This window comes from Erythrolamprus reginae, chromosome 3 (genome assembly GCF_031021105.1).
Source record: "Erythrolamprus reginae isolate rEryReg1 chromosome 3, rEryReg1.hap1, whole genome shotgun sequence".
Lineage (NCBI taxonomy): Eukaryota > Metazoa > Chordata > Lepidosauria > Squamata > Dipsadidae > Erythrolamprus > Erythrolamprus reginae.
In genome coordinates, this window is record NC_091952.1 from 119,067,112 (window position 1) to 119,126,327 (window position 59,216).

General features: G+C 38.4%; 1 protein-coding gene and 2 long non-coding RNA genes across 3 annotated transcripts; all 3 read right to left on the minus strand.

Moving 5' to 3' along the window:
* Nucleotides 1-2,979: 2,979 nt before the first annotated feature.
* On the minus strand, nt 2,980-27,046 carry LOC139165380 (keratin, type I cytoskeletal 9-like). The gene is made up of 16 exons (XM_070748569.1): nt 26,990-27,046; nt 26,598-26,633; nt 25,833-25,862; nt 23,068-23,133; nt 22,523-22,579; nt 20,679-20,744; nt 19,541-19,582; nt 17,810-17,845; nt 16,419-16,457; nt 16,257-16,289; nt 13,690-13,719; nt 12,806-12,850; nt 12,113-12,709; nt 9,929-9,991; nt 8,429-8,458; nt 2,980-4,107 (listed from the first exon to the last, which is right to left on the minus strand). The coding sequence occupies exons 1-16, from the start codon at nt 27,044-27,046 to the stop codon at nt 4,018-4,020; spliced, it is 1,317 nt and encodes a 438-aa protein (XP_070604670.1). The 3' UTR covers nt 2,980-4,017.
* A 17,267-nt stretch (nt 27,047-44,313) lies between these two features.
* On the minus strand, nt 44,314-47,018 carry LOC139165786 (uncharacterized). Its single transcript, XR_011558802.1, has 4 exons — nt 46,977-47,018; nt 46,505-46,549; nt 45,798-45,842; nt 44,314-44,329 (listed from the first exon to the last, which is right to left on the minus strand). It is a non-coding gene; the product is annotated as an uncharacterized lncRNA (long non-coding RNA).
* Nucleotides 47,019-53,876: 6,858 nt separating this feature from the next.
* On the minus strand, nt 53,877-57,085 carry LOC139165787 (uncharacterized). Its single transcript, XR_011558803.1, has 3 exons — nt 57,041-57,085; nt 55,849-55,890; nt 53,877-53,927 (listed from the first exon to the last, which is right to left on the minus strand). It is a non-coding gene; the product is annotated as an uncharacterized lncRNA (long non-coding RNA).
* Nucleotides 57,086-59,216: the final 2,131 nt, after the last annotated feature.

Sequence of the window (59,216 nt, forward strand, 5' to 3'; positions counted from 1 at the left end):
TTTAATTTTTATTTTCTTTTGCACATGCACAGTTTAGTTTCCAGCACTGTGCATTTGGTTGTCATTTTGTTTTGTTTTGAATTTTTTCAGGAGTTTTTTGTACTGCGCATGTTTGCTTCCTCCTGCGGCCATGCAGGAGGAAGCAAACATTTTGAAACATTAGCTAAGGGAAATTTCAAAATTTGCTATTGCTATGAAATTCTGTTTGATGTGTACATTCTGTGGTTTTATTGCAGGTCTCCCTTGATAGCATATCAGTTAAAGTGTTTTCTACAAAAAAAATAGTTTGAAAGGCCACCTTTGTTGCAGAAAGAGAAAATGGATTGCATTGAAAAACACTGCAATCCAGGAAAAAGAGAAAAATGGCCCACCCTATGTCTCATGAGAATATCTAAAGTGATATACAAGAAAAACTAGTTTGACAATATGAACAAGAAAAACTAGTTTGACAAACCTGTTTTCAAACTTCTTGTTTTTTAAGTAAAACATTAGATAATAATCCACACAAATACTATTGAAATTATCCTTTATTGTTTCAAATGCCTAGAATATATTCACAATCATGCAGTGACAGTTTTAATGTATGTAAATGTGCTTTGCACAACCTTTGACTCTTTGATGCGCATATATAAATAGGAGGCAGAAGCCTTAGCATATTATAAAGGTGGGATGAAGAAGAGGAAGAGGACATTCCTGCATGACAATTGTTTCAAAATACAGTTAGGATTTGAATGCTAAACATCCACCGAACTTTTATGTCATTTCCTAGACTGAATCTTTGAAATTATACTTTAAAATGCCTGACAATTTCTGTTTATATGTTAGAGAATTTTAGGAGTCATTTAGCAATTTAATGTTTGGACTCAGGGTCTGTGTGGTATGAGTGGCACTGACGCTATAAAATACTGGTTCTGTGGTCTAAAAGAATTTATTTATTAGATTTGTATGCCGCCCCTCTCCGAAGACTTAAAGTGTGTGTGTGGGAGGTTTAAGGTGGTTAGCTGAAGCTTAATTATGGCTATCTGAACACAAATCTGCTTGAAAACAAGAGGGACTACATGATCCCATTCCATTTCTTCTCATCTAACCACACTTAGATCATTCACAGATTATCCCTATAAAATATGTTTCATGGTTAATCCCTATAAAATAGCCTTATGCAAATAAAAGCATACTGAGCTATGGAGAAAACTGTATTATTGGGTTTATCATCATTGCATTTGGCATCTGTACATTATTTCTCTTTGGAAATATACTCTTAACAAAGCCTATGCAAGTAGGTTATATATTGTTCTTAAACTGTTGTTAATATGTATTGTTATGTCTTCCAACTCAATAATTCTGATAACAAAAGGTAAAGGATAGTGGAAAAACTGGTATTACTTTTTTTTTTAAATGGTTTTTTAGAATTGAACTTCCTGTTTCCTTACTTGAAGGCCTCTTAAAGAATGTATCTTGAGTTTATTTATTAAACTCTTTATATTGTTGACTACCCCAATTTACTGGCAGCTTACAAAAGAATACAAACATCAAAGGCTGAGGTATTTAAAATGATTAAAAATAATTAATTTTACCTAAAAACCATGCTTGTAGGGCCTTCGAAAATGCCAGCAAAAACCTTAGACCTGCCAGTTTAGCAGGGAGGGAATCCCATAGGACTGGGGTTATTTACAAAGAAGTTTCTCTTTGGGCCATCAGACCATGAGTCCATGGCAAATTTAGCAAATGTTCTCAGATGACCCCAAGGAGCATGTGAGGGGGGTAATAATAGATTAAAAGCATTTTTTTCCAAATTATCTGAAACAAGATCTTCAGAACATGAGACCCCAAACAGCCTCTTGAAGTAGGGTGAATATTACATTAAGAACTCACTTTTAAATTATTCAAAGAGTTCTTCCATGATGTTGCAAGAAATCAGATGTGACTCTTGATTGGGCAAGAAAGATCCAAATAAACAGCAAGAACCAAGGTGATGGCTATGATTCACAAAATTAAAACCATAATCTGTTTTAATAACCATCACAATTGTATGGTTGCACTAGCCATTTTTATTTTTTTCAATGTGCCTCTCTGTGGACCATATTATAACCAATCAGCTTGTGTGACCCATTGGGTTATCATTTCAGAGACATTTCTTCCACTAAATTCCTCAATGCTTTCAATAAAAACACTGTTTCTAATGTACTGACTTCACTAGAAAAGTTTTTTTTTAAATTCACAGAGCTATTCAGAGTTGTATCTGCATAGCACAGTCAACCATCAGGATCTCACCATAGGATATACTTTATGACAAATTGTATTGTATCATAAAATGTATGATAATTTTATGTCATAAAATGTTTTATAACTTTGGCCAAATTCCATTTCCACGGGAGTCATGAGTTCTAGATTTTGGATGCATTTGGCAAATTAGTTTATTTGGGGTACTATTTGAGATTCAAAAGTTTGCCCTAAAATGGTGCAGCATTTTGTTCAGTTAAAGATTACAAAAATGGGAGTTTTAATAGGACATAGATGTTCTTGTTGCCTTGAATTTATATTAGGATAGAATAGAATAACAGCGTTGAAGAGATCTTGGAGGTCTTCTAGATCAAACCCCCGCTTAGGCAGAAAACCCTACACCACTTCATATAAATGGTTATCCAACATCTTTTTATAAACCTCCAGTGCTGGAGCATTCACAACTTTGGGAGGCATGTTGTTCCACTGATTAATTGTTCTAACTGTCAGGAAATTTCTCTTTAGTTCTAAATTGCTTATCTCCTTATTAGTTTCCCTAACCCTAACCCTAACCCTAACCCTTAATTTCACTACTCAAGGGCGAGCGGGAAGAGGCGCCGCCCGTTTCTACTCTGGTTGACTCTCTCCTCTTTGTGGCAACCCCTGAGATATTGGAACACTGCTATCATGTCTCCCCTAGTTCTTCATATTTATTAATATGATTGAAGCAAAGAAAACAGTTGCAGAAGATTCCTGCTATTTAAGTTCATGCATTTATTAAGAGTAGAAAATAGTTGATTTTTACAGTATTCCTCCAAAATTATTACAGATTTCCCCATAATTCTCCTTTTTATGATGAAGAAACTTCTAGATAATGCTGCAAGAGTATAATTTTCAACACCTTCAAATTCATCTATAGTCTAATTACTCATGTATTACTCATGTATAATTATTTCTGATACCTTAATCAGTATCGTATAATTAAAATGTACAGTATTGCCCAAATTTGGGTGAGTACTATATTATACAATGGTAAGGACTAATGAACAATCTCAATCTACATAATATTCAATGTACAGTAGTTATTTCCAAATATATCAACAGTCTTAAGTAAACTGCAGCCTTTGATCAAAGTCAGTTGATCTATTGATTAATTTCATAACCAAAATGTCATTTTTGCAATGAGGTACAATATAGTACATTAATAAAACAAAGATAAAAGAGTAATATGCAGGTAATCTTCATTTAGCAACTGCCTCATTTAGCAGCCATTCACAGTTATGCAGTTTTGTAAAGCAATGGAAAGCTGAAGTCAGATCATAGCAGAGTTGTGGTTTCACATAGTAACTGCTTTGCTTATGAAAGTGGCCAGTCCTAATTATGGTCACTAAATGAGGAGTGCCTATATACACTGCTCAAAAAAATACAGGGAACACTTAAACAATGCAATGTATAACTCCAAGTAAATCAAACTTCTGTGAAATCAAACTGCTCACTTAGGAAGCAACACTGACTGACAATCAATTTCACATGCTGTTGTGCACATTCAACTTTGTACAGAACAAAGTATTCAATGAGAATATTTCATTCAGATCTAGGATGTGTTATTTGAGTGTTCCCTTTATTTTTTTGAGTAGTATATAAAAAGGAGATAAAGCAGTAATTTGCAACAAAACACATTGTTAACAGTACTTGTGTATGTAGAGGTCAGGGATTACAGGAATACATGACATCAAACTAAAAAAAACTGATCCCAAGATGTCATCACCTTGATAAAATTTCAAAAGTTCATATAATTCAAGTAGATGCAGTTGAAGAAGAGACAGCAAAGGAACTCAGAATGCTGAAAAGTACCAGACCCAAGACGGGATGCTTCCCAACAGCACTCTGTAGAGAGGAGAAAAAGTGAAATCACATTCTAGGACTGAAACAAAGTACAGCACTTTACTACTTTTTATGAAACTTGTTATTTTTTTATATTCCTCTCCACAGCCTGAACCCAGCTCTCAAATAAAAATCTCTACAATCTGGACTAGAGACTTGTCTTTTGGGACTAACAGATTAATAGCTGGAAAAAGGGCATGGAACTTTATTTTTGTATATGACAATTGCAGCAAGATTGTGCCTAAAATTGGAATTATTTGGCACTTCCCACAATGGAGGAAAAGGTGGTGAAGATAGTGGAATTTGCACAGATGGTTAAATTGGCATATTTGATTAGTGAAAAGTCAACACCTATAGTTATTGTTTATAGATTTTTTCACACAAAACAGGAAAAAAATGAAATTTTGAATTGTGGTTTTGAGGGTTAGAAAATATTACACTCTAGAAAAAGAGAGGGGCTTTTTTGTAACTGTAAAGTAAGACATAATTGTGTAATCATACTTTTGTTTGCTGCAAAGGAAATTAGAAGCTTATTTTTTCAATTTTTTTTATCTTTCTCCACAGCCTAAACTCAGTCACCATTAATTAAAACACCCACAAAAGAATTTGCTCTATCCATAAATACAGAATTTTGAATAATTCATAGATATTGGTATACTATTGAGAATATCACAGCTGTACCTGTTTCAAAAATGATACAGAGATATTTTGTAAAATGTTTAAGGCAAGGAGAACACCACTTTCCATACATGCATCTTATTTCAGGCTTCTGTGTGAACATGAAAAACTGACATGGCTGCTTTAGAAACTTCCTAAAATGTGGCTAATTTAATGAGTTGACTGCAATATGGGAATGTACCAATGGACAAACAATGGTGAGGGATTGAGAAGGCTGGATTTCTCTTTCTTTAATTTTCTTGTCTTTAATTATTTTTCCTCTGTTCTGATACTATACATGAAGTCTCACTGGATTCATAAAAAAAATTCATTCACTGTCTTAATCTTCAAGCATATTCATTCAAAGTGCAGTTAGATATGGGAGAATGCTTTTACACCAAATATACGTATGTACATCCTAATCTACATGACCATGCCACAGATTGCCATCGATTTACAATCACTTTTGAGACAGGAATTTCATTGTTAGAAGTGAGTCACTCCCAATTTTATGACTTTTTAAATTGCCATAGTCATTAATCAGATCTGCTTCCTGCCATTGATTTTGCATGTTGGAAGTGCCTTAGGAAGGTTGCAAATTGTGATTATATAGCTCTGGGATCCTGTGGCTGTTCTAAATAAATACCATTGTCCAATACCTGAAGTTTGATCCTGTGACTGGGGATTCTGCCAATGCAAAGTGCAAAGACCATTGTAACTTTGAATGGCTGTTTAATTAATGGTTAGAAACAGTAGTGGGTTCTAAAACCCTTTACTACCAATTCATTTGTGCAAAGGTGGGCGGAGCATCCTGTTGGGTGGGCGGAGCATCCCAGGCAGGTAGGCGGAGTATCCCACCACCAGCGCTACCGGTTCTTAGAACCAGGAAGAACGAAGAGCAACCCACAGCTGGTCATAAGTCAATGTTTACCGATAATCCAAACTCAGTTACAACATTTCAATAGAATTTAAAGTGTGACATAGAGAAATGGTTTTAGTCATTTAGCCCTGCTGTTCTGTTCGGGTCTATTTGACCCGAAGCCAAGTTTGAGTCCCTGTAAAAAAATTTCCCTGCATATCTGAAACTTGAAATTTCATGACTATTCATCATTTCAGGGGTTCTCTCTATGAGAATTTTTTGGGGGGGCTGGGGGGCTTAGTTTTTGCTGGGCAAAAAAAGTTACAAATCTTCTGTTCCCGGGTCACCCTGACCCGGACCGAAAACTCTTCATTTGCAGTGCTTATGTTTGGTCTTTTTGAAAGCTTTTTTCACTTGGAAAGTAGTCTGAACATTTCTGCACACAATGATATGAAAATTGAAATGAAAAAAGTAATTCTTATTGGTTTATTTTGCTGATATAATGCACGCCCCCCCGTTTTTGTGAAAGTTTTTTCAATTTATGGATAGTTTTGCTTGCAAAATGCATTCTATTTTACTGAAGTTGGTGTGGGATTGGTAGCTTGAACATTTCTGAATATAAGAAAAATATAAAGGAACTGAACAAAATGATTCTTACTGGTTTTTTAACATCAGAAATAAGGCCTCCCCTCCCCCCTCAGCTGCTTGCAACCATTTTCACTTTTTATTTTTTTATGCTCCAAATCCGAAATATTCTTTAAAATCTTAGGCATTCATTTACTCAATTTAACAATGCTGACCATCAAAAAAATATTTGTGGGGGTGGGGGAAAAATTTTTTTTCTGGGCAAAAAAAAAGTCACACTTAGTCTGTTCGGGTCATATAGACCCGGACCAAAATGATTTTTTTTAGGCACTTGAATTTGGTCTTTTTGAAAACCTTTTCAACTGGAAAACTAGTTTGAACATTTATGAACATAATGATATGAAAATTGAACTGGAAAAATTGAGACTTATATTTTTATTTTGATCAAAAAGCCCCTCCCCCCATCCTTTTAAAATTTTGTGTCAATTTCTATTTTTTAAGGCTACAAATCCCTAAGGAATTTTCCCCCAAAAGGTTTGATATACTAAATTGAACATTTCTGAATATAAGAAAAATATAAATGAACTGAACATAATGGTTCTTATTGGTTTATTTTTGCCACAAAAGGGCCACCCCCCCTCGGCCTTGTTGTGTGCCATTATTGTCACTGTTTATACATATTTGTCTAGAAATATTTGGAATATCCTTTTGAAAATCAACCACATTGTAGCCAGAGAACTAATTTTATGAAACAAATCCATTTTACTAAAAAAAAGTATGTAAGTTTGAAATTAACAGCATAATTTTTATATAAATTGAAATAATTGAGGCATACTTTATGTGCAAAATAAACCAATATGCATCAATTTTTCCAGTTCAATTTTCATATCATTATGTTCAGAAATGTTCAAGCTACCAATCCCACACCAATTTTAGTAAAATAGAATGTATTTTGCTAGCAAAACTATCCATAAAGTGAAGACTATTTAAAAAAAACGGGGGGGGCGTGCATTTCATCAACAAAAGAAACCAATATGCATCAATTTTTCCAGTTCAATTTTCATATCATTATGTTCAGAAATGTTCAAGCTACCAATCCCATACCAACTTTAGTAAAATAGAATGCATTTTGCAAGCAAAACTATCCATAAATTGAAAACAATTTCACAAAAACAGGGGGGGCGTGCATTATATCCGCAAAATAAACCAATAAGATTTACTTTTTTCATTTCAATTTTCATATCATTGTGTGCAGAAATGTTCAGACTACTTTCCAAGTGAAAAAAGCTTTCAAAAAGACCAAACATAAGCACTGCAAATGAAGAGTTTTCGGTCCGGGTCAGGGTGACCCGGGAACATAAGATTTGTTACTTTTCTTAAACAGAACAGCAGGGTTAGACCTCATTCATATAAACTCCATGCTCTGGCTCTGAGATGGCTCACAAGTGATAAAGACATGTATCCAACATACGGCTTCCATCTCAGCACCATTCCAGAGGTGCCATTCCTGATCCTAAAGCTGGATCAAGCTGATCCACATAGTAAAGTAGTGCTTTCTTTGGAAAAACAAAAGTAAGCCCCTTAGGCAAATATTCTGTGTCAAATGAGGAAGTTTGTGAAGGTAAGCACTTTGCCGACTGCAGGATTCCCCTTTTATTCCAGTTCCAGGGCTCTGTGCCTCCATAGTCTATTCCTTCCTTGGCTCCTGGAGAGAACACAAACTTATCTGGCAATTATTGATGGGGATTGATTGATGCAATCAGGGATTATTGACCTCCCAGAAGACATTATATGACTACATGAGATCAATATCCTCACTAGAGAGCTGCTGAGAGCAGATGGAAGAAGGGTCTACAAGAGGCTAATTGAAAGAGAGTTGATTTAGTTACTCATTCACTGCTGTAATTAGGAAGCAATACCTAATTAGTATTCAATTAGAAAGGTCACACGGGCTGTGGCAGAGCAGGGAAAAGAAGAAGCAGCAGTAGTAGCAAAAGTGATTCAGGTTTTAAGAGCATAAACACTTCAGGACTCTATGCCTCCCCCGCCCCAATTCCTTCCTCCCCACTTCTGAAGAGCATTGCTGATGTTCTTTAATGCAACAGCAGCAGCTGTGGCAGATCATTTCTTTACTGAAGACATGAAGAAAGGATATCAACAGGGCTACATGAACAGGCCCTTAATAAATAGAAGTAGGAAACATTTTTGCAGTACAATACTTACAGAGTTATGAAACTGATGACTCTGAAAACCCTGTAGATAAAACAGATAGTAACTGATTATGTCAGCAGCTCATGACAAGGCCTGGTATAGCTTTGAAGACCTTGCTGAAGAGAGAAGTTGCATTAGCAAACAAAGGTGTTTAGTATTTCTATATTCTTTCTCAGAATTCAAAAATGTGACTTGGTTTCTTTAAAGAAAGAATGTGCCAACATTTCTATATTAATGGCAGGGCATCTGGTTAGGTTATTTATAGCAAACTGCAATAATGTCTTTTATTTAATGTATTTAAAGTAAGACATAAGGAATGAAGATTTATACTGCAGTCTATTACAGTATATTGGGCAGTAGACCCCCAGCCCAATAAAACCAGCTCCTGTAATCAGCAATTCTAATTATACTTAACTGGGAAAGAAATCCTACTGAATTCAGTAGAACTTGTAATTGGCAATTCACCTTAGCCTAAGAGTATACATTGGCTTTACAACTAGTAATTCAATGAGCAAGAGCTCTACGATTGGTAATAATACATACCAATATTTAGAAGATGATACTTTCCAGCTTGAATTGGGTCTGCTGGCTCATATACATTTTCATATACGTACTCTTTTTATACTATTAATGTCTAAGCCAATATAAAAAATTTAAAAAAGCTGAGTTATCATTTGCCTTATGAATAAAAGAAACCCTATAGAAATAAGCAGCTCTATCTTTATATTCTAAAACACTTGGAGGAAAGATATTGCATAGTCATTTTGAATGTATGTGATCAACACACATTATTACAGTACAAAACTATACTGGATTCCTAAAAAGTTCAATTGAGCGTAATACCAAAACCAGAATGTAAATTTGAATATCAAGATCAATGTCCACATTCTCCCTAAAGTATAACAAATACAGGGTCAGAACAACCTATTTTCTTTCCTAACTGTAAGGACATTACAGGCTATGCCAGGGGTGGGCAATTAATTTTGCCATTGGGCCGCATGAGAAATTGGGATGGTTTTAGAGGGCTGGACTAATATAATTAACTCAGTTCTACCCAATACTGTATATTATTGGGTAGAACTGAGTATATATTATATTATATTATATTATATTATATTATATTATATTATATTATATTATATTATATTATATTATATTATATTATATTATATTATATTATATTATATTATATTATATTATATTATATTATATTATATTATATTATATTATATTATATTATATTATATTATATTATATTATATTATATTATATTATAATATTATATTATATTATATTATATTATATACAGTATATTATATATTAAATCTTGAACACCCAGTTCTTATCTAGAAAACTTGGACCGACCTCCAAGGGCCAGTCACAGACAGTGGGCAGGCCGCATCTGGCCCTCGGGCCACATTTTGCCCAGGTCTGGGCTACACTGATTTCTAAATAGAGGAAATAATTAATTAACTAGTGCAGCCCAAATACATTTATTTGAGAAGTCCTTACTTCTTCGCTCTGTGGCTTGCCTCTTCCACTACCAACAAACTGAGTACTTCCATGCTGGGAACCCTGTACAGGCAAAAAGGGCAATTAGAAAAAGAAAATAATTTCAACATAAGTTCCAACATTTCTGTAAATATGTGCTCACGCTTGAGAGAAAAATTACCTGCCTTCCTTTATGTTGAGTACTTCCATATGACTTATAACCTGACTGGAAAAGTTTGTGATCTACTTCTATGTAAAGTTACATTGAAGCCCAGCTAGATAAGTCATTGAAGAGAAGTCTTGCAGTTGTTTACTTTTTTCTAAAAACGATTAATTTTCTCCTCTTGTTTCGAAGCGAGATTAGGATACTAGAGAAGGGAGTTAATCTTATCAGCCCACATCTATTCTTCACTGTAGATTTTCTCTCTCCTCGCCACCAGAATATAGTATTCCCTGATGCATACCAAAGAAAAAAATATAATATCTATAGATCAGGGGTGTCAAGCTCAAGGCCTGGGGGCCCGATCCGGCTTGCAGGGCTCTTAGATCTGGCCCATGGGGCCACACTGTAAATAGTGAAGGACCAGCCCGCAATGCCCCTGCTGGTGAAAACAGAGTTGCATGCAGCCCTCCTGACCTCTGTTTTCACCAGCAGAAGTTTGCGGGAAGCTGTTGTAGCCAAAAACGAAGCTCAGGAGCCCATTTCCTCTGGCAGAGTGCTCAGGCCACTACAAACACCAACACAAGTGACATCAAGCTGGCCACACACATCCTGGCTACACCCTCCACCCTCCAAGGTCAAACACAAACCTGATGTGTCCCTCAATGAAATTGAGTGACATTCCTGCTATAGATAGTCCTCAATTTATGACCTATCACTTAAAATTATGATAGCTCAGAAAGGGTAGTTTATACAGTCTATAAAGCACTGCTGATCATCATAAGACATCATGCCAGGCAATTCCCAGAAAGTAGTCTTTCTTATTTCATGCACATTTGTATATAATGAATACTGCTTCTTCCCACATAGTCATTTAATGCACTGTAAGACTTCACTGTTTTGGTGGTGATACCCTCTAAGTAAGAAATGCATTATTAAAACAATGGCCAATATACAAAAAACCAAACCATTACCATTGTTTATTTATCAGTTTCATATTGCACCTTTAAATCGCCTTAAAACTGTCAATATCATACTTCCATTATTTCCCACAGCAACAAATTTCAGAAGTTTGCCTAAAAGTGCTTAACTTGCCGAAAGTCACCCAGTGAATTTCTGTAGCTAAAGATAGGCTTGAATTTGGATCTTCCTGGCTCTAGTTCTCAGTGATTTTGCCATACTGACCTTCACTGATGTTGGCCCCATATTTATGAATCTCTTATGTTGTGTTGCCTAAACACATGCAGTGAAAAACAACGCCACCCAGGGGTGGGGTACTGCCTGGATGGAGGGGAACGCAGTGGGGTAGCAAAAATGGAGCTCTACCCCAAAGCACCCAATTTGCACTGAAAGATGTTGAAAGAAAATGCAGGGCGTCCTGAATAAGCCACGGCCACAGTGTGTTAGTAAAAATTTTGGTAACCCTTCACTGACTCCACCACACCTTTCTGGAATGCTCTGGACTAAGGTGTTCTACTACTGTATTCTTCTTACTGTTCGGAACTTCATTTAATCAAATCTTGGTTCTGTAACTGAAATCCATTATTCTACCCTCAGAACAATGAAACCAGGTGCAGAGATTTGTCAAGAATTTGAAGTGTCCTCTCATATCCCTCCTCAGCCTCCTTCTTTTCTCAAATCTAAGCTTTCTCAGTTCACTCTCTTCTTTGCAGGACTTATTTATATTTATTATCTTTCTTAATTTTATTCTGTGAGCAAAGGCTGACATTGTCATAAAATATGATATCATCTTAAAATATTCTCCTTACTTGTCTACTATATTTGCTTCCTCATCCACTATCATATTGGATGCTCACACCATTCTGAGTTTCCGCTCCACCACTGTATAGACTTCCTTGTCCACCATCATATTGGCTTTCTTGTCCATTACCATATTGGCTTCCTTGTCCATCATATTGGCTGATGCTGTTATATGAGATTCCTTGTCCGCCACCATATTGGCTTCCCTGTTGTTTACTGCCACTATATGAGCTTTCTTGTCCACTACCACATTGATTTCCTTTTCCACCACCATATAGACTTACTTGTTCACCATCATACGGGCTCCCTTGTCGAGAATCATATTGGCTTCCTTGTCCATCATATTGGCTGATGCTGCTATATGAGACTCCTTGTCCAGTTTCATACTGGCTTCCTTGTTCACCATACTGGCTACTGCCACCATATGAACTTCCTTGTCCACCACCATATGAGCTTCCTTGTCCGCCACCATATGAGCTTCCTTGCCCACCACTATATGAGCTTCCTTGTCCACCACCATATGAGCTTCCTTGTCCACCACCATATGAGCTTCCTTGTCCACCACCATATGAGCTTTCTTGTCCACCATCATATGAGCTTCCTTGTCCACCACCATATGAGCTTCCTTGTCCACCACCATATGAGCTTCCTTGTCCACCACCATATGAGCTTTCTTGTCCACCACCATATGAGCTTTCTTGTCCACCACCATATGAGCTTCCTTGTCCACCACCATATGAGCTTCCTTGTCCACCACCATATTGGCTATGGCCACCATGCTGGCTTCCTTGTCCATCATATTGGCTACTGCCGCTAGGTTCAACATATTGGCTGTTGTCCCCAGACAAGCTTCCTTTTCCATGACCATATGATTGGGAACCCTGTAACAATAGAAGTCAGGGGTTTTTTTCAAGCCCATTTTTACTGGCAAGTCAATTCACGTCAAATCATCATTTCTATAGGAAAATATTCCTTACTTGTCCATCATCATATTGGCTGCTCTGTCCACGATAAGAGGAATCCTATTAAAGAAAAAAATTCATCTGTATTTTTAAATCGGATCAATTTTTTTAAAAAAAATCCCTAGGAAAGTTACAGTTATTAATATATCTGGATGAATACCTTATATATTTCAATAGAAACATCTCTAGTTTATAAATTACTGTGCCAAAAGAAAGCATAGTTCCAATAGTAATAAGCATCACAAAACATCTGGAGTGCTACTTGAACACTACCAGAACTGACAGAACTATCAGTCAATTGCAAAAAGCAATTTTACTTGAAAGAGCTTGCATCCTGCAGTGTTATTGTAACACTCTCAAACAACAACGTGTACCTAACCCAGATCCTTGAGAAGAACTTGATAAGTGGATAAAAATGCCAAATCCAGTCTAAACATCTGGTTGACTATGCAACAAGTCATAATAATAAAAACAAATCTAGACTCCTCTTGTACGGAGTTCCACAGACCCCAAAATATTAATTGATCCTAATTGACCTTCCATCATTTATCAACAATCTATAGACCCCCAGACATTTTAAAATTATTATTATTATTATTATTATTATTATTATTATTAATATTATTAATATTATTAATATTTAGATTTGTATGTCGCACTTCTCGAGGCGGCATACAAATCTAATAAATAATAACAAATTTATTGGTCCCTTGGATTGTCTAATCAACTGCTGATATTGATTACTTCAGACAACCTTGCATTAAAACAAAATCCTGCTTTAGGATTTTGTTTCAATGTCTGGATGCTAAACTATGATGCTAAACTAAACTAAATTCAAAGAAACTAATTTTTACTTCAGTTGCAATCAAAATACAAATTAGTGAAGAATAAGTACTTACTAAATGCCCATCTGTACAATAACATTCAATCTGTTAAGAAAACAGAGCAGAAATTCAGTGATTATTCAAGAACTGAGAGGCTGGGCGAATTCATCGCCTGGCCGACATTTGCGGAGGCAGGGAGGGGTGATAAACACCGCCTCCCAGCTGATACAGCTGATGCATTAGCTCCCAGCTAATGCAGCACTCAGAGGCATTAAAAGGGCCAGACAAAAACCGCTGCCAGTTTGACATTCCTATGGCTGGGAGGGGTGATAGCACCACCTCCCAGCTGATTGCCTCCTTCAGGAAGCACAGGAGCGCCCTCAAGCCATAATTGACTCGCAAGGGCTGCTGGGAGAGAGGGGTGTGGTTTTCAGGCCTATTTCAGGGCCTGCTCTCCTCCTCTTCTCTCCTTTTACTCCCTGCTCGCCTCCCGATCGGTCACCCACCCACCATCTACTATATCCAGGGTGTCTTTCAGAGGTCGCCCGTAGGGGCCGAGAAGGAATTTTTTGCAATCTAGTAAGATTATGTCAGATTGTTTTTCTGCCTTCTCCATCCTGGTCGGGTGTGAGGTTTAAGGGATAAGGGGTATATCAGTTTGTAAATAGGTTGATTTGAAATTTATTTTATTATTGGTCGCTATTTGGCAGAAATGGGGCGGAAAGGGTGTCAGTAGCAACTGTGTGTTCTCCCTTGGGCATCTTTTGAAAGATGATGGATTCCTTTGTCACGCAACTCATGCTTCCTCCCCGGATGGAGTGTTGTGAAGGAGGAACGCTTGGGGCTCATCCACTTCATTTCAGGTTCTGGGTCGGGGGGGAGCCCTCCCACACGCTGGGCGTGGCTTTCACGTTTGGGTGAAGGCATGTCATGCTTCACCCTTACCAAGCAAGGAGTTATGCCCATTAGTTGCCCAGGTATGTTGTGTTCAGGTATTCCGCCCCATTTAGCTTCCTCTGCAGGTCTCTTTCTGTAATTCAATAAAGTGACCCATTTTCATCCAGCTCTTGTGTTTGAGTGTTCATTCCCCGTCCAATGCAAAAGATACTCTGACTATTTGTAAAATATCACTTTTAGTCAGTAATTTGTTTAGCTAAAAATGAATCAATGCTTCCTTACGGATTAAGAATGATGAAATATACTCCTGGCACAATACTTAAAAACATAGTTCTTATTTTTCCCAGACATGATTTTGTTAACTTTGCTAAGGTTTTAGGTTCACATTTTTAAAATTCAATGTTTAATTCTTTTTTATGTATATATGTAATTGCAACATGCTAAACTGGATATGGTCCAGGTATGATCCGTATGTTGCCAAATTATTATTGCTAATTATCAATTTATTATCAATTACTGTTATCAATGTTGAGGAAAAAATAACTTGAGCCTGAATGTATAGAATTAAGTACTGGATAGCTACGCTATTTATGAAAATAGATAAACTAAATGAAGTATCATAAGGAGCACTGGGAAACTGCTATTCTGTCATCATTTTGGATCTGTCTTAAAGAAAAAATAGATAAATAGGTTTGTGTTACAAGGGTCCATTTTTAATTAGCTTCAAAAGACATACTGTCTTAACTGCCTTAACTACATTATCACACTTATTTTTTTAACATTTATTTATTAATTGGATTTATATTTCGCCCCTATCCAAGGACTCCGAGGACTTACTACACAATATATTTAAGTGAGAAGAAAATTATTGATTGAGTCTGCTGCAGTACAATGTGGCACCAAGAATTAAATCTAAGCTGCTCATCTCTCTTCCATATTACTGTTCTGCCCCATCAGTCATTGAGTTACTCCCCGTGTTGTGAATTCAATTCCCAGATTCCAAAGGCTGGGAATTTATTTGGGAAGTCATTAGTTGCATCTTTGGAGTTTAGATATTAAGACAGGCAAGAAGGTTGTCATAGGAGCCCAATCAAAACCTTGTCCATATATATAAATACCGTATGTTCAATGCCGACACAGATGCAAAAAGAACAGAGCATGGATCATATTCCTATAACCACCATTTTGGCTGTCTTGACTTCTCCTTGCAGATACCACTGGGTATTATTGTCCCTACCCATCTGGAAGGCTCCTGATTGGACAAGATTGCTTCCCTCAGTTGCCTTATTTTGCCCTAACAATACCATGAGTAGTTACACATTATCCTTGATGATTATAGAATATTGGGAGAGTTGGAGAATACGGCTGTGATAATTCTACGAGGCTACTATAGGCTATTCTTTGGTCTGTTTCACAGGCAAAAGGTGTGGGATTTAAATGTGCAAAGCTCTGTATGTCCTCTGTACTGTGGATCTTATATTGATTTTCAGGTCAGGAAGGGGAAAAAAACATTGCAAATGATTTTGCAGCAATTTTTGCAGAAGAAGCATGACACCCTCTGTCCTGAAACCAAAAAAACCCGTGGTACCTTGTCATCACTGTTGTTTGTTAGATACAATTGGACTAGCAATTTCGCTACTCTCTCCATATGGTTAGTGGTGGATTTCCCCCCCCCCCCCCTCCGTGACAGCAAACACAATAATGGGGATGAAGGGTCAAGAACTGCCTGGAGATTATTTTCTTACTTGTCCACCAATTTGGGTGCCTCCTGAAGAGTTCTATAAAGGGAAAAAAATATTTCTGCTGCAGCTGCTTTTTTAGCAAGCAATATTTTTATATGTTACGATTTTGCTTTTAAGAATAACAAGAAAGTTACACGTCAACCTAACCAAGAGAGAATCTCTTACCTGACTTCCTGGCTGATTGGTTCCAGAAGAGGAGGAGTTCTGTAAAATATGAGGAATCCAATATCTTTCTGATACTTTATTATATGACTCTTAGTTGGAGTTAAGAAAATGCCTCTATCCTGATTTGGCTAAGGGACAAGTGGTCGGATGACTTCTTCTCATGTTTTTCTAGACGGTGTTTTTCCCAACCTTGGAAACTTTAAGATGTATGAACTTCAACTTCCAGAATTCTTCAAACATTTGGGAGTTGAAGTTCACCCATCTTAATGTTACTGAGTTTGAAAAGCATTGCTTTAGATGGAAGGGGATGTTTTCAATAGTCCTGACAGAATAAATGCATATCCTCAAAGTCTTGGCAACAGGTTGTGTCCTACTCTGGAAATTGAAATTGGGAAGTGGTAAAATGAGGATTGAGCAGAAAACATGCCAAAAAGATCCACAAGAACCGAATATTCCTTAGCATTTTGCAACAATCTCTTATTTTTAATGTGTAGTTTAATATGCAGGTTACTCTACCTTTTGTTTAGTTTCAGGAAATGGTACCTAATTTTAATCATATCCAAATTGTTGCTAATTTGTGAGATCAGTATTTAGTAAATGTATTTATTTGTCTCTAGATATATTATTAATATTAATTACATTTTTCATGGATTTCAGCTCTGTAATGCTTTTATACTTTAGATCAGTAATGTTGCTATTTTCTTATTTGAAATAATAATAAATAATTGCCTTATTCAGATTGCATAATGCCTTACTATATTAATTTTTATGCCCCAAATTCTTAAATAAATATTTTATCTCTCTTGCTAAGTAGCCCGTTTTATGTAGTTAATTTATGTGCTGTATAACCTGCATTGATTTTCAGCAAGTAAAATGTGACTCTATTTTTTTAAAGGTATTTTATTGGTCAATAACTTAGCTGTTGAAATTTATTGCAGGAATAAATCTAAGTTCAAACCGGAGTACTGTACAGAAGTCTGCTACTGATCTTGAAAATCTGTACTTCCTTTGATTATTCAGTTCTGATTAACAGTCAGTCAACTAGTGAAAGGAAAGGGTGACATCTGAGCAGTGGTGGGCTACTAGCCGGAATGCCTAATCGGGCTCGCCTCTGTGCCTCTGGAGGTCCCGTGAGTTTCAGCAGAGTTATGCTGCTGCACCCGTGCAATAGCGAAATTGTGCATAGAGACACAGGTCTGCCCCTGTTCTGGTGAGGTTTTTTACTTCTGCGTACGCGCAAAAGCAAAAAACTTTGCCAGAACACAGGCGCACCTACGTCTCTGTGCACAATAGCCCACCACTGCATCTGAGTTTCGACTGCAAATAGGCTATTGATAGAGCATTCCAATTGATGCTTCCATTTAAAGGTAAATCTATTCTAGGAATTTTACCTTTCCATATTGTTTGTTGCTATTGTAAGATTCACCCTGTTAAAAAAAAACAGTAATTACAAAATCAGTGATTACAAATTGAGGAAATTTCATATTGGTTGTTTACTACATTAGCTTGGAAACAGACATCTTAAATTGCCGGGTGAATGGACTATGTTTGCCAGGATGAGGGGATAGCAAAGTAATCCTTCTTCATTAAGAAAGGTTTTGCTGACAGCTGAGGTGCCCTAACGGGGTGTCAAATGGTAAAAAATGATGGGCACAACAGCATGGATGAAGCCCTTCTTTTAACCAGTTGTGCCTGCCATCCTCACTTTTAAAAAGTATATTCTGAATGCAGACAATCATATAATGGTGACAAGTCACAAGCACAGCCAATTTACCCCTATTTGAGGGTACTGCATGCCGCACGAATCCCAGCGACCAGTTAGGTCCCACAGAGTTGGCCTTCTCCGGGTCCCGTCGACTAAACAATGTCATCTGGCGGGACCCAGGGGAAGAGCCTTCTCTGTGGTGGCCCCGACCCTCTGGAACAAGCTCCCCCGGAGATTAGGATTGCCCCCACCCTCCTTGCCTTTCGTAAACTTCTTAAAACCCACCTCTGCCGTCAGGCATGGGGGAACTGAGACATCTCCCCCAGGCCTATACAGTTTATGTATGGTATGTTGTGTGCATGCTTTTTAAATTATGGGTTTTTAGTTTTTAAATATTAGATTTGTATTGTACATTGTTTTCTATTACTGCTGTGAGCCGCCCCGGGTCTACGGAGAGGGGCGGCATACAAATTTAATAAATATAATAATAATAATAATAATAATAATAATAATAATAATAATAATAATTTACACCAATCTGGCTGGGAGAGAAGCAGGGGTGGGCTGCTGCCCGGATCGGGGGGAACGCAGTGGGGTAGCAAAAATGGAGCTCCACCCCAGGGCACCCAATTTGCACTGAAAGAAGTTGAAAGAAAATGCATAAACCACAGCCACAGTGTGGTAGCAAAAAATATGGTAGCCCTTCACTGGAGAGAAGTCAGATGATGTGCTTTGTCCCGGTAAAGAAAGATCTACAAGAATGTGAGTTGAAAGTATCCCCTCCTATTGTGTCTATTAAAAGTGGCAAACATAAGAAGCAAAACTATGGATTTTAAATATCAGGCTAAATGAGGCTTTTACCAGTGTGAATTATCATAGTTAATCTCTCTTCCATTTTATTTCACATAATTATAGAATTAAAAGGGCCATTTTTGCCATCTAAATAGCCCAGAGATATGGTTGTCTAGCCCCCACTGGAACACATCCAGGGAAAGAAAACACAGGGGTATCAACAAGAAAGCAATTTGCTCCATCTGTAATTTATCAAATGTAATCCTTCAAAAAGAGAAATATGAAAGTGGATAATAATTGGGACATACCAATATGCCTTAAAAAGCAGTTCTATTTCAAAAATGAATCAACAAGGCCAAATATGAAGTGGGATAGCCATTTCTCATATACTCTGACATCACAAATTTAGAATCTATTTTAATTAATGAACTTTTACTGTTTATTTTTCACCAATTAAGATTTCAGTGTAATCTGTATTTGCATCTAGGAGCAAAACTAAGTAGAACGCTTTTTAACATTTTCTTCCCTATATATATACAGTATGTATGCAATAGGTCTATTAAATGTTATATACGTATGTTATATAAATATTTATATAAATGTTATATAAATAATAATAAATTACCTGGCCTCCATATTGGTTGCTGTTGCCACCATATGATGCTCCCTGTATACAACATATTTATTAAATGTAAAATATTTACCTTAAAGCACAAAGATACTTTCTTTTCTCAGAAATAGACATAATGTCATGTTGTTTTATTTTCAGTGTCCTAAATTGTAATCCCAGAGAGCGACTGGCAAATATTACATACACGTGTAGACAAGTGGCAGATATCCTGTTTTCCCCAGATTAAGACATCCCCTAATAACAAGCCCAATTGCAGCTATTTTCACCTATTTTTTGCTCCTGCACATACGCAGAAGCAAAAATATAGGCAAAAATAGCTGAAGTCTCGCTCTCATGCTCGTCCTCCCGTGAGATTTGGCTTGCTGCGCATGCGCAGAAACCAAATCTCGTGCTAATGGGTGTGTGCATGACCGATGGGCACCCGTGCCCCCGCAACAGCCTCCAAGGAAGCTCTAGTACCAGGTAAGAAGAGTGACCCTTCACTGCCAATTGGGCTTTTGAGTGCATGGCAATAAGGCCAAGCGCTTCTTTCAGGGTTCAAAAAAATATAAGACGGGATCTTATTTTTGCAGGAATATGGTGGAAACATTGCAAAAAACAGTTTTTACTTAGCTGTTATACAGGTAGTCCTTAACTTACAAAATGAGTCCAAAAATTCTGTTGTTAAGTGAGACATTTGTTAAGTAAGTTTTGCCCCACTTTATGACCTTAGTTACTACAGTTGTTAACTGAATCACTGCAGTTGATAAGTAGTAACCCAGTTGTTAAGTAAATTTCGCTTCCCCATTGACTTTGCTTGTGAGGAGGTGGAAAAAGAGGATCACAACTCCTTGTCAAGCATCTGAATTTTGATCACATGAACGTGGGGATGCGGCAACAGTCATAAATGTGAAAAATGGTCATAAATCACTTTTTTCAGTGCTATTTTAGCTGTTGTTAAGGACTACCTATATTGGCTGTTGCCACCATTCTTTTAATTATAAAATAGTTAGCAGAATAAAATGGAAAGCTGCTTAATATACTTTATTTAGGAACAGAAATATTGTCCATGACAACATTTAGTCTGTATGTTTAGATTAAAAAGTTACCAAAAGAGATATTATAAACAGACAATGTTATAAAGTAATTTTACCTGATTGTTATAATAGCTGCTGCTGTTGCTACTACTACTGCTACTACTGCTGCTATGTGATCCTCCCTGTAAGAAAATGCTATTGTAAAATTGTCCCTTTAGTAAAGCACAACATTGTTTTCTTACATTCAGGAGAAGTAAAGTAGGTAAAATATATTTTATTTACCCTAAATACTGTATTTTTCAGAGTATAAGACACACCACCACCACCCAAAAAGAGGGTGGAAATGCAGTCATTTTTTGCTGTCCTGAAGCCCTGCCCTGCAGAAAGCTCCTGGGTACTGCAAGAAGGCAAAAATGCCTCCATTTTTGTGAAAAAAATGGGGGGGGGGCAGAATGGCCCATTTTTCACAAAAATGGGGGCATTTTGCCATATCCCAGCACCCAGGAGCTCCCTGCAGGCTTCCGCAACCCTTTGCCCACCCGATTTTTGAAACACCCCCCCCCCCAATGAATAGCAGTCTGTTTTTCATAAAGATTGAGCTGTTTTTGCCTTCTAATTACCCCATCTAGCATGACTGGAGGAGGAATTCTGGGAGTTGAAGTCCACTAGTCTTAAAGTTGTCACGTTTGAAGACCCTGGGTTAGGGCTGCGTGGATATTCAAATTTGGCAAGTTTAAGATTAGTGAACTTCAACTCCCATTCCTGAGCTTACATGACTGGAGGAGGAATTCTGGGAGTTGAAGTCCACTAGTCTTAAAGCTGTCAAGTTTGAAGTTTGTAAAAAGTGTACATGGTGGGTAACATATTTTTGCTGATAATGATTCAACATTGTGTGTGTGTGTGTATCTGTGTATGTGTGCATGTGTTTGTGTGTGTGTGTACACTGCTCAAAAAAATAAAGGGAAGACTCAAAGAACACATCCCAGATCTGAATGAATGAAATATTCTCATTGAGTACTTTGTTCTGTACAAAGTTGAACGTGCACAACAGTATGTGAAATTGATTGTCAATCAGGCTTGCTTCCTAAGTGGACAATTTGATTTTACAGAAGTTTGATTTACTTGGAGTTATATTGTGTTGTTTAAGTGTTCCCTTTATTTTTTTTTGAGCAGTATATACACACACACACACCAAATTTTTCGGAGTATGAGACACACTGGAGTATAAGACACACCTTAATTTTGGGGGAGGAAAATAGGGAACAATCTGCTTACCAGATATTCATCTGGCTAGTATCCTTAGTCTCGTCAGCTATTTTATCCCCTGGTTAGGTCTTTAAAAAAACTTTATTTGGAGAGAGTAACAATGAAAGAGCTTGCAAGCCCGTAAGAGCTGAGAACATTGTTAGAACCTGATTAGGGCTGGAAAGAAAAATTTGGAGCAAGTAGAGCAATGAAAAAAACTGCAAAGACTTAGGGCTTGGAAAACATCCTTCCCAAAGAGTAACAATGAAAGAACTTGCAAGCTGGTAAGAGCTGGGAACATTGTTAGCCCCTGGTTAGAGCTAGAAAGAAACTTATTTGGAGCAAGCTAGAGCAATGAACAAAACTCTGCAAAGACTTAGGGCTTGGAAAACATTCTTCACAGACAGTAACAATGAAACAACCCACAAGATAAAAGCTGGGAAGATCGTTAGCACCTAGTTGGGGGGGGGGGGGAAGCTTTGAAAAAAAGCTGCATTCAGAGTTTAAGATGCATTTTCAGCCTCTTTTAGGGAGGAAAAAGGTGCATCTTATACTCTGAAAAATGTGGTACACACACACACACATACATATTGGATAGCCATGGCAAATATTTTATATGCTTATCTCTATGTATAGATCAATAAAAATATCACAAATATCCTATACGTCTATCTGTATCACTATTAAGATATTACAGTAGAAAGTATTTTATTACCTGGCTGCCATAATGGCTGCTGCTGCTGCTGCTATTGCTGTTGCTATATGATCCTCCCTGTAAAAAGATGCTTATTATAAAATAATTCAAATAAAGAAGCCCAAAACTACTGTTCGAGGACCAAAAATCTTCATTTACATTTCAAAATATATTTGAAATACGAATATATTCAAAAATATATAGGATATGCAATATACTGTAAATAACCATGACACATTTTAGAATAAGTCCTAATTATAATATAATTTCTACCGGGCTGCTATGTTGGTTGACACCATATGGTCTCCCCTGTAAGGAAATACTTACTAATTACAGTGTTTTTCAACCTGGGTTCCGCGCAAGTCTTTTAAACCAGGGGGGACAGGGAGTGAGAGAGATGTACAAATCTCACCCTGTTCTCTGATGTTAATCCCTCGAACTGTATGATATAATTGAGCAGGGGGTTGGACTAGAACATCCCCTTCAAATTCTGTTACCAGATTGAGCCACAGCAACGCATGGCCGGGTATAGCTAGCAATGAATAAAATTTTAAAGTTGTTTTTACCTGGCTCCCATAAGAGCTGCTGCTGCTGCTACTGCTACTGCTGCTGCTGCTGCCATGTGACCCTCCCTTTAAGAAAATGTTTATTAATTATAACATTATCACCTTAAGAAAGCACAAAACTGCTGCCTATATTTAAGGGGCCTACATAAGCGCACTAGAGTGCCTTCCGTCCCCTGTCCTATAGTCTCTCCTATATCTTGTATTTCTTCTCTACTATATCCTGTATAACCTTCATTGTGTATTACAGTGATCCCCCGATTATCGCGAGGGTTCCGTTCCAAGACCCCTCGCGATAATCGATTTCTCGCGATGTAGCAGTGCGGAAGTAAAAACACCATCTGCGCATGCGCACCCCTTTTTCCATGGCCGCGCATGCGCAGATGGTGTTTTTACTTCCGCACCTGGGAAGACCCAGCAGCTGAGGAGCCGCCTGCCTGCCCGCTTGTCCGCCGCTTTTCCGCTTGTCCGCCGCTCTGGGAGTTGAAGACCCAGGGAAGGTTCCTTCGGCCGCCCACCAGCTGACCTGCTTGGCAGCGCAGTAGCAGCGAGGAGCCAAAGATGGGGTTTCCCCCGTTGCCCACGCAAAGGGGAAACCCCATCTTCGGCTCCTTGCTGCTACTGTGCTGCCGAGCAGATCAGCTGGTGGGCGGCCGAAGGAACCTTCCCTGGGTGCCACCCGCCGCTCGAGAGCAAGAGGGGGAGAGATAGAGAAAGAGAGAGAAGGAAAGAAAGAGATGAGAGAGGGAGGAAGAGAGTGTGAGAGAGGAAGAAGCAAGAGAGAGAAAGAGAGAGAGAAAGAAAGATGAGAAAGGAAGGGAGTGACGTCATCGGGTGGAAAAATCGCGATATAGCGTTTCGCAATGATCGAGATCGCGAAACTCGGGGGATCACTGTATTGTGTATTGGATTAACTAACTAACTAACTAACTAACTAACTAACTAACTAACTAACTAACTAACTAACTAACTAAATATTCAGAAGCCAAAATGAGCCATGTCCTTCCATTTTATTTTATATATGGTCAATATATCATAAAAGTATACATACACTGGCAGAGTTTTTATACAGATGCAGAATTGGTGGCCGCTAAATAAATGACAGGTAGTCCTTGAGGTACAAATGGCTGTTTAATGACTGTTTGAAGTTAGGATGTATGCTTACAATTAGGGGTTCAAAATTGTTACCGGCAAGAGGCCTCTGTACATGACCTGGATTCAGTCACTCCGGAAGCAGTGGCTATCTTGGAGCAGTAGCATGACTAAGTGGCCATGACTGTCCTTTGTCCCTAGCACTGTTCAGGTAATTTCTGAGGTCCATATAGTTGCTGCTTTTCTTTTCCCCCGGTCACACGAGCAACCAAGATTGAGGACTTTGCATCTGGTGTGTCCCCCCCCCCCCCATTGCTGCCAAATGAGGAGTGATTTTCTCTCCCCACTCCTGGTGTTGTTACTTTTTGTTCCTGTTGTCTTGAGGCCTAGAGTATATCAGTTGCCTTTGTATGTACTTTACCATTTTCTTTTTTCGTTATGATACTGTACTTGTTTGTAAATACTTTGCAGACTATTGTGCTTGTTTGTAAGTACTATATGAAGATTTATTTTAGTATTTAGTTGGTTTTTTTAGCATTGCCTTGGAATTGCTTGCCGAACTACTAGCCCATGTCTCCGAAAGCAGATTTAGTACTGTAAAATTCCCTTGCATTCTACTGTATAGGTAGTCTTTGATTTACTACCACAATTGTGCCCAAAATTTCTGTTGTTAAGTGAAACATTTGTTTAGTGACCTTTGCTCCACTTTACAACCTTTCTTGCCTCAATTGTTAAGTGACTCACTGCGGTTATTTAAGTTAGCGACGCGTTTGTGAAGTGGATCTGGCTTCTCCCTTGACTTTGCTTGGCACAAGGTGGCAAAAGGGGATCACGTGACTTTGGGACACTGCAACGGTCATAAATGTGAGTCAGTTGCCAAGCATCTGAATTTTGATCTCATGACCATAGAGGATACTGTAAAGGTTATAAGTGTGAAAAATGATCGTAAGTCTACTGAGATTCGATCTGCCAAACTGCTGGCAGTTGGTGATCGGCAGAATAAGCTTGCAGTACTGCACTCTAACCACTGCGCCACCAGTGGGTCACTACCGGTTCACCTGAACCAGTCCAAACTGGGAGGAACTCACCCCTGGCTTTTGCGCATGCGCAAAAGTGTTGCACTTGCACCAGAGTGAACCAATAGCAACAGGATTTAGAGGTATGTTGAAAAACATATTTTATTTTGTGTTCTATTTGATAACTGTACAGTATTATAGATAACTGGTAAATTATATCGTACAATAATTTGTAGCTATCATATTGGTTGCTCCTAGCACCTTTTGACCTTCTTTGTAAAAATATTATTGATTACTAAATAATTATTGTAATTAAGCATATAGCTCTTTGCTGCATTCTGTAGTAGAAATACACTGAAAATGTTGATTTTATTTTCCATATGATAAATAGTTATTTATTAGTTAAATATTATATAATTACTATGATTATTTCTTATTTCATTTGAAAAAAATGAAATAAAATGTATAAATAGCTTATTTCTGTTCCTGAATATACTACACAATATTTGCTACAATTATCTACGGAAAATATTATGTATTCTATTCAAGAGCAGAAATAAGCTAAGAACTTATTCATTTTATTTCATTTCTACAAGTCTATGATAAATAAGCATTGCAAACATTATGTGCATGCACCACAATATACAACAATTTTTTTACCTGGCTGCTACTGCCACCATATGATTCTCCCTGTAAGAAAATGAGAATTAATTAGAAAAAATAAACTTGATAATTTAGAACAATATTTGCTGCATTTAGAAGCAGAAATAATATTTCATTTAATTTTCTACATCTCAAATACAGGTTGTCTGTAACTTATGACTTTAATTGATCGATAAATTATTTGAATGAATGAAGTGGTTGTTAAACAAATTTACTATGTGAATTAGCATGCACAGAAGGAAAATCTCGTTGGGATGTGTGTGCCCCCCCCACTGCGTGCTTATTGCACCAGTAGCAGCGGGAATGGTAGCTCTCGCCTGTCCATAAGTATAGATGGTTTGTTTTTTATATCATACACCTGTCCACTTGGATAATTACAATATCTATTTTAAAAATCAATATTAATCATTGATTGCGCAGTGGTTAGAATGTAGTATTTCAAGCTAACTCTGCCCACAGCCTGGAGTCTGGTCTTCCCCAGTTCAAGGTTAACTCAGTCTTCTATCCTTCTGAGGTTGATAAAATGAGGACCCGGATTGTTGGGGGAAATATGCCGATTCTGTAACCCACTTAGAGGGGGCTGTAAAGCACAATAAAGCGGTATACAGTATATCATATGTCTGAGTGCTATTGCTATATGTGGGTATGTCAAGATTTCTTAATATATTTTAGATATACAATAGATAGATATATACTTGTGTGTATATCTTTTAAAGTAGATACAATATAGTTCAGAACAGAAAGAAGCAGAATGAGTTTTACCTGTCCAAATTGGTTGGTGCTCCCATATTGTCCATTCTGAACAAAAAAAAAGTAATAAATCATGATGGTTAAAATTCATTACTTCCTTACTATATCTGCATTAAGACATTTTTAATGCTTAGGATCAGAAATAAGGATTTAGCTTACGTATTTTTTAATTATATATTATATTTGATACGTTTAAGCAGTTTTAAAAGAGTTTTTAACATAAGTTTTTAAATGTTCCTTTGACCTGCCCATAAAGTTTCCAACTATGTATGAACTATGGTATCTACTCTACTTGTGATGATGATGATGAAGAAGATGAAGATGATGATGTCCGTTCAGTTGCACCTGATCCTTGGCAATTCTATCTCTCCACATTTTCCCTTGTTGTAGATTTTCCCCCCTACTTGTTTTATGCTCTGCTTAGTCTTAGTTTTGATGGCATCTGGCCACATGTAGTCCATTTCGAAAGTGATTTTTGAAGACTCATTTCCTTTTATCATCTACTCCTAATCTACTTCTAAGCATAACTTCCTTTTCCAGTAGGTTTTGTTGCCTGACATGGCCAAAATAAGTAAGGTGGAATTTTATGATTTTGACTTCCAGTGATATGTTTGGTTTTCTACACAGTACTCATTCTCTCATTGATTTATTTATATTCTACCCATTTAAAAAAGTATTTTTATCAATCACTCAAGGCACTGAATATGCCTAATACTCCTTTCTCCTATTTTCCCCACAACAACAGTCCTATGAGGCAGCAGTGAAATCTACTTACCTTCCTTACCGGTTTGGAAGTATGCACTTGGTGTGTGTGCTTTGAGTTTCACGCACATGCAAACTGTGCACCACTGTTGTACAGTGTCCTGTTTTTTCATCCACTGTGCATGCGCAGAATGCTTTGTGCATGCACAAAGTATTAAAAAAAAGAAAATTGTGACGTCCAGGCAGGTGGGCGAAGCCATGTTAATAGTGTGTGTGTGTGTGTGTGTGTGTGTGTGTGAGAGAGAGAGAGAGAGAGAGAGAGAGAGAGAGAGAGAGAAAGAGAAAGAGAAAGAGCTATTTTCCTCCAGTCTAGCTTTTTTCACAGTCCAACTTTTGCAACTGTACGTAGCTATAGGAGGCATAATAATGTTGTGGGCTTATTTAAACCTATTTGCCAGGTTGCTCATCATTGCTTTGAGATTCAATGTGATTCAACACTTTATTTCTGGACAGCATGAGCAATCTGTGATTCTAGGAAAGTAGATTCTTATGCACATTTGATCTTTTTACCATCAAGTCTTATTCTGAAATTTCCATTTCTCTCAATGGTTATGACCTTAGCCTTTTTGATGTTCAGAAGAGGCCAAATTTCTCGCTATTTTAATCCTTTTGATCAGATGTTTCAAGCCTTCTGAGATTTCTGAAAGAACAGTTGTAACAAAATTCTATTTATTGGGTCATCACTGAACAAACTTATAAAGTAAAGTGGTTCAGGGAGTTTTTATTTCACTTATTTACTAATTTATTTTAAATATATTTTTATTTATTCTTTCAATTATTATTCATCTGGAAAACATACAACATACAAAATGGAAACTTCAAAGCAAATGTTTTATTTATTTATTTATTAAAAACTTTGAAGCAAATGTATGAATTAATTAATTTGCCTAACACTTATTTCATTTTTACTATCTATAACCATAGAAGATACAAGTTATTTTTTACCTGTCCGTATTGGTTGCCATGATATGATTTATCATATCCACCCTGTGGAAGAAAACCCAGTTATTATTTTTAAATATCTCATTGCTGAAATATGTTTATTCATATACGGTAGAAACTCAGTTAGCGAACGCCCTGGATAGCGAACATTTCAGATAACGACCAAAAATGCTGTTAAATGTTTGCTCCAAATACCGAACAGCCACGTCCATTCTCTCTCACTTTCACCCTCTCTCTTTACATTTTGCCTCCTCCGGCCAACTTCTCAGTGACTGGCTGGAGGTGCTGGGTGTTCTGGGGGATGGCTGCTCAAGAGCCCCTCAGCTTGCGGCAGACAAGGAGAGACTGCTGCAATCCCTGCGGTGGGCTCGCTCTGGCCACTGTGCTGCCTGCCACCCAAAGGCGGGTGGTAAGGCCTGACAGAGCCAGGCTGCTCTTCACTGCCGCCGCTGGGGGAGGGAGTGGGGGGGGGAGTTATCCGGCGGCAGGGTGCTTGCAGGGCTCTTTCTTCCCCCGGCAGGAGTGGGAGGAGCAGTGGTGGCGGAACATTGAGCAGATGAACGTGACATTCCAGGTGCTGCTCCTCCTCAAAGGGAAGCTGCTGAAGCTGCCAAAGCAGTTGCCACCGCTCCCTGTTGGGGGACGCTGCTGCCAGGTGGGGGAGGGAAGGGTGGCGGAGTAGTGAGGGGAGTAGTAGGGCATGCTCTCTTACAGTGCCCTGTGCAGGGAAAATGGAGATAACGAGTTGGTTGCTTGGCCAAGTGTGGTGGCATGTACGCAGGCGCAGGAAGGAGGTGTGAGGAGTGGGAGAGAACCTTGAGCCGCCTGGTGCGCCTTGGCCCTGGACTGGGAATCTCCGCGTCAGAGGTGCTGGAGAGGTCCTCCTCTTCCCCCTCCACCTCCTGCTGCTTCAGCCCACTTTGGCCCTCCTGCAGCAGCAAGACTAGAAGGGCGCTGCTGCTGCTATCAGCTCCACCGCTGCCACCACTGCCATTCCTTCTCCTGCTTGGCGGCTGTTGCTGCTGAGCATGATTGATCTGCTGGACACGAGACGGAGGAAGAGGCTGCCCTGCTACAGAAGTAGGCGGGATTGAAGGGGGGAACTGCCTTGCCTTGTCTTCTTATTAAGTCGCGGAACCCCTGGTTGGCCCTTGCAAAACCCTTGGGTTCTGCGGAAGCCTGGTTGAAAAACACTGCCACAGATTCACTAGATGTAAACAGTTTCTATATATTTTTGCTGCCACCTAGAGGTTGCCAAGAAGCTTCAGAAACTAATCTGCCAACACTATAACAAAGCATATAAGTTTAAAACTGGCAACTACCTTGAGCCCTTTTGTTATAGACTACAGAAAGAAAATTTCTGGAAACTACAAAAGAGAGAGAAATTTGGGGAGGCTATAAAAGAAGTGGTATTATTTTAGTCTTATTTTGACATTTCTATATTATCATGGTATATTTCACATATTGTCAGGCTCAGACCCTAAGACGAGAGATCAAAATCCAGTTGAGTCCAATTCTTTATTTGCTTATACCTACTGGACAGAATCTTGCCAGATTAAAGCTATAACTCTTTACCCTAATAAATATCTATATCTGGAGGGGTTATAGGGTTTGGCTACCTTGAGCCTCTTCCAACTTGGGGCTTGGCAATTTTTAATTAGTATTTTTCCCCTCTTCTCTCTTCCACTACAATACATCCAGTCAGTAGGGTCCCAAGTTGGGGAAATCAGCATTATGTGCTAGTTCGTAACTATTCATATTAATTGCTGCTGCCAGAAAAATAATAATGGAGAGCAAATTATCTTTACTTGTAGTAATGTATCAACAGAAAACAACTCTACTCTATTTTCTCTTTTGAATAAAGAGGAAATAAGCACAACCAGGCCAGGGTCATTCACAGGGACTTAAAAAAAGGAATGATGGTGGAAGTTATACTTGGAAGGATCAGTGGTAAAAGCAAATAAGGCCTCCAAAAAAAAACACACTGGCCAAACACCATCAAAGGCAACACCAGCCAGAGCATAAATCAAGCAAAATAAGCTGTACAATATCAGAAAATGTGGAGAGAGATGATTCATAGAATTGTCCAGAATTGGGCATGGTTGAACCGATAGCATTCATCATCATTGTCACTTGCATAAAAAACATATACAGTGGTACCTCTACTTACGAACTTAATTCGTTCCGTGACCAGGTTCTTAAGTAGAAAAGTTTGTAAGAAGCAATTTTTCCCATAGTAATCAATGTAAAAGCAAATAATGTGTGCGATTGGGGAAACCACAGGGAGGGTAGAACCCCTGTTTCCTCCCAGGAAATTTCCAGAGAGGCCCCATAGAGGCTTCTCCCTGCCTTTTCCGGTTACAGTTTCGGAGGCTTGGGTTTGTAAGTGGAAAATGGTTCTTGAGAAGAGGCAAAAAAATCTTGAACACCTGGTTCTTATCTAGAAAGGTTCGTAAGTAGAAGCGTTCTTAGGTAGAGGTACCACTGTACTGCTATGATACATATCAGGAATGCACTATAGGTAGTCCTCAAATTACAACCAGTCTCACTTAATGACCATTCGAAATTATCGGGTCCAGTCCCTTGGAGATCCACTTAACAACTGCAATGACTTACTGAGATCAATTATAGTCATACGTCAAGGACTACTTATGTGTAATGTTTTACCTGTTCAGATTGGCTGCTGCCTCCATCTGATCCAATTTGTTCATTCTGAAGAAAATAATAATTCCTTCAAAAAGTTGTTAAAATAACATGCCACCTTAAAACATTTTACATTATCTTTAACAATTGTTCTATAAGAATATCTATTTTAAACTTTTTACTATGGCTTTTTAAAAAAAAAATCTAGGAACACAGGTGATTATGGATTTCTTTCTATACAATATATAGAACATAATATATGCTTACTCTCTTAGTAGGGTTTATTTGTTTTTTCCAAGTCTCAAAACATTCTATATACATATACTTCATATATACCAGTCCCGTTTGCACACAAACATGAATTCTCCTTTTAAAGCAATAGTAGGAAGTGGTTTCAAACAAACAAAGGTTTCCCACAGCACTGAATAAAAGCACCAACCCATAACTACTGCCTTCTATAGGGTGTCATTAATTCTGTTAGTTCCTATTTGCTAAATAGAAAAGAAAAGTCTAGTTTCATTACTTCCTGTTCAGTAGAGCTAGAGAGCTCAGTGATTAATTGCTCTTTAATTCATCATTGTCTCCTTTCCTTTCTTTTATTGCCAATAAAGTGCTACTTTGGTGTAAAAGAAAAAAAAAGAGAAGGAATGGGAATTATCTAGTACATTAACCTCTATCCATTTGGAAGATATACTTGACCAATTCAGATACTGTATATTCACAATAAAATGTCACCCTAACATCGCTACAAACATGCATTAAAATTTTTATGCCTGTTTCCTAATTAGTTATTGGATATGGAGATAGGTTCTACAAATAATCGGAATTTGGGTATCAACTTTTTATTTTAATGGCACTTTAAATTTAAAATCTGTACTGTTTCATCACGTATTTTAATCAGCGTCTGTAAGCCACCTAGATTTTGCTTTCGTGAGATCAGAAGCATATCAGTTTAATAAATAAATAAATACTTTGTAAAAACTACGGTACAGCATTATTATCAGATTAGTTTTATCCAAGTCTAGTAGTGATATATCTGCACATCTCTGTTAGCAAGCAGAATTTAGACCTCTAGGATTTAATCAGCGTGAGACTCAGGAGTTCTAACTTATCTCACTGCCAGTTCGCTTCCTCTGTCGCTGTGTGGCGACACCTCATGGGCACATGCGCAATACTCAGTGCCAAAAAAAAGCCCCAAAACAAGATGGCTATGCATGCACAAGTGCAAGAAACTTGGCATCTGCGCATGCGCAGAAGGAAAAAAACCAGAAAAAAAATCTCCCTCCCAATTTTTTTTCAAAAACAAAATCTCCCCCAAAAATCCAAAAAAAAGATCTTGACATCCACAGACTGCCACCAGCAGAACTGGATCTGTGACAGCATCATGATATCACCAGCGGGTTGCTATTGGTTCAGGCAAACTGGTCCAAACTGGGAGAAACCCACCTCTGGTGAGACGGAACTGAAACATATTGTTTACATAATGTTGCTCATACAACAGCCATTATTTGCCAATTATTCCCCCATCTAAGGGGGGAGCATTTTTAAAAAATCTTATGCTAACAGTTCAATCTCCTTTCATTTAGAAGGAACATCAAGTTTGTCTTTATTTTGCACAAGACCCCCTCAACCTAGGTAAAAATAAAATCTATCTCCCCAGAAAAATGGCAAGGAAATCAATAAAGGAGTACTGTGGTATTTAAATATGTGGTAGCCTAGTGGTGAAGACGCTTGCCTTCCATTTGGAAGGTTGAGAGTTCAATTGTAGGTAGCAGCAGGTCTCCTAGGGCACAAAGAAAAAAATCTCTGCTGTGAACTCTGCATAGGTATCAGGAAGGGCATCCAGGCAGTAAATGCTCTGCTCCATCCAGTCGTCCCAACTCTATTTCAAATAGGGACTACATGATTATTTTTATTTATTTATTAAATTTATAAGCCACCCACCTTGCAATCTGTATAACTTGAAAATTTCTATACGGTATGATATTTGCCTTGTTTTACTCTTTTGTAATCTTTCTTAGAAAATTTTATGCTTTAAAACCCCTTTCCCTTTTAATTTGTTTTAAAAGCTGATTTAAAAATAATACAGCCATTACTTTTTTTCTCCTGATAAACTATGAGAAAATGCAACTTTACTTTTAGAAATATCACTTCAAGTTGGACTATTCTTAAAGTAATTTGGATGGGAAGATTGAAGATGGATTTGGGTAACTGTTTAGTTTTTGGTAGTGCAAACTGCCTCTTGTCATTGATCAGATGAGAGACTATGTTAGAATTGGGTAAAAAAAACCTTGAGAATAGTAAGAATATATATAAATATATATATATATATATAAATTGAGTGTCTCTTGAAAACAAAATTAGTATAAAACTGTAGCTTGTAAAAGGTTCCGTGATCATTCCCAAGTCACCTTCTAAAGAGCAAAGTTAATTTTTATAGGCTTGTTACGTATTATAATAGATATCCATTCAAAGTTTATTGTTCACTCTCTTGCATGTACACTGGTTTGCAAAGGAATCTCGTTAAAAAACAATAAAGCAAACCACTTGACATCTGGTAGGCAAAAACGAGCACATGACACAAGACATTTTGTTATCAATGGTGACAATGCTATTGAGACATTAAGGAGCAGCATGAAAAATAAATAGATTACCTGTATATTAGGACATATACATTGCTTCTGTAAGAATGCAAACAATTAGTTTCACCTTTGCTGTAAGAAATCAAACACTGTGTAATGTTTTATTATAAAATGTCTGTTCTTATTTTATGTTATGTTATTTTATGTTAATCTAACCTAGTGCCAATTTAGGGACTGGAATTAAACCAGGTTGAACCAGTTATTTCATTCTGCAGGGATTTAATAGGAAATAGAAGATAATAATAGGATTACTATTAGAGATGATAGATAGATAGATAGATAGATAGATAGATAGATAGATAGATAGATAGATAGATAGGAGAGGGGTTTACTACCTGGTTACTACATGACAATAATCCATCAACTGTTTTTTTCTAGTCTAGCTTGATTGAACAAGAAACTATGAAAAATACAAGAAACCACTCCTTCTATAGGAGGAAACCTCTAATTATAACTACAACAGACCTAACATTGTGCTATTGGCAGGCTGTTTCAGCAATTAAATTTTACAGGAAGGAGCTACAATCTAATTTTTATGGCCTTCAGAATGTTTTTCTAAGATCCTATTGTCAACATTCAAGAATACATTTTCAGTATTGCAGACTTTTATGGTGTCAGGCCGAAGCCTTCATGTGGAGTTAGAGAGTTCGGCCTGACACAACACAAGGAGAGGATGGGAGGGGTAGTGAGTAGTCAGAGGGGAAAGTTACTAGACACAACCAAAGATTCCTTTCTCCAAGCCAAGGTCACTGTTTGTTCTGCCTCAACTGAAGAGAAGAGGAAGTAGATAAGCCCCTGCACACAGACTGGCTCTCGTGATGGACCTGTGGGTGTGGGGGATGTAAGATGAACCTTAATCTAGGTGGGATTCTGGGAACTATTCAGAATCGGAATGACAATGGCGTAGCCAACATGGTTCTTTTAATAAATCAAGCTCTGATTAAGAGAATTGGACTGGGACTTGATTTATTTCTCAGGTGCTATTTGGAATGCTGACATATGGTTTTAATTAAAGCAAGAGTTAGAAAAGATGCTTTTCGCCTCTTTTTTATTCAATGTTATTCAAAACATGAGACATCCACGAGGAAAAAGTAATAACATTCAAGAGCTGGCAAAAATATTATTTCTCTCAAAGCTGAGGAGCCAAATAACGACAACTGCAGATAAAACTGCTTTCAAAATATTTCACTTTTTCATTATTTTCAAATATTTTCACTTCATATTTCACTAAAAAGAGAGAAAGAAATTGATGGGACTAATCCAAACTTTAGTGAGGAATTAGCACTGTACAGCTGTAAAAGATTTTTACAGAAAGCTTGAAGGTTGATTCTTTTGTCAATACATTAAAATAAAACGCTTGAATTTCCACATAGAATGAAATCTTCTCTCAGGAACTAATTGCAGGGAGTGGGTGTCCATTATTTCTGATTGTCTATTAAATTGGAAAGAATGTCATTTGCAGTAACATTATTATGTACCTAATCCAAATGATATTATTTGTACCAATCCTGTCATTTGTGTAATGACATCATTATACAAATGACATAAAACGATGTAGATTTTATTTATTTATTTATTACTTGGATTTGTATGCCGCCCCTCTCCGAAGACTCGGGGCGGCTCACAACATGTAAAAAGACAAATCATAAGTAATCAACAATTTAAAATTTTAAAGATTTAAAAAACCCCACAAACTAACAGACTCACACACAAGCATACCATATATAAATTCAACGTGCCCAGGGGGGGGGATGTTTCAATTCCCCCATGCCTGACGGCAAAGGTGGGTTTTAAGAAGTTTGCGGAAGGCAGGAAGAGTAGGGGCAGTTCTAATCTCCGGGGGGAGTTGGTTCCAGAGGGCCGGTGCCGCCACAGAGAAGGCTCTTCCCCTGGGGCCCGCCAACCGACATTGCTTAGTTGACGGGACCCGGAGAAGGTCCAGTCTGTGGGACCTAATTGGTCGCTGGGATTCGTGCGGCAGGAGGCGGTCTCGGAGATATTCTGGTCCAGTGCCATGAAGGGCTTTAAAGGTCATAACCAACACTTTGAATTGTGACCGGAAATTGATCGGCAGCCAGTGCAGACTGCGGAGTGATGGTAAAACATGGGCATACCTGGGTAAGCCCATGACTGCTCTCGCAGCTGCATTCTGCACGATCTGGAGTTTCCGAACACTTTTCAAAGGTAGTCCCATGTAGAGAGCATTACAGTAGTCGAACCTCGAGGTGATGAGGGCATGAGTGACTGTGAGCAGTGAGTCCCGGTCCAGATAGGGCCGCAACTGGTGCACCAGGCGAACCTGGGCAAACGTCCCCCTCGCCACAGCTGCGAGATGTTGTTCTAATGTGAGCTGTGGATCGAGGAGGACGCCCAAGTTGCGGACCCTCTCTGAGGGGGTCAATAATTCCCCCCCCAGGGTAATGGACGGACAGATGGAGTTGTCCTTGGGAGGCAAAACCCACAGCCACTCCGTCTTATCCGGGTTGAGTTTGAGTCTGTTGACACCCATCCAGGCCCCAACAGCCTCCAGGCACCGGCACATCACTTCCACCGCTTCGTTGACTGGACATGGGGTGGAGATACAATGGTAACCAAAATCTATTGCACCCATTTCCCCTAAATTGAAGGGTAGCTTCAAAATCAACTGCAGCCTCATGATTAAACCTCTACCAATGCCAAATATACTATCAAGTATCTGAGACAGAAATTCTCTACATTAAACACTTAAGGGGAATGTTCAGTCTTAGTGATATCAAATAAAAGACATTCTGGAAATATTCCTTATTTCTTTGTGCAACAGTGTGGTGGTTTTTTCCTACATAAAAACTGCGAAGAAATGTTGGGAAAATATGGCAGAATTACAGAGGAAAGACAGAACCAGGATCCTAACAAAATTCTATGAATGAGATAGTAAAAATCACAATAAAAGATTGTCCTGAAGGATCCAGAGCCTACAGATAGTCCTTGATTTAGGACACAATTGGGACCAAAATTTTCATTACTAAATAAAATGGTTGTTAAGTCATGTTCTACTTTACAAACTTGTGGTTTTTTTTGCTGTGATCGTTAAGCAAATTGTTGCCTTTGTTAAGTGAATCATGAAATCACTCAGCAAATCTAGGTTCCCCCATGTGTTCGCTTGTTGGAAGCCAGGCTGCAAATGGTGATCAACATTTTGGATGTTGACAATTAGTATGTCATAAATACAGACTGATTGTCAAGCACCCAAATTTTGATCGCATGATGGTAAGAATGCTGCAAGAGTCATAAGTAAGAGGACCAGTTGTAAGTCACTTTTCTTAGCGCTGTTGTAACTTTGAACAGTCACTAAAGGAAAGGACTACCTGTATAAGTTAAAGCAGAAATACTGTATATTAACCTGATTGTATGCATTTGCCATAAATGATCCATCCTATAAGGAGATAACAAATCCCCTTCTTAGTGTAGGATTATATAAGATTGGGAAGAACTTCTTAAAAATATAGCTGCAACTTTTAAAATCTAAAATATTTCTTTTATGAATTTAAGTTTGGAGAAGCATATATTTATGTGCATTGAATACAATCAGCAAGGGCATTTCCAGTTCACTTTTTACTGCTTTTTGGATGCTACATATATATAGTATATATTGCTCAAAAAAATAAAGGGAACACTCAAATAACACATCCTAGATCTGAATGAATGAAATATTCTGATTGAATACTTTGTTCAACGAAGTTGAATGTTCACAACAGCATGTGAAATTGATTGTCAGTATTGCTTCCTAAGTGGACAGTTTGATTTCACAGAAGTTTGAGTTATATTCTGTTGTTTAAGTGTTCCCTTTATTTTTTTTGAGCAGTGTATTTATCCATGGATTTCAGAATATTTTAAGCCAAAATTATTTTTCCCCAAAATCTCATTTTAAAAATATCTGTATTTAATCTATAATCTCCAAACTAACTACATATGTGTGAATCCTGGATATATCTGTTAAAATGTATTCTTAACCAAATTGAAAAGGACAAGCCCTGCGTTATAACTTCAAAAACTTCAAATGTTTCAACCTGGTTTTATCTAACTATAGAAGATTTTTATCAAATGGATGGGAATTCCCACTGATACAGAATTTGTAAGGGATCATTCATCCCATCAAAAGTAATGAAAAGGAATTCCTTACCTGTGGATGATTTTTTCTATCATCCGAAAGGGTTATATCCTGTAAAAGGTCAATATAAATTACTTCAGTACAAATAAGGACATCTGAAAGAAAATAATCATACTCTCTACCTCACAGAAAGAGGAGACCTTCCCTTTTTTTAAAAAAAGAGTGCATGATATACATTTATATATGAGTCTGATCCTTTCCCTGTTGATGCCCAGTTAATACCATAATATCAGAATTGTTTGGAAGGAGGGAACAACCAATCTCTGTTGGTTCATGCAAAACTCTTTTGGTTTCCTGGTATGTCTGTTCCATTCCAGTTTTGGGGGGAGCAGAAAGTGTGGTAGTTGTTGCTTTTATTAAATCTTTATCTGTCCAAGGGCAAAGAAGGAATAGCAAGGTATATTCAGCAGCTGAACTTGGCAAACAACAGTCATTGGACCTTCTTCTACTTCATTGGTCTTCCTTCCTTCCTTCCTCCCTCCCTCCCTCCCTTCCCTCCCTTCCTTGCTTTCTTCCTTTTCAAGAACTTTTTATACCCTATAGTTGCTGATACAGTTGAGGGACAACTATGTTGGCCATTCCAGGCGATTTTGTTTCTTGGGAACCAGCACTGCCATTTTGGCCAGGACGTCTGGCAGAAGCAAAGGCTCAAGCGCTGACCAGTGCTTTCTGAAGGGCTTCTCAGATCTAATGTGGGCTCTTTATAAATATGGGTTTAATGCTCTTTTGTAAGAGTACTAGGCTTGGTTTCAATCATTTGTTTAATGCTCTTTTGAAAGACCTCTATTTAAAGGTCATAACTCCACCTTCTGCTCCATAGAAGATAGATTTAAGCTAAGAAACAGAACTACAGTATTTTTGGAGCATAAGGCGCACCGGAGTATAAGACGCACCTAGTTTTGGGGGAGGAAATCAAGGGGGGGGGGAAATCTGCCTCTGCCTCCCAGCAATTTCACATAATCATACTTTCTGCTGTTTACTTTGGTTGGACAGCACCATTTCCCCTTCCCTGCTATATTCCTCTTCAATGGCCATTCATAGGCTATTTCTGGATGTTCCTCTCTACAAGAAGTTACTGTCTTGTTGCCTGCTTCCATTTCCTTGCATCCATTTGCAAGATCAAAACACTGCCAGAATAATAATCCAGAAATAAATCTCCCGAGAACTCAAACCTGTACTCAAGAGTTAGTAACAAATAATCGAGGACAAGTGTGAATAGATAAATTGCTTTTATTGAAAGACACCAGAATAGTTTTAACAACAAAGATCAATTACAGCGGGTTTAAAAATCAAATTATATTTGTCACAAAGCCAGTGCTTATCATGTCCCTTTTTTACACACTTATGTAAAAATTGATTTCCTGCAATTCATTTCTCAGCCTTAGATGTGTAAAACACCTGCACATTGTTTCTGGCCCTGTCAACTTCAGTCCTCACACTATTCCCCCCTGGAATCTGGATATTGCTTGCTAGCTTTTTCTTCCTTTTGTGCTGGATGGACTAATTTTTCCTCTCTCTGTTTCTATCTATTTATCACGTAAAGGTGACAAAATTTCTCTACCTTAAGGAGCATCTATTATTAATTAATTAATTAAATTGATATGCCCTTCCTTCCTCTTGCCTGAGGTACTTCCTGACAAACCTTAGAGAAGTTCTCTATATCTTTGTAATTTCTATCATTACAAAACCTTTATAATCTCTCCCTCATCCAGAATCCCCCCCCCCCCGCCACCCACTAAATCTTTGGGGTGTTAATTTCTGTTTCTCTTGTTACTGATACAACTGCTTCTCTCCTTTTCTCGGGTCACTTTCCTGTACAAAGAAAGAATGGAGCTGAAGTGCACAAAGAGCAAAAGGGTATTTTTGACCCAGGAAAGAATGCCAAAAGACCAGATGCATTTTTAGTGTAGATGGAAGCTGCACACAAGAGGGAATTGGGATGATCTATGTAAGTACTGCCAACAAACAGTCCAATAAAACTTGGCATACAGCTTCTTCGACAGTTGCATTGAAGACTAGAACCTAGTAAAAAGCCATGTGTCGTATACTACAGCAATAGAATGGTCCTCCTTTTGGTGATAGGTAGCAGGTCATTTGCAGGAAGTTGATCCTTGAAGTGCCACAGCATATCTTGCAATTTATGGTGAAACATGGATTGAGCAGAAGTCAAGAAGTATCAAGCAGCAGGTGCAAGCATCGTAAACAGCCTGAAATTGAAACCTTTGAGTAGAGGCATGAATTGAGCCACAGCTAAATCTCAGGCCAGGTTTTGAGTTGGTCATTTATGCAGCAAACAAAATGTTGTTCTGTGTGATATTTGTTCTTTCCATCCCTCCGTCAGATTGTGGGTGATGAACAGAAGACAGGTGGAACATTAATTCAATTGTCGATATAGTGCCGATAAAAATGTTCTGTGAATTGAGCAGCCTCTGTCCAAAATAAAATGGTGAGTCAATCTGTGGTTCTGAAACACACACACCCCTCAGTGAATAAACAGATAGGCATTCTCCAGAATGTTTGGAAGGCCACAAAAAGAGATGAAATTAGAGAAAAGGTCCAGTAGTACTAGAATGGCATCTAAACAACATGTGGTAGTGAGTGATAAAGTCCAAACAAACTGTTTGTTAATCCTTGCAGTAATATGTAGAGTGGAATAATTGAACAGGCAAGGTAGTATGAAGCTTCGTACCATGATAAAAATGTCACTTTCATGTCTGTTGTAAATTGAGACCACCAGAAACCAAGAAAGAAGATGTGAAATCCAATTTGGAAAAAAAGTGTTCTCCAGCTGTTGTAAAAGTTTAGAGATGAGAGGAATTGGGTTATGATTTCTAATAGTTAACAGAGCTTAGGATGTTGTTGATATTTTGGAAGGGAGGGTTGAGGATCTGAGATGGATATTGCCATGTAAAGTGGTCAGATTCCCCACAGTATAAACATAGACTTTATATTCATGAATGCTTCTTTTCTCAAGCAATGTGAGTACTGCACAACACAACACCAGGGGTTCAACATCCAAAGAGTCCAATTAGTTGACAAAAAATAGAACAAAAGATAATGGTGACAATCCATCCATTCTCTGACACAGTTCCTTGGGGCCCCCATCAATCCATTCTAATTTTGATATTGGATTAAAGGGTCGGCAACCAATTTAACCATCAGTCAATTTGCAAGATGGTTGATAGCCATGGTTTTAACCTTGGGGTCTTAAGAGAATTCTCTTCTTCTTCCATGGGACTGGGAATAGGAATAGCTTGCCTTGTTGTCACAGCTTCACCTTGCGCCCAGAAATTAATCTCTTTCTAGGAATTCATATCTGCTCTCTGGAACTAGCAGCAGGGAATCAAGGACAAGGTCAGATAGATAAGTTGCTTTAATTGTAGATTCAAAGGAGGTCAGACAACAAAGAAGTTCAGCTACTGCAGGACCTAGGAAGCAAGCCATATTTATATCAAACCATTATATTTAAGCACTGCCTCTTTCTTTCTCCCACCCTTATGTGATAGACTTCCGTATTTCACAGCTGTGGAAGTGAAACATTCCCTAAATAGGGTTTTGATAAGGGACCTATCTGCTCTCAGGTTCCTTTCTTCTAATTTTCCCAGGCTCAGCTCACCTAGACAAGGAGCAGCATAACATCTAAAAACATGGCATTTCAAGCACTTGCCTGTCCTTACTCAACCTTGCCCACATTAGTGGAAGGGCTTCTGATCCTTCTCCTAAACAAGCAGAAGGCTAGGCTTTGCGGATACAGGAAAGACATTGGGAAAATCCATTAGTTATTTCCTTAGCAGTTGCTAGTGTTGCTATTAAGGCAATCGAAGCCACATTTTTCTGTTAGCTCAAGAACTGATGAATAGCACTTTAACACGGCAATCTTAAATACTGTACTCCATTTCTAACAACCATTTGCCAACATGGACTGTAACAGAAGGAACTGAAATTCTTACCTGGTCATAGGTATTCTTTTGTTCTGAATTAAAGGGTTGATTCTGAAATAAAATAAAAGATGTTTCATTGTGTTATTACAAATTATATGAGAAATATGGGCCACCACCCATATTCAGTGCTCCTTGACTTCCCTCCACCGCCATCCAAGTGTTGCTGGGCTCCTTAGATGCTCACTACTGCAGGACTTTTATAAGATGGAACTTGTTTATTCCAATTATTATCTGCTTCCTCCTGCTCTTTCAGTGACAGGTCTTATATGTAGTGAAGCAGGGTGGGTTCTGGCTTACTTCACTCCCAGTTCTCTTCCTCACACGATGTGCATGATCATGCACAGTGCTAAAACCCCAGCTTCATTGCATGTGCAGAAGCAAAAAACAGCTTCAGTGCATGCGCAGAAGCAAAAAACCACAATGGCGTCACCCATGGTGCCCCAGAGAGAGCCAATTTGGGGGATGTTCAGCCAGCCATCACTGCTGATTCAGCGAGTGGGAGGAAAGTCTAAAGAACTGGTCTGAACTGGCAGGAACCCACCTCTGTAGCAGAGGGATTGCATTGATCAGAAGCTTTAGGTAAGTTCCCTCCCACTTTGTTCTGTATCCCACTTCCATAACTGCAAAATTTGACAGCTGGGCTATTTTTAAAAAAAATTCAGGTTTATCGTTTTTCCTGAAGAATATAAGTGTCGTGCTTAGAAATAGCTGTGAGGACAATGCTTGCCTTTTGCTACAGAAGAACAAGGATCAATAGTAAGGGCAGTATGCTTATGTTGGCACACACTTTCTTGCCGGCTGAATAATTGGTAGACAACAGGAATGTGAGCAGGGCTGCCCGGAAGAGCCTTTTGATGCCATTTATAGCACTAGTTAGACATATACCACTTCACAAGGCTTTACAGCCCTCTCTAAGCAGTTTACAGAGTTAGCATAATGTTCCCAATAATCTGGATCATTTTATCGACCTTGGAAGGATGGAAGGCCAAGTCAACCTTGAGCCAGTGGGAATTGAACCCCTGCAGTCAGGAGAATTATCCTGCAAGGACTGCATTCTAACCACTGTGCCACCGTAGCTTGTTTATAGTGTATTCATAATCTATTATTACTTCATGCTTCTTCAAAGTGTATTTTTATATATCCCTTAAAACACATTATGTGAGATTTATAATGCCCACTCTTATCTTTAATATCATATTTCATAAACCTGAAACTTCATGTTATAAACAAGGCATACAAAACATACAAAGAAAAATAAAGATAACGGGAAAATAAGGAGGGAGAAAGGGAAGAGAAAAAAATGCAGGGCAGAGGAAAAAAGAAAAAAAGGCATTGATTTCTGAATTATTTTGGTACAGTAGAATATGGTAGTAACTTAAGGCTCAACTTTTTACTTTTATATAACAATATATACTAGCATAAACCTTCTATTTCAAGCAGTCCCAAGTTTAAGTGATGAACATACGGTAATCAAGTTTTTTGAGGTTAGAACATTTTGAAACTGTAACATTTTGTAAATCCTGAATATATAAGGAGTGGTTGTTTTTATGTAATTTAGAAAGTGTAGTTTACAATAAAGTTAGGACATGAAATATAGATATAAAATAGAATAAAATATAGATAGGCTGTAAGGAACAAGGCTGAGAAGAACAGCTGGCACATATGTTAATTGTTAGATGCTTAAGTTCTGATACCAAAGTAACCTATATATTATAAAGTAGTATGCTTTTGTATGTTATGTTTTTGTTTGTATGTTTTTTCATCTTTGTTTCTGTTGTTTTAAATGTAAATATTCAATAAAGACTTTTTTTAAAAAAGGAGTGGTTGTTTTGGTTGGAAAAGTCATAATTTGATTTTTTGGGGGACAAAGTTATCAAAAAATTCTATTATTTATTTCATTCTATTACAGTATTACCATGGGGCATGCATGGCTTTCCCCATATAGAAAACAGTTGTATAGTGTATACTGAATTTTGGGCAGTTCTGTGATGGTGGGAGAGAATTTGAAGTTCAAATTAAAAGTAAGAAAATAATTTGGTCAGTGCTTTTTCACGTCTGGTTGCTCCAGGGTGAAATGTAGCTGGCTCTATCCAACTCGTACAATACGATAGGTCTGACTGCGTGAAGCCCCGCCCACCCGCATGGACATCATGACGTTCCTTTTTGCGCCATTTTCAGCACCTGCGCATTGGCACCTGCACAATTGCAAGCCGGTGGGGGGAGGGGTAAGTGAATTTCATCCCTAGGTTACTCTGGTAAGAGTGTGAACTTGTTGAAAAGTAAAAGTGCACTTTAGTCTTCCTTTCATTTAATGCCTTGTGAAACTATAAAAATCTAATCAGTAAATAATGACGATTAAACCAAGAGATAATAATCCTTGGGAGCTCAAGCACCAGTTATTCAGATACAGCAACATTGTGAAAATACAAACCATAGTGAATCAGAACTTATAGTGATGAGAAAAAACACATACCCTTTTCCCCCGAAACTTATTGACCAATGTCTTAAGTATATTCTGTGGGAGAGAAAACACAAGTCATAAATCAGGTTAGGCTGATGCACAAATCCTTTCCCACTTTGATCTGATTTGAAGAAAATCTCCATTTGGCTAGTCAGTGTACTTACTGTAGGTAATGCAGCTCTTCTGCGTCTACAGTTTCTTGGGTTCTGTTAAAGTAAAAGGATTAAAAATAAAATTGAAATGAAAACAACGATCTTCAGAGTTCTAAATTATACCCGTGCAAAGTCAGTCAGATTATCAAAACAACCGAGCTAACTTTTTTCTCACTTGGGCAATTTTTATCTGAAAGGCTACAGAAAAATGTTGGTAGAAGATATTTTTTAGCAATGCCTGCTCAGAATAGGCAAAATTACAATATGGTGAGTTCACAATATATTGGTATAGGTAGTTTAGTTTTACTTTATAGTTAATAATGTTAATTTGTTTATTATTTTTACTTTCTTAAATATTTTGAAGTAAGTAATCTAGACGTTACAATTTGGGGGGGGCACTATAGCCTGCATGATTCACTGACATATATATGAAATTATTTTGTTAATGGAAAATACCATGTACTAATTTATATACTTGAGACAAATTATAGTCTAGTGTATAATTAATATAATATAAATATACTGGCTTTAATGCTAATCTTATGCTGATATCTATATATACTATTATTAATTTAATTTTCTTTTATTTTCTTCTGTGCTTACTATTGTGTTTTCTTTTTAAAAGTGGAAAATTAATAAAAAATATTTTAAAAGAAAAGAATATATTCTATTCAGATGTGGATTCCTACCGGTTCTAACCGGGTCTTTAGAACCGTTAATAAACTGGTGGTGAAGTCACCGAGCCGGTTCTGTCAGTGATGGTCTGTGGGCGCCACTATCTTGGTTTTGGCTTCTGTGCATGTGCAGGAGCTAATTTTTGCTTCTGCACATGCGCAGAAGCAGCTTTTTGACACAGCCATGCGGCACACAATGTGCGCAGTGCCACACGGCGTGGAAGGAAGTGAACCGGCAGCGAGGTAAGTTAGAACGCACACCTGTTTGAATTACAGTTCCTGGAATCTCAAAAAGCAAACCAATTTATCCACTCAGAATATTATAATGTGAATAAGAATACTGTACAGTACAGTACTGGGAAATCCACACAGCCACTAGATGGCAGAAAAGAGATACAGGAAACATTACATTCTATACAAAATTTTGCAGCTCTAATCTGAAAGATTTATAATTGATTCCATCTAAAAATCTTGCTACTCATTCTTCAGAAAAGGCTGAACAGTAGTGCCATACCTAAGTTAAGAAAAGCATAGACTCAAAATAAGCGTAAAAGCTATTGCAAAATAAAAAAATAAAAAATCCAAGACAGCCAATGTCTTCTTTTCAAGCTGGAGAGAAATCCTTCTTCAAAGAATTTTTTTTTAAATCTACAAAAAGGAGGGAGAGGGAGGCGAGTGTCTTCACCTCCGGGACATTGCCTTGCTCATTGTGATACTTAAATATAATAAGCATTTCTAAGGGATATGGTTGACTGGTGTTACAACTTTATGTTATTTGAGAAATAGATGGAAGATTACCATTTCAAAATAAAATACTACTTATTTCGTATGAACTATTCTGTACTTACTTCACCACAACCCTTAATGTTGGAGCCTCCACTAGTTTGAGAACCCTGCAAAAGAAATAAGAAATGGATCCAATTATTTCCTATTGTGACAGAGCCACTTAAATATCATCGTCTGAGGAGCATGGAATTAAAAAATTATGCAAGTATGTCTTATCCAAGATCACACATGTTGACAAGAGTAAAAGAAAACAGTTACTCCGGGACTTTTTAAAGAAAGTTTTAAAGTTATCCAGGCAGATGATAGATCAGGGGTGTCAAACTGTCAACTCATGAGTCGGATGCGTCATAAATAGGCCACACCCACCTTAACTTCGTGAATGGGAAAGCCATCATGAAACCCAACATGACAGCAATGTGACACCCCGAGTTTGATACTTATGTGATAGATAGACCGACAGACAGAGAAATGGATGGATGGATAGACAGACAGATCTTTTTTACATTCAGAGCAGAAATAAACATTAATGTTAAGTTTTAAGAAATAGTTTACATCTGTCCACTAAATACATTAGCTATACATTGCTTAATATTTACCTTTCCATATTGAGAGCGGTTTCACCCAGTACAGAAAATGGACATACAAATATTAATATATTGGCACAAAACAACTGAAAATGTATAGAAATGCTCAATGTTTCTTCGTATTATCTATTGCTATAGCACATTTTTTTACGCACATCATAAAACACAGTAAAACACAGTTTTACCTGTCCATATTGGCTGCTGCTTCCATAGGATCCGCTCTGCCCCGCCTGTACAGAAGATACATTATAAATTTGTTTGTTTGTTTGTTGGTTGGTTGGTTTATTTATTTGTTTGTTTGTTTGTTAATTATGACTCCCATCCCACTGTCCACAGACACTTGGGTGGCTTACAATGCAATAAACACACAAATATTAAAAAACCCATTAAAATTAACAAGACGTAGATAAAGCTAGGAAGGCAGTGCAGAGGTGGGATCTTCTCTTTTACTTTTACCAGCCTCCACCAGTATAAAATGCCCCCCCCCTACAATTAATATAACTGCACAAAGCTGCCTTTTATATTCTGAAATTACAATAAGCAGAATTGCCCATTTTATTATATTTAAAAGCAGCAATAAACCGAAACACTCATTTTGATCTATTATTATTATTACAGCACATTTTCTACACATATTATACAATAAAACAGCTTTACCTGTCCGTATTGGCTGCTGCTCCCATAGGATCCACTCTGTCAAAAAAATCATAAAATAATACATTTAATCAAGGCTGCTTTTTTAGATGCTGAAATACAATAAACACACAAATATAAAAAAAAAACATTAAAATGAACAAGGCATAGATAAAGCTAGGAAGCCAGACCTCTAATAAAGCTAGGGAGAAGCACAAATGTCTTTTTTGGGGATTATCTGTTACTGTAGCATATTTTCTACACACATGATGTGGTAACACAATTTTACCTGTCCGTATTGGCTGCTGCTCCCATAGGATCCACTCTGTCAAAAATAACACAGGGGGGAAAAGTTATAAAACAATACATTCGAGCAAGGCTGCTTTTTTTAGAAGCTGAAATACATAGAAATACAAATGTATTTTTTTGTGATTATCACTGTAGCATATTCGGGACCGCCTTCTGCCACATGAGTCCCAGTGACCGGTTAGGTCCCACAGAGTTGGCCTTCTCCAAGTCCCATCAACTAGACAATGTTGTTTGGCGGGACCTAGGGGAAGAGCCTTCTCTGTGGGGGCCCCGGCCCTCTGGAATCAGCTCCCCCTGGAGATTCGCACTGCCCCCACCCTCCTCGCCTTCCGTAAAAGCTTAAAGACCTATTTATGCCACCAGGCTTGGGGCCATTAGACCCTAGCTTCCCTGGCCAAAAAGTTTAGTATGTTTTGCTGTGTGAATGGCAATGAATGATTTTAAATGAGGACCCGGATTGTGGGGGCAATAGGCTGGCTCTGTTAAAAAGTGCTATTGCTAACATGTTGTAAGCCGCCCTAGGTCTAAGGAGAAGGGCAGCATAAAAATCAAATAAATAAATAAATGAATGAATGAATAAATAAATAAATAAATAAATCTTATTACAGTTATTAAATTTTTTTTAATATATTAATTGCATTTTTAGATATGTATATGGCATATTGTTTTTGACATGTTGTGAGCCGCCCCGAGTCCTCGGAGAGGGGTGGCATACAAATGCAATTAATAATAAATTAATAAATAAATAATATTTTCTACACACATGATATGCTATCACAATTTTACCTGTCCATAATGGCTGCTGCTCCCATAGGATCCACTCTGTCCAGTCTGTAGAGCAAATATGTTATAAAAACAATTAATATAACTGCAGAAAAGTTCTGCTTACATTCAGAAGCTGCAAAATGTTCATTTTTATCTATTATTATAGGCCAGTGATGGTGAACCTTTTTTTTCCTCTGGTGCCGAAAGAGCATGTATGTGTGAGTGCCTACACCCATAATTCAATGCCTGGGAAGGGCGAAAACAGCTTCCCCTGCCCTCCTGGAGGCCCTCTGGAGGCCGGAAATGGGATGTTTCCCAAGTTCTGGTGGGCCCAGTAGTGTCGTGTTTTGCCTACCCAAAGCTCCAAAGGCTTCCCTAGAGCTGGAGGAGGGTAAAAATGTCCTCTCCCAATCCCCCGGAAGCACTCTGAAAGCCAAAAACGCCCTCCCAGGGCCTCTGTGCAAGCCAAAAATCAACTGGCTGGCACACACATGCACGTTGGAGCTGAGCTAGGGCAACGGCTCGCATGGCAGCAGATATGGCTCCATGTGCCACCTGTTGCACCCATGCCATAAGTTCACCATCACTGTTATAGGCCTTTGTCTACACACAATATACGGTGGAATTAGTTTGGATTTCCAGAAGGAAGGGGTGATATTCCAGGGGAGCAAGACAGCATATAGTTGAGATAGTTTGCTTGGGAGGAGAAGGGTCAACAAAGCTCCTCCCTAGAGGTTCTCAGTGTCAGTTTTTAATGATGCAAGTAGTCTGCTATAGTCTGGCAAGATTCTGTCCATAGGTGAGGAATAAAGGAAACTGCTTAGATGTTTCTCTGCATATCTCCGTAGACTCCCCGAGTCTACAGAGAGGGGCGGCATACAAATCTAATAAATAAATATCTTTCTTTGGTTTTTGGAGCCTGACATTATATGGTAGCACAGTTTTACCTGTCCATATTGGCTGCTGCTCCCATAGGATCCACTCTGTCCAGCCTGTACAGAAAATATATTATAAAACATTTGTTTGATTGTTTATTAAATTTACACCTCCTGTGTAAACCCCACTCCCCACAATGAATATAACTGCACAAAGCTGCTTTTTATATTCTTAAATTACAATGCACAAAAATGCCCATTTTATTATACTTAGAAGTAGCAATAAACCAAAATGTTCACTTTGATCTATTTCTAGAGCACATTTTCTATATGTATCATACAATAAAACAGTTTTACCTGTCCGTATTGGCTGCTGCTCCCATAGGATCCACCCTGCGCAGAAATATACATTAAAAATCAACATTAATATATTTTACTTCAAAATGCGAGTCCTCCATCTTTCATTATGTTATAACAAACAAAGCCCTTAAAATATGACAATGTAAACCTCAGGCCATTTCAACATTTTGAATATAAAATATAAATTTATATATACAGTAAGGGATTACAGGGTTGTAAAAAGGGATACACACATATTTACACACACATACACACCATAAAATAAACTTTAAATAAATCCTCTTCTTCCTGCTAGAGATCTAATTTGTGTTTTCTGTTTCCCAGAGAGGCAACTTCTAAAGGTAGCCTCTGCCAATATGTATGCCTTTTGCTTTCCTTCTGGCAGGGTCTGGTCTAGTAGTGGGATTCAAATAATTTAACAACTGATTCTCTGCCCTAATGACCAGCTGGGTGGCCTGGCATGGCCATGGTGGGCATTGCCAGAGGGTGTGACAGGCAGCACTTGACCTCCTGCATCCCCCGGGAGCAAAAACAGACTTTGGAGGTGTATCAAACTTAACCCGGATAAAACGGAGTGGCTGTGGGGTTTGCCTCCCAAGGACAATTCCATCTGTCCGTCCATCACCCGGGGGGGGAATTATTGACCCCCTCAGAGAGAGTTCGCAACTTGGGCATCCTCCTCGATCCACAGCTAACATTAGAAAACCATTTTTCAGCTGTGGAGAGGGGGGCGTTTGCCCAGGTTCGCCTGGTGCACCAGTTGCGGCCCTATTTGGACAGGGAGTCACTGCTCACAGTCACTCATGCCCTCATCACCTCGGGGTTCGACTACTGTAATGCTCTCTACATGGGGCTACCTTTGAAAAGTGTTTGGAAACTTCAGATCATGCAGAATGCAGCTGCGAGAGCAGTCATGGGCTTCCCTAAGTATGCCCATGTTACACCAACACTCTGCAGTCTGCATTGGTTGCCGATCAATTTCCGGTCACAATTCAAAGTGTTGGTTATGACCTATAAAGCCCTTCATGGCATCGGACCGCCTTCTGCCGCACAAATCCCAGCGACCGATTAGATCCCACAGAGTTGGCCTTCTCCGGGTCCCGTCAACTAAACAATGTCGTTTGGTGGGTCCCAGGGGAAGAGCCTTCTCTGTGGCAGCCCCGATCCTCTGGAACCAGCTCCCCCCCCGGAGATTAGAACTGCCTCCACCCTCCTTGCCTTTCGTAAACTCCTTAAAACCCACCTCTGCCGTCAGGCATGGGGGAATTGAGACATCTCCCCCGGGCCTGTACAATTCATGTATGGTATGTTTGTGTGTATGTCTTCTTTAATAACGAGTTTTTTAAAAAATGTTTTAAAATTATTAGATTTGTGTTGAATTGTTTTATTGTTGTCGTGAGCCACCCCGAGTCTACGGAGAGGGGCGGCATACAAATCTAATAAATAAATAAATAAATAATAAATAAATATCCTCCTTGCTTTGAGTTAATTTTTGTGAAGGATTTCTCTGCTTATCTCTAGCTATTGCCACTTACTGCCATAATTAGATATGTACTGTATTTAAACCAGTGGTTCTCAACCTGGGGATCGGGAACCCTTTGGGGATCAAATGACCATTTCACAGGGGTCACCTAAGACTATGGAAAAAGACAATTTTCCCATGGTGTTAGGAACTAAAGGTTCTATTCTGTTGCCTTGAACGTATTTTTACAAACCGACCAAGCAGGAGTTTACAGTGGGGGTGTCCCTCTGACTATCCTGCCAATCAGCTTAAAGCTCTGTTGGGAGACTTGGCACTAACTAGACTTATGGTTGGGGGTCACCACAACATGAAGAACTGTATTAGGCATTAGAAAGGTTGAGAACTTTTACCTGTCCATACTGGCTGCTGCCGCCATATGATCCACTCTGTGCAGAAAATGTTTTAAAATTACAACTTTTATTTTTCAATAGTCAATATTCAAAAGAGAATTTACAACAAAATTGCTTACAAAATTTGCACATGGTTAATATACCGAATATTACAGCTAAAGATGTTTTGATATGATTTGGAAGAGACATTTCAGATCTCTAACAAACAGAGCTCTTTTCTGCTATTCATTAAATCAGGCCCCTTTATTTTCCTGTGTAAGCCTAAAAGAAACTTTACTTGCATTAAGTGTCGCCCTAATTTTACAATAAGCATCACCCTAATTTTAATGAATCCCTTGAAGAAGGAGCAAAGCACTTCTGAAGCATGTTTGAACCATGTACAGCGCTAATATCCTTATCTACTATGTATTACTGAGACTCACACTGTATTGAATGCTTTAGTAATAGCCAAACGTGCTGTCTGCATTAGCTGCTGGTGCAATATGATCCACTCTTTTAAAAAAAATGATTGATTTGTTTGCTTGTTACTTACGCACAGTATATTTACAACTACCTGTCTAATTTCCAAGAAACTGAGTGATTTAAACATTATGAAAGAATTATCTACAAAATAAATAGATATATTTATATGTATATTTTGTCTATTGTGCAGAGCAAGTGAGTGGCTGAGAGGTATGTGTGTGTTTGTGTGTGTGTGTACATACAGGCCTGAAGGAGATACAGCAAAGTCTCGGTTATCCGTCCTTCGATAATCCAACATTCTGGATTATCTGACATCGTGGCTGCTTGGGGGCATGGCTGTAGGCATTTCCGCCCCCCCCCAGACACCCCCCAAACATGACAGGCATGACGGGGAAGCAAGCTGGGAGGAGGGAATTGAGCAAGCAAGAGAGAGAGCCGGGGATGGAAGCGGGAGAGAGGGAGAGAGAGACGAGGAGGGAAGCGAGCTAGAGAGAGAGAGAGAGCTGGGGATGGAAGCAGGTGGGTGGACCATATACAGTAGAGTCTGGATTATCCAACATTTTCGGCTATCCAACTATCAGACCGCCTGCTTATGTTGGATAAATGAGACTCTACTGTACTTGAAAAGATGTGGAAAATAATAAGATACTATGCAAAATCCTCAAACATCCAGGCCTCTGGTAAAGGACCCAAGATTAAGAAAGATGCAGACCATCCATAGAGAAAGGAATGCATTTTTTTCTGAAATGAAATTATAATCACCCTAAATTAAGGCACTATGAAACTACTCTGTAAGATCTTGGGGATACTGACTCTGGGGGAACAAATGATTTAGGAGAGGCAGATAGCTAAGTTCAGATCAGTGGTGGGTTCTAAATGATTTTGCTAACGATTCGAGTGCATGCTCACGCATGTGCAATGCTTCTGCACATGTGCAGAAGCGTCCCGGGTAGGTGGGCAGAGCCTCCCGCTGCCAGCACTACCGGTTCTAAGAACCGGTCTGAACCGGGAGCAACCCACCGCTGATTCAGATCCATATAAGGAAGACTGTTAAACAACGATTTTCCATAACCCAAGAAATTATGGATCACAATGGTGATAAGCCATTGATTTCATTTAACTATAGAGGAATTCCTGACAGTCGGATTGATAAGATGGTTGTCTGGTGTGCCTAGAGAGATTGTGGGTTTTCAATCTCTAGAGGTTTTTGAGACTCCTACTTCTCAGTTTTCCTGCATCTTGCATAGGATAGGATTTAGATGGTTCTAGATTCCAATTCTGCAATCCTAGCTTTCTTTTGTGTAACCGAGTAACCGAGTTGGAAAGGACCTTGGAGGTCTTCTAGTCTAACCCCCTGCTCAAGCAGGAAACTCTATGGTAGTGATGACGAACTTGTGGCACACGGAGCCATATCTGTTGGCACGCGAGCCGTTGCCCTAGCTCAGCTCCAACATGCATGTGTGTGCTGGCCAGCTGATTTTTGGCTCACACAGAGTCTCTGGGAGGGCGCTTTTGGCTTCCAGAGAGCCTTTGGGGGGGGGTGTTTGGGGAGGGAAGTCTTTGGAGCCTGGGAAGGGAGAAACACGAGCCTACTGGGCCCATCAGAAATTGGGAGAGGCTGTTTTCAGCCTCCAGAGGGCCTGTGGGGGGGGGGCAGGGGAAGCTGTTTTTGCCCTCCCCAGGCATTGAATTATGTGTGGGTACTAGCACATGCGTGATAGCACACACGCATGCTCTTTCGACACCCAAGGAAAAATAGGTTTGCCATCACTGCTCTATGGCATTTCAGGAAAATGGTTGTCCAATCTCTTCTTAGAAACCTCCAGTGTTAGACCATCTACAACTTCTGGAGGCCACTAGTTCCACTGATTAATTGTTCTAATATACTGTATACGTATATTGTTCTAATATGTTACCTACGTTTTTAAATCAAAAGAATGTTTACCTGTCCATATTGGCTGCTGCTGCCACCATAGGATCCACTCTGTGCAGAAAATGATCACAAATTATCCAAGGATGATCTTAAATATAATTGTACAAAGCTGCTAGGCCCCCTTTTTTCCTTACTTCTACAGCATTTTATAGCTGCTTCTCTTTCTTAATTTCGATATCATTCTCCTTTAGTAAGTCATACAACTGGTAAAAAAGCACTCACTCCCTACGTATATCTGCCAGATCTATACGAAGTTCTGATATCGTTCAGAACATCAAAAACTGCATACTGTTTTTTTTCTTAGAAATGTACAATTATATATAATATCTGCATCAAACAAGATCTTACCTGTCCATATTGGCTGCTGCTGCTGCTGCCATAGGAGCCACCTGATACCCCCTGTACAGAAAATGTATGAAGTTAATATGTGCATTTAATTATTTCCTTGAATAAATGCATCAATACCTACATATGTCACCTGTGCTCTCTATGTAAAGAGCCCTATCATTTATGTATAGAACCAGTTAACATTAGAGGGCAATATTGGCTATGATTTGAGGTTCCTCAAAGGAAAATGATTAAAAGCCCAATTGTCCTTACCCCACATTCATTCATTCATTCATTCATTCATTCATTCATTCATTCATTCATTCATTCATTCGATTTGTATGCCGCCCCTCTCTGAAGACTCAGGGCGGCTCACAACATACAATATAAAACAGTGAATACAGAGACAAATGTAATTAATTAAAAACTATGTAAGCTAAAAAAAACAACCCAATATATTAAAAATCAATCAAACAAATTCAAACCGCAGCCATTCATCACAATTATTGGCCAGGGGGTCTAGATCTAATTGCTCAAGCCTGGTGACATAAGTGACTCTTAAGACTCTTGTGGAAGGCGAGGAGGGTGGGGGCAGTGTGAATCTCTGGGGGGAGCTGATTCCAGAGGACCGGGGCCCCCACAGAGAAGGCTCTTCCCCTTGTCCCCACCAAGCGACATTGTCTGCTTGATGGGACCTGGAGAAGGCCAACTTTGCTATATAGGGCTTTGTAGGTCATTATAGCTACTTCTCTTTCTTAATTATATATATATATATATATATATGTATATATACAGTGTTCCCTCGCTTTTCGCGGGGGATGCGTTCTGAGACCGCCCGCAAAAGTTGAATTTCTGCGAAGTAGAGATGCGGAAGTAAATACACTATTTTTGGCTATGAACAGTATCCCAAGCCTTCCCTTAACACTTTAAACCCCTAAATTGCAATTTCCCATTCCCTTAGCAACCATTCAGATTATTACTCACCATGTTTATTTATTAAAGTTTATTAAAAAAAATATTTATTAAAGGCAGATGAAAGTTTGGCGATGACATATGACGTCATCGGGTGGGAAAAACTGTGGTATAGGGAAAAAACCCGCAAAGTATTTTTTAATTAATATTTTTGAAAAACCGTGGTATAGACTTTCCTCGAAGTTCGAACCCGCGAAAATCGAGGGAACACTGTATATATTATTTATTAATCAGATTTGTATGCCACCCCTCTCAGCAGACTCGGGGCGGCTCACAGCAATAATAATACAATATAAACAAATCTAATATTTAAGTTAATTTAAAAAAACCCAATTTAGAAACCAATCATACATACTAGCATACCATACATAAATTTTATAAGCCTAGGGGGAGGGAAAATGTCAATTCCCCCATGCTTGATGACAGAGGTGGGTTTTAAGGAGCTTACGAAAGGCTAGGAGGGTGGGGGTAACTCTGATATCTGGGGGGAGTTGGTTCCAAAGGGTCAGGGCCGCCACAGAGAAGGCTCTTCCCCTGGGTCCCGCCAAACGACATTGTTTAGTTGACGGGACCCGGAGAAGGCCAACTTTGTGGGACCTAACTGGTTGCTGGGATTCGTGCGGCAGAAGGCGGTCCCGGAGATACTCTGGTCCGGTGCCATGAAGGGCTTTATAGGTCATAACCAACACTTTGAATTGTGACCGGAAACTGATCGGCAACCAATGCAGACTGCAGAGTGTTGGTGTGACGTGGGCATATTTAGGAAAGCCCATGATAGCTCTCGCAGCTGCATTCTGCATGATCTGAAGTTTCCGAACACTTTTCAAAGGTAGCCCCATGTAGAGAGTATTACAGTAGTCGAGCCTCGAGGTGATGAGGGCATGAGTGACTGTTTTCACACAGAAACAATTTAACTATGAGTTGTCTAGAACATCCCAGCCATGGATAGAATGTGTACGATTCCCATTGGTATCTTTTTCCTATCAAATTGTACAATTATGGGGAAGAAAAACATATTTACCTTTGGACAATTACTACTGCTGATTATTTTACCAATAGTGCTCTGTAAGGGAAAACACATGTTCAAATGTATTTAAAATTCATTCTTTTTTGGTTATTTTTCATTAAGAATTACAAGTCTTTCCTTTGAAACACAAAGACCATACAACCTAGATTAATGGACACAACTATTCCCTCAATCAACACTATGGAAGTAATTTGCCATATTTTTTTTTTGTGATGTTTTTCAGTTTAGTGTCACTAAACTGAAGTTCAGTTCACTTTCACTTGTGGCAAAAGTGACCCTGGTATTTTTCCATTGATGTATGAGTCAGCCCCATCCTGCTCAGCTTGCATATTTAACTTTTATCTTTCTTTCTTGTTAAAATGGAGACTTTTCAATCATTGCAAAATAAATGACACCTATACAATCTGATTCAGGTACTTTCTAGATCAACCCTTCCACCTACAACATACAGTGAGAGCTTTCAATTATGTTTTATTAGCTATATGAAGGGAAAACAGACAATTTTTGCATGACTCCATAAAATATTTCCATCATTACTTGAATTTTAGCATGTTTGTTAACCCATTTGTTAAAAAAATTAGTTAGGTTTCTGCTTTAGCTTCATCTCTTAAGTAATAGCTTCGGAGTCACATTCAGTGATTTGGGCAGCTATAAAAATAGATTAATACACATAGAAATAAAAATATTTTAACATATTGCAAATAATACATTTTCTTAGTGACTTGCAGTTTCCAATATCTGATGCACACTTATTCTAAGGTGGCTGAGAATTCGTTTAAAAGAGCATAACATAACTGAGAATGCACAGAAGGAAAATAGCAAAAAGTCTCCTTTGACTGAAGTTGTTGTATTTTATTCAAAACAAACAGTGAATTCTATTATTTAACATTCCACATAAGCAGTGGTGAGTTGTTACCGGTTCACCTGGATTGGGCAAACTGGTAGCAGCGGCGCTGGGAGGCTCCGCCCACCCACCTGGATGCCTCTGCGCATGCGCAGAAGCGCCCCACATGTGTGTATGTGTGCTCCCAATAGTGAACCAATAGCAACAGAATTTGTAACCCACTACTGCACATAAGTTGCAATGTTATGAAATTTTCCACTTCAAAGCTCCATTAAGAAAGATTGTCAGATTAATTTAAGCGCCATTTAAATCAAGGGAGATGATTTAGAAAAAGGGACCTACCCCATCACAAGGATTTCTGTTCCCCTGAGAATAAGAACCACCCTGTGGTAAGGCAAAAAGAAACAAAGTCACATAGCTATTTCTTTTTAAGAAAATACAATATTTCAATCACTGCTACACAGCATATTGATCATATATTTTTTTCCATTGTGAGTCACCAGCCCAGCCTCTGAACAAGCTGGAGATGGCTACAAATTGCTAGAAAAATAATGGGCCCCTGTGTTGTGTAGTGGCACCCATCCCCTCTTGGTGCTTTCACCCCTGTTTCAGTAAAGAAATGCAACTGAAGGCAAAGTTCATTTTGTTGTTCCACCAGTTATCCTGGTTTAAGCTGGATAGCCGAGGTTGTGGAATGTGGGAGAGCGTGTAAAAATGCCCTGTAGGATTAATTGCTCTCATTACGTGATGCTGCTGAGCTGCTCCTAATAACAAATCTTGGAACTCCACACATATCTCTTGCAGAACAGTAAATCAATCTCTTGCCAAAGGATTTTGAAATCATGCCAAGAGCCCACGGTATATAAGAGCTTGCTCCCAATGGAGGTAACAACAAAAAGGAACTGAAAAAAGCAGTTGGAGGAGATGAAAGTTTATTGCTTTTTAAGCAGTGGAAGAATCCTATGAGTCTGTGGAATAGAAAGCATTGAAAAATAAGCCTCAAATTTGTGTGGAGGTTAGGATAAAATTCTGTAGCAGGCACTGATGATATCCCAACCGGCATTCATTCATTAGCTGCCAATCATCAGTGGTAAGCAGATCACACTAAATTTAGAATGTTTAATGTTTCCAAATGTAAAATAATGCACTTGGGGAAAAGGAATCCTCAATCTGAGTATTGCATTGGCAGTTCTGTGTTAGCAAAAATTTCAGAACAGAAGGATTTAGGGGTAGTGATTTCTGACAGTCTCAAAATGGGTGAGCAGTGTGGTCAGGCAGTAGGAAAAGCAAGTAGGATGCTTGGCTGCATAGCTAGAGGTATAACAAGCAGGAAGAGGGAGATTGTGATCCCCTTATATAGAGCGCTGGTGAGACCACATTTGGAATACTGTGTTCAGTTCTGGAGACCTCACCTACAAAAAGATATTGATAAAATTGAACAGGTCCAAAGACGGGCTACAAGAATGGTGAAAGGTCTTAAGCATAAAACGTATCAGGAAAGACTTAATGAACTCAATCTGTATAGTCTGGAGGACAGAAGGGAAAGGGGGGACATGATCGAAACATTTAAATATGTTAAAGGGTTAAATAAGGTTCAGGAGGGAAGTGTTTTTAATAGGAAAGTGAACACAAGAACAAGGGGACACAATCTGAAGTTAGTTGGGGGAAAGATCAAAAACAACATGAGAAAATATTATTTTACTGAAAGAGTAGTAGATCCTTGGAACAAACTTCCAGCAGACGTGGTTGGTAAATCCACAGTAACTGAATTTAAACATGCCTGGGATAAACATATATCCATTGTAAGATAAAATACAGGAAATAGTATAAGGGCAGACTAGATGGACCATGAGGTCTTTTTCTGCCGTCAGTCTTCTATGTTTCTATGAATAGAATAGAATAGAATAGAATTTTTATTGGCCAAGTGTGATTGGACACACAAGGAATTTGTTTTGGTGCATATGCTCTCAACGTACATAAAATAAAATATACATTTGTCAAGAATCATGTGGTACAACACTTAATGATTGTCATAGGGGTCAAATAAGCAATGAAGAAGCAATAGTAATAAAAATCTTAGGATATGTTTCTAGAATGCCCATTCTAAAAGAATAATGTGTGTGTGTGTGTGTGTGTGTGTGTTTGCATGTGCATGAAATTTATAAGAGAAGAAGTTATTTTTTTTGTTGGGAAGATGTTCTATATTCTGAGTACAAAATAGAAATTGCACAGGTACATGAAAATTAATTGTCTGAAAACAAACAATGATTTATAAAGAAAAGCTTACTTCATCCGATGCTACTAACAAAACGGCTTTGGTTACAAGGTAATTGGTCATGAGAACATGTGTTGATTTCCAAGGGGAAAGGATGCCCTAATTTGCTCCCATGCTCATATACTGTAGATCGAGAGTGGTGGCTATGAAGATCTGGAGCTACCAAAGCTCTTAACTTAAGTCAGGTTGTTGGGAAAAAAGAAATATGAAAACAGAATGTACTTACAGTATTTACTTATTTAT

Excerpts from the sequence above, each read along its gene's own strand:
- LOC139165380 (XM_070748569.1), bottom strand. The coding sequence starts at position 27,046 with ATGGACTACATGTGGCCAGATGCCATCAAAACTAAGACTAAGCAGAGC. Across the intron at positions 25,863-26,597 it reads GCACCAACCAATTTGGACAG|GGAGAATCATATGGTGGCAG; the intron begins GTAAAACTCATT and ends ATTTTCTTACAG. Across the intron at positions 16,290-16,418 it reads CCAATCAGCCAGGAAGTCAG|AACTCTTCAGGAGGCACCCA; the intron begins GTAAGAGATTCT and ends TTCCCTTTATAG.